The 72,089-nt window shown below is 42.9% G+C and overlaps 1 protein-coding gene across 1 annotated transcript; it reads left to right on the plus strand.

The window, feature by feature from the left end:
* The first annotated feature begins 10,316 nt into the window (after positions 1 to 10,316).
* On the plus strand, positions 10,317 to 33,902 carry LOC148142363 (uncharacterized). The gene is made up of 2 exons (XM_087976572.1): positions 10,317 to 11,277; positions 33,799 to 33,902. The coding sequence occupies exons 1-2, from the start codon at positions 10,317 to 10,319 to the stop codon at positions 33,900 to 33,902; spliced, it is 1,065 nt and encodes a 354-aa protein (XP_087832698.1).
* The last annotated feature ends 38,187 nt before the right edge of the window (positions 33,903 to 72,089 follow it).

The following is a 72,089-nucleotide window of genomic DNA, read 5'->3' on the forward strand; positions in this document are numbered from 1 at the left end:
ATTCATTCGGCCTGCTGAGACCACAGCGAGACCACACTAGGTAGGAGCTGTTTACCTCTGGTCATCCCCCTGCTCCGTGTGGGGTAGAGTTCACACATCTCTGCAGGACTCTGATTCTGCAGTTACTGTTCATCAGAGTCAGGACTGGACCTTGTACATGATGACACTGTTGGAGTATTGATGTTGTGGTTGTTAATCACATTAACTGGGCTGGAGTTGACTGAATTTATATTGCCACTTTCTGAACCATGGGATGTCTCTCTGGGCATAAGTCTCCACAAACAGCATGTGACAATGAGCAGGTATCATCTGTTTTGATTTAAATTGTGACTGTAGCACTGCTGCTTCACAGCATCAGGTACAAGGTTGGAGTCCAGCCTTGGTCAACGGCCTGTATGGAGTGCCCATATTCTCCCCAGGATAGTGTGGGTCCCCTCCAGGTGCTCTGGTTTCCTCCCACAGTCCAAAGATGTGAAGTTCAGGTGGATCGGTTGTGCTAAATTGTCCACAGGCTCCAGGAATGTGCAGACTCGGTGGATCAGCCATGGGAAATGCAGTGATACAGGGACGGAGTGCTCTGGGTGGGATGTTCATTGGATTGTCGGTGGGATTTGATGAGCCACTACTCTCCTTCCACACTGTCGCGATTCTATTCTATGATTGAGGATAAATGCTACACAGCAGGGTGTCCTTGGAGAAGGAGCATGTGGTGTGTATCAATGCTCTCGATACCTTTAGTTAGCGGTGGGCACCGCAGGGGATACAGTGCTTTATCTCCACTGCTGCTCCCTCACCCCTAACTCTCCTTTGATTTGGTCCCTTCGCACTCTGCCACTTGTAATGGTTTGCTTGGCCCGTAATGGGCTTTGTTTGGAAATATTCAATTGGTTTGCAAATGGTTTACTGCTGCTGATTATATATTAACAAAAACCAAAACGGTTTAATGATGATGTTGATGGTGGGAAGGTTGCTCCGCCGTATGTGAGAACACTTCTGTGTCGGAGAAAAAAGAACGCTTCACAGCATAGAGAGCGCGAACTGAAAAGCGGTTAAAGCAAAACAAAGGTTCAGAAAGGGAGGGAATGTTTCCCTGGAGTGTGAGTAACTGGGTAGTGATGGTGTACGGGAGTAGACAGGATTTTGTCCTAAAGGGCATTTGAAATTTTAAAACTTTTATATTCTGATATTCCGTGTCATTTCTTTTAGATGTATTTATTGTGGAATAAACGTTTACATTTAACACAAAACAAAGTCACAAACGTTGTGTTAAAGACAAATGTTAAATAAAATCCATCAAACTATCCCTCACTGAAAATCGATGTGGAAGTGCAATCGCCTGGATAATCCCTGCCCTGCCTCCGTCTTCCTACCCGGGTTTCATGGTTATATACATACCTGGGAGAGAGCAGCAGGTGAAGGCCTTTCGATCCTGCTCCACCATTCAATGGGAAACAGCTGACCATCCAGCTCAGTCTCCTGTTCCTACTGTGTTCCAATCTCCTTTGATGGTTTTATCTCGAAGTATATCTAAGTCCTCCTTTGGCTTCACTGCCTTTTGTTCAAGTGACGTGGCGGTGTTACTGTGTAGGTGTAGGCAGGGGTAATGTGATGGCACTCTTCCTGGAGGATGCACTCAGCATCCCTCATCATCCTGCAGTAACATCAACCAGGTTTCAGCAACTAGAGATAAAATCTATTTGCAGGGTATGGGCATCACTGGCTCAGCCAGCATTTATTCCCCATCTCTAGTTACCCTTGAGAAGATGATAGTGAGCTGCAGTCTTGAACCATTCACAGTTCATTTGGTGCAGATAGACTGAGAATGCTGGGAGGGAGAGTGTTTCAGGATTTTGGCCAAATGATTCTCTATCTTTGGTTCTTCAAATGCTGGTTAACTTAATCACAATCTGCAAATGATGTTGAGATTTCTTTCTGCAAATCTTCACCATCTAGCACCTTGTATAAAGGATTATGTACAGATTACAAATTCAGAACAGACAGTTCTCGTTTCTCTGGAATATTTTTTCCCCTTTGTTCCCCCGAAGCTGTAACCCTCCAGCCCACTTACTGTCTCCCACCATTCAGACTCTGCTGCCCCTAATCTACACCCTCCCCATTCTCATGGAGTTACTGATAAACAGATCCATGCCACCACTTCCGCTCCCTGATTAGACTCTGCACCCTTTCTGGGTTCAAGTCCTTTCCCTTCAGTTGCTTCAAGTCAATAATGTAACAGCAGACTGAAACAAAAGGAAACAGAAAGGGAGGTGGCAGATCCTGGACAGAAGAGGAACCTTCAGGCTGGGAGAATGGTTCAAATCCTTCTGTTTCCTATTGGTCGATTCCAAGCGTTATGAAGAATTGGGAATGAAACTTGGTCCCACGTGGATGTGGTGACACTTTGACCCTCCAACAGATCAATACTATAAGCAGATACGTTCCTCCTCCAACCAATCACAGCGTGAAATGCTTTCCGCTAGTTACCCAAAACACATGCTCCAAAACCCGCCCACATTCCGTACATGTACAGTGCCGGGTGTCCCCACACACGTGTGGTCACTGCCAAAGGGATTGTGGGAGTTGTAGTCCCCATGAAGCCACTGTAGACCTGTCTCTGGAAAGTGAATGAGAAATGTTGGCTGGAGGGTGTTGTGTATCGGATCCCCATTCAGGCACACATGATGTATGGGCTGTCACTGGGTTTTACTGAGACATCCGCTGAGACAACCCGATTTCTGACGTAAGGAATATACATTCAGCCAATGCGGTGCAGGGAGCTTAATAAGGGGCTGCAGATTTTAAGCAGAGGTGGCTCAGTGGCTAGCACTGCTGCCTCACAGCGTCAGGGACCAGAGTTTGATTCCAACCTTAGGCGACTGTGTGGAGTTTACACATTCTCCCCATGTCTGCATGGTTTTCTTCGGTGCTCCAGTTTCCTCCCACAGTCCAAAGATATGCAGATTAGTGGATTGGTCATGCCAATTTACCCACAGGGTCCATGCATGTGCCAAATAGACAATTAACAACAGGAAAGGCAGGGTTCCAGGGAATGGATGGATCTGAATGGGGTTGGTGTGGACTCAATGGAGGAATACCCTGTTTCTGCACAATAGGGACTCTATTGTATTCACATGAAGAAGAATGTGCCTATCTCACTGCGATGTGTATCTGTGGAATTCCCTATTCAAAATGCGGTGGATGCCAGGACAATGAGCAAATTTAATGAAGAGATACCGATTTTTAATTTGCAATGAGTTGAAGGGTGAGAGAGAGCAGGCGGGAAAATCCAGCTGAGAGCAAGGTGAGCTCAATCATCATCGTATTAAATGGTGGAGCTGGTTCGAAGGGCTGCATTGCCTCTCCTGGGCCCAGTGCATATCTTCTTACGGTAATAACTGGAAAGCCGAATCCAAAACTCACCACCTTCACCAAAAGAGATTTTCGGAAAAAGCAGGATAGTCAGGTGGATTAGCGTTCCAAACTTAGATAGTGAGGAAGCATGTGGAAGATAATGATTTTGCAATTTTAAACTGAGGGGAGACAGTGATTTATACTCTTAGACCATGTCGTACATTCACAGCGTACAGAATAATCTCCAGTATCTATCCTATGCTTTATTACAAAGCCAAGTTCTTTGATAATGAAAACCAAAACACCCAGGAAACATCGCCTCACCTCGTAATCTGACAAAAGACTTGTGATAAGTATGGTTGAATTTAAAATACAGATGGAAAGCGGGAAGATTAAATCCATTCCCAAGACCCTGTGCTTAAACAAAGGAGACTACAATAGGATGATGGAGGAGTTGGCTAATGTAGACTGGAAGCAAAGACTTTACGGTGGGACAGTTGACGGACAGTGGGGGAATATCAAAGCAATTTTTCAAAGTGTTCAGAAAAAGTATGTATCAGTGAAAAAGAAGAAATGTAGGAAAAGGAGTAATTTGCCATTTGTGTCTAAGGAAATAAGGGAGTCTAACAAATTGAAAGAAAAGACATACAAATTAGCAAATACAAGCGAGACACTAGGTGATTGGAAAAATGTAAAAAGATCAATAGAAAGCTGGATGGGATTTGGGGTTAAAAAAAAAGTGATTCGTAGCTATCCCCAGGGCCGGAATAGCAGTTTACACTTCTAGCGGGGAAACTATTGTATGGGGAACATATGGCCTCTAATTATTGAAGCACTTTACTGTTACAGTAGAGATAATCCTAATAAAGCTAAAAATCACAGCACTCTCCAAAAGTTTGTACTTCCAAATAAACCTGTTGGATTACAACCTGGTGTTGTATGATTTTTAACTTTGTCCACCCCACTCCAACCCCGGCTCCTCCACATCAGAATCCTGATAGGCAACCCCACTGAAACTGAAGCGTCTTTCAGGTACTTGAGTGAGCTACGTGGTGGTGAGGTAGCGGTGTGTGGTTTAACCATAAAGTGCTGAACTGAACTCCACTTTTTAACTGCTGTTGCCATGGACGTAATCCTGATAGTCAGCCTCCATTGGAAACCACAAATCACAAAGGTATAAGAATGGGATCCATACATCAGACAGGCAGACAGTTACATGATACTGCCTGGAGGTGTTCTGCATGTACACTATCCAGGTAACTGCCATGTCTCGCCAATAAAAGACTCCAAGAAGACCTATCAGAGTTCTGTGCCCAGTTATTCCTATCCAGCAGGGTTTAGGAATATGAGTACACAGCAGTCAGTCTTCACAGTGGAGGATACGAAGAATACGAAGTAATTGATAAGGAGACTGAGGAAGGTGAGGACCAAGAAACAAACCATTATCACGAGAAAATTGGAGCTGGGCAAGCTAATCGAGCTAAAGGTAAACAAGTCACCTTGCCCAGATGGAATACGTGCCTGGTACTATCAGAGATAGCGGGAGAAATAATGAATGCACTTAGAGTCAGAGCATCCTACAGCAGAGACAAGCCATTTGGCCCAAACTGACCCATGCTGACCAAAATGTCCATCCACGCTAACGCTATTTCCCTTGGCCCATATGTTTCTGTCTCTTTGCTATCTGTGCCTTTTTCATGTTGTGAACGAACTTGCCTCAGCCACTTGCAATGACAGCTCATTCCATACATGTATCACCCTCAGCATCCCTTTTATTCCTTCTCCTCTAACCTTAAAATTATGCCCTCCAGTCCTCGATTCCCTGGGGAAAAAATGCATTCACCTAACCCATGCCTCTCATGATCTTATACACTTCTATAAAACCCCTCTCGGTTTCCTTTGCTTTAAATAAAAAAAGTCCTCGATTGTCCAACTTCTTCTTATAACACCAACTCTGTAGCCCTGGGAACATCCTTGTAAATTTCTTCTGAACTTTGTACAGTTTGATAACCAAAAACTACACTGCATTCATCACATTTCCAGGGTTTCCCCACGGCGCTGGAACCGATGTGACAAAGCCAATGGATAATGAACAAGACTTAATCGATAATTAACTCCTTTACAACAATCCAATTTACATCTTTTGTTTTCCATTATCCAGGAATTATTTTGTCTTTCTGGTTGCATGATGAATTAAAGACTCGTCCGCACACAAAACAAAGCTGAGGCTTAATTGTTCCTGAGAAATGTGCCATGTTTTTCTAGACTTTTAAAAACAAATGAAATCTCTCTCCACAGTCACCACACTAGCATGGGCTTGGATTTGTCTCAGTACTTTTTCCAGTCACACTGATATTTGAAATATTCGCTCACGGACAGAATGCACACCTTTCCGTCCACATGAAAAGGTCAATGATATTTACTGGATCCATGCCGACGTGAAACTGAAGTTCAATTGCTCAAACGCAAATCCACCTTTTCATTACCCTACAACAGAGAAAACAATTAACCATTGTTAATACAAGATTAGTAAAACAATTATAGGATTAAGTTGTAGTTTCCTTGTTCTGGCAAAGCTTTAAATCTCAGTCTCACAACTTCTTTCTTCCATTAACTGAAATCCAAACCAATCTCCTCACTTCTTTCCTCCACACGCAAATCTCACACTCTCTCTCCTCTCTTTGAATTCAGTTTTCCAGCTACTGTCTACAGACTTCGAGGCAAATCAATGAGTCTGCTTCGGCGCCTACCGCCGAATATCAATAAACACATCGACCTGGACCCAGTATACTGACCGCTGCAGTGGACAGCTGGAACTGGCAACCGGAAGCGGCAGTAACAAACCACTACAAATGCTGGAGGAAAGATCACAGAAGCGCTTCACAAGAGGCTCCCAATCACTGAGGATGTCACCGAGACAGGGGATGAAATGTCAGCAACCATAAATTCTCAGCTGGGCGAACAGAACCACAACAACGAGCACCCGAGCTACAAAGCTTCTCACAAACTTTGTCCGTGAAAAACATTACTTCAGAGTACAAGAGGATCTGGATCAGATGGGTGAATGGGCTGAGGAGTTCAGTTCAGAAAAAATGTGAGTTGCTGCATTTTGGAAAAGCAAACCTTAGCAGAACTTATACAGTTAATAGTATGTTCCTGGGGACCTTGGAGTGCAGGTTCACAGTTCCTCGAAAGTAGAGTTGAACATAGATAAGATAGTGAAGAAGGCAGTTGGTTTGCTTTCCTTTATTGGTCAGGGCATTGAGTATTGTGGTTGGAGGTCATATTGTGACTGCACAGGACATTGATTAGGCAACTTCTGGAATTTTCCATGCAATTCTGGTCTACTACCTATCGGAAGGATGTTCTCAAACTTGAAAGTGGTCAGAGAAGTATTACAATTATATTGCCAGTGTTGGTTTGGTTGTTTTCCCTGAAGCATCGGAGGATGAGGGGAAACCTTCTGGAGATTTATAAAATCAGGCCGGGCATGGGTAGGGTAAATCGGCAAGGTTTTTCCCCTCGTTCTGTATATCAGGGGACAGGGAGAGGTGGTGGGTAGAGAGTGGGGGAAACAGAGAGGGTGGGGGGATAGAGAGGGGTGGCACAGAGACGGGTGGGAGACAAGAGAAGGAGGAGTGAGAGGAGGGGAAGAGAAGGGGAAACAGAGGGGGTGATAGACAGACAGGGGTGGGCAGACAGGGACGGGGAGGCAGGGATGGGGCAGGAGGCATGGACAGTGGAGGAGGCAGGGACGGGGGAGGAGGCAGGGACAAAGGGAGGCAGGGACCGGGGGGAGACAGGAACCAGGGTGGGAGGTTCGAGAAAGGGACGAGGGAAGAGACAGGGACGGGCGGGAGAGACAGGGACGTGGGGGAGGGGGGGGGCAGGGACATGGGGGGAGACACAGGGACGGGGGGAGAGACAGGGACGGGGGAGAGACAGGAACGGGGATACAGGGACAGGGGAAGAGACAGGGACGGGGGAGAGACAGGGACGGGCGGTGAGAGATAGGGACAGGGGAGAGACATGGATGGGGAGAGAAAGGGAAGGAGAGACAGGGATGGGGGAGACAGGGACGGGGAGAGACAGGGACGGGGAAAGGCAGGGACGGGGAGAGACAGGGATGGGGTGTAAGGGATCGGGGAGAGACAGGGACGGGGAGAGACAGGGACAGGCGGGGAGAGACGGTGAAGAAGGTGAGAGGCAGGGACGGTGGGGAGAGACAGGTATGTGAGGGGTGGGAGAGACCGGGACAGTGGGGAGAGAGACAGGGACGGAGAGAGAGACAGGGACGGGAAGAGAGACAGGGACGGGGGTAGAGACAGGGACGGGGAGAGAGATAGGGATGGGGAGAGATAGGGATGGGGAGAGATAGGGACGGGGAGACAGGGACGGGGAGACAGAGGGGAGAGACACACAGATTTTTATATATCTAAAGCACAACCCTCTTTCTGTTTTCTCCCCATCCCTTCAATCCCTCTGAAGGGCTCAGAACAAGTGCATAGTTCCTGCAAAGTAGAGTTTCAGGGAGATCAGTTATTGAATGTGGCATTTGGGACGCTGCCCTTCTTTGTTCCGTGCACTGATCAATAAGTGGACCGGGTTCGATTCCACTCTCTTGCACATTCTCTCTGTGTGCATCTGCAAGGGCTTCCACTGGGTGCTCTGGTTTCCTCCCACAACCCAAAGATATGGAGGTTAGGTGGATTAGCTGTGGGAAATGCTCAGTTATGTGGTTAGGGTAGCATGCTGTTCCGATGGTTGGTTTGGTTTCATGGGATTAATGGTCTGCTTCCACACTGTAGGGATTCTGTCACTGAGTATAGGAGTTAGGAGATCACGTTATGGCTGTATAGGGCATTGGTAAGGCCAGTTTTAGAATACTGCAATCAATTCTATTCTCTATGATTTTGGAAACATGTTACCAGAATAGGACTCAGCCTCATAATGATAAGTTCCTGGCAACTGTTGATGAACAAAGAGACCGTGCAGTGTGGGTTGATAGTTCATTGAAAGTGGGGTTGAAGGTAGACAGGTCAGGGAAGGTGGTGTTTGGTATGCTAGCTGTTATTGGGCAGTGCATTGAATATAGGAGTTGGGATATCATGTTTTGGTTGTACAGTTTATTGGCTCGGCCAATTTTGGAATGCCCAGACTGCTTTCAATTCTGGTCTCCCTGCTACAGAAAAAATGTTGGAAAACCGAAATGTTTAGGAAACAGAGGGGCTGAGGATATTTTCCCTGAAGCAGTGGACGCTGTGGGATGGCATGATACAACTTTAAAAAGCTGTGAGGAGCAACGACAGGGTGACTAGTCACAGTTTCTTTTATCCCAGGATAGGGGAGGCCAAAAGTCGAGGGCATTGGTTGAACGTGAGAGGGGCAAGACATCAAGGGGACCGTAGGCACATCTTGCTTCACACAGACAGAGGGAGGTGTATGTGGAGAAAGAAGTGGTTGGCATGGACGAGTAGGACTGAAGGGTCTGTTTCCATTCTATACATCTCTATGACTCTGTTCTGCTAAACTTGAGATACGTTTCAGAAAATATCTACAAGGTTATTGTTAGGACTGTGGAGTTAAAGGGAGAGGCTGAATAGGCTGGAGTTTTTTCTCTGGAGCGTCAGAGACTGAGGGGCTATCTTCTAGAGGTGCACAGACAGGGTGAATAGCCAAGGTCTTTGCTTCCAGTCAGTGTTGATCAGTTCAAAATTAGAGGAGATTGCGTTTAAGGTGAGAGGGGAAAGATTGAAAAGGGACCTGAGGGGCAAACCTTTCACTCAGAGATTAGTCTGCGTATGGAATGAGCTGCCATAGGAGTGATGGACGAAGGTAGAATTACAACATTTAAAAGGCATCTGGAGGAATACATGAATAGAAAGTGTACAGAGTGATATAGACCAACTCTCCTAAATGGAACTGGATAAGTTTAGGATAGCTGGTCGATATGGACGAGTTAGACTATTCATGCTGTATAACTCTCTGACTGTAAGTGCTTCAGCAAAATGGTGGAAATGTGTAATAAAAACAAAAATGCCAGAGATCCTCAGCAGGTCTGACAGCATCTGAAATGTTGACAGGTGCAGGAAACATTGCAGCCTTGAAGAAGTGTTTCGATGATCAACTCGCACATTTGCACCATTTGAAAGCATCTCGATGGGTATATGAAAAGGAACGGTTAGAGGGATATGGGCCAAGTGCTGGCAAATAGGGCTACTAGGTTAGGATATCTGGTCAGCATGGATGAGTTTGACCGAAGGGTCTGTTTCTGTGCTGTACATTTCTATGTCTCAAGGTGCCAGCTATGATCCCAACAGTCATCACAGGGATCTGTAGAGGAGCGATCAAAGAAGGTGTCAACTTGGACCCGACCGGAGGGCCGCTGCCCTTGGCTTGACATGTATGCTCAAACTGTCGGGAAATATATAAATGCCAGATTCATCAGCCGTACTCACAAGATAGAGCAAAACATCAGCCATTCGCAGCGCAATGCCATCCAGGCTCTCAAAACCAATGACAACATTGTCATCAAACCAGCAGATAAAGGAGGAACCATTGTCATTAGGAATAGAACAGACTACTGCAAGGAAGTGTACCGACAACTGAACAACCAGGAACACTACACGCAACTACCAGCTGATCCGACCAAAGAACACACCCGAGAATTAAACACACACATCAGAACTTTGGATCCAGTCCTTCAGAGTTCCCTACGCGCCCTCATTCTACGTACTTCTCCTGTAGGCGACTTCTACTGCCTTCCAAAGATACACAAAGCCAACATACCGGGACGTCCCATTGTGTCGGGCATTGGGACATTATGTGAGAATCTCTCCGGCTATGTGGAAGGCATCTTGAAACCTATTGTACAGGTGATCTCAAGCTTCTGTCACGACACTATGGATTTTTTACAGAAACTCAGCACCCACGGACCAGTCGAACCGGGAACATTCCTCGTCACAATGGACCTGTCCACACTTTACACCAGCATCCCCCACAATGATGGAATCCCGGCAACAGCCTCAGTTCTCAGTAGCAACAACTGCCAGTCTCCAAATATCATCCTACAACTCATCCGCTTTATCCTCGATCACAACGTCTTCACCTTTGACAACCAATTTTTCATCCAGACAAACGGGACAGCCATGGGGAACAAATTTGCACCTCAATATGCCAACATTTTTATGCACAGGTTCGAACAAGACTTCTTCTCTATGCAGGATCTCCAACCAACATTGTACACCAGTTACATTGACGATATTTTCTTCCTCTGGACCCATGGCGAGGAGTCACTGATAAAACTACTCAGTGACATCAACAAGTTTGATCCCACCATCAAACTCACCATGGACTACTCTCGACTATCTGTCTCATTCTTGGACACATGCGTCCCCATCAAGGATGGACACCTCAGCACCACACTACACCGCAAACCCACATACAAACTCACAATGCTACACTTCTCCAGCTTCCAGCCAAAACATATTAAAACAGCCATTCCCTATGGACAAGCCCCACGCATACACCGGATCTTTTCAGATGAGGAGGAACATGACGGACACCTGGAAGTACTCAAGGATGCCCTCACAAGAACGGGGTACGATGCTCAACTCATCGACCGCCAGTTCCGACGTGCCACAGCAAGGAACCGTAATAACCTCCTCAGGAGACAGACACGTGTTGCAAATGACAGAGTACCCTTCGTTGTTCGGTACTTTCCAGGGGCTGAAAAATTGCACCATGTTCTTCGTGACCTGCAACACATTATCAATGAGGATGAGCACCTCATCAAGCCCGTCTCCACACCTCTACTACTTGCCTTTAAACAACCGCCCGAACTCATAGAGACTATTGTTCGGAGCAAACTGCCCGGCTCTCAGGACAACTCCATACAACCCTCTCACGGTGGAAGCTGCAAGACGTGTCAGATTGTGGACATAGATACCACTATTTCGCGTGGGAACACCTCCCACCTTGTACATGGCAGGTACTCATGATACTCAGCCAACGTTATCTAACTTATACGTTGCAGGCAAAGATGTCCGGAGGCATGGTACATTGGGGAAACCGAGCAAAGGCCACGACAACGGATGAATGGGCACTGCAAAACAATCAACAGACAGGATGGTTCCCTCCCAGTTGGTGAACACTTCAGTAGTCCAGGACATTCAGCCTCGGACCTTCGGGTGACCATCCTCCAAGGTGGACTTCGGGACAGACAACAGAGAAAAGTGGCCGAGCAGAGGCTGATAGCGAAGTTCGGTAACCATAGGGAGGGACTTAACCAGGAGCTTGGGTTCATGTCACATTACTGGTTATCACCATTGCACTATACACACACACACACACACAGATATTCCTACACACACACACTCTCACATACACAGATACACAACGCCAGGACACAGATACACACAGACGTGCACAGAGACACCCACACACACCCTTATAGACATACACACACTCCCACACTCACGCATGCACCCCTCTCAGACTTAAGACACTCTGCAATCCCTACACACAAGCACACACGCACTTTCTCACACTCACAACACCCACCCCAGACACACACACACACACACAGACAGACAAAGACCCACAGGCACACATATATTTTGTGGGGTGAATTTGCACTTGCAGAGTTACATTGTACTTTGCTCAAAAACTGCATGCATTCATGTAGACCTCTGAGCTCAAAAACTGCCTGAATTTATGCAAAACTCTGTTATCTCACTTTTTAGATTAGAATCAATCTAAACATCGGGTCATAGACAGAGAATACAGGGGGCTTACACCTTCAACATATTGTCTAGCTCTCACCATTGTTAACAACTCACCCGGGAATGCAACTTAAAAAAAGGTTTTGTGATTTAAACATGAAAGAAGTGAAACTATCACTGTATTCTAACAAATGAAAGGCTTAACAGACAGTCAATTTTTCAATGTATAATTTCAGTTACATCACACTGTAAATTTTTGCAATAAATTCTGTGTTACGATCGAGCCCTCCACTATCACCTGATGAAGGAGCGTCGCTCCGAAAGCTAGTGTGCTTCCAATTAAATCTGTTGGACTATAACCTGGCGTAGTGTGATTTTTAACTTGGTACACCCCAGGTCAACGCCAGCATCTCCAAATCATGAAGATACTGCTCGAATGGTCAGATGGATGGATCAATGGCAGATGGAATGTAATCCTGATAAATATGAGGTGATGCACTTTGGAAGAAGGAACCAGACAGTGGAGTACTCAATGAATTGCAGAACACCAAAAAGCTGAGATGGAACTTCTCCACACATACCTGAATCTGACTGGCCAGGGTAAACTGGAGTTGAGAAGTTATTGGGAATAACAACTAGCCTTTACTCATTGGGATATAGATTATAAGAGCTATAGATGACTTTAGTCATAGAGTTGTGGAAGCATAGAGATGTACAGCATGGAAACAGATCCTTCGGTCCACTGAGCAGATATCCCAACCCAAGCTAGTAACACCTACCAGTCCCTGGCCCATATCCCTACAAACCCTTCCCATTCATATACCGATCGAAATGCCTCTTAAATGATGCAATTATACCAGCCTCCATCACATGATCTGGCAGCCCATTCCATACACGTAACACCCTCTGTGTGAAAAGTTTGCCCCTTAGGGCTCTTTTATACCTTTTCGCTCTCACCCTAAACCTATGCCCTAGAGTTCTGGACTTCCGACCCCTGGGAGAAAACTTTGTCTATTTCTCCTATCCGTGCCCCTCATACTTTGCATGGCTCTATAAGGTCACCCCTCAGCCTGCGATGCTCCATGGAAAACAGCCCTAGCCTATTCAGACTCTCCCTTTAGCTCAAATCGTCCAACACTGTCAACATCCTTGTAAATCTTTTCTCAACCTTTTCAAGTTTCACAACATTGCTCCGATAGAAAGGAGGCCAGAATTGTATGCAATATTCCACCAGTGGCCTAACCAATGTCCTGTACAGCCGCAACATCACCTCCCAACTCCTGTACGCAGTAATCTGACCAATAAAGGAAAGCATACCAAACGCCTTCTTCACTATAATATCTACCGGCGACTCCACTTTCAAGGAGCTCTGAATCTGCACTCCAAGGTCTCTTTGTTCAGCAACACTCCCAACCTTCCCATTAAGTGTATAAGTTCAGCTAAGAGATAGCTTCCCAAAATGCAGCATGTCACATTCAACTGAAGTAAACTCCATCTGCCACTTCTCAGCCCATTAGCCCATCTGGTCAAGATCCTGTTGTAATCTGAGGTAACCTCTTCGCAGTCCACTACACCTCCAACTTTGGCATCATCTGCAAACTTGCTAACTGTTCCTCTTATGCTCACATCCAAATCATTTATGTAAATGACAAAAAGTAGAGGGCCCAGCCCCGATACTTGTGGCACTCCACTGGTCCCAGGCCTCCAGTCTGAAAATCAACCCTCCACCATCACCCACTGTCTTCCACCTTTGAGCCAGCTTTGTACCCAAATGGCTCGTTCTCCCTGTGTTCCGTGAGATATAAACTTGCTAACCAATCTCCCATGAGGAACCTTGACGAACGACTTACTGAAATCCATATAGATCTCATCTGCCACTCTGCCCTCATCAATCCTCTTTGTTACTTCTTCAAAAAACTCAATCAAGTTTGTGAGACATTATTTCCCACAAACAAAGCCATGTTGACTATCCCTGATGAAAGACGATCTCTTTCCAAAGACATGTAGATCAAGATCCTCAGGATTCTCTCCAGCATCTTGCCCACCACCGACGTCAGGCTCACTTGCTATAGTTCCCTGGCTTATCCTTGCCACCCTTAAACAGTGGCACCACGTTAGCCAACCTCCAGTCTTCTGGCAACTCACCTATGACTATCGATGATACAAGTATCTCAGCAGGAGGCCCGGGAATCACTTCTCTAGCTTCCCACAGAGTTCTGGGGTACACCTGATCAGCTTCTGGGGATTTATCTAACTTTTTGTATTTCATGACATCCATCACTTCCTCCTCTTTAAAATGGACAGTTTGCAATGTGTTACCATCTATTCCCTTGCATTCTATAGGTCTCATATCCTTTTCCACTGAAAACACTGATGCAAAATACTCATTTAGTATCTCACCCATTTTCTGTGGCTCCACACAAAAGCTGCCTTGTTGATCTTTGAGGGGCCCTATTCTCTGAGGAGAAAGGCAGGACTGCAGATGCTGGAGATCAGAGCTGAAAATGTGTTGCTGGAAAAGCGCAGCAGGTCAGGCAGCATCCAAGGAACAGGAGCATCGACGTTTCGGGCATAAGCCATTCCTGAAGAAGGGCTTATGCCCGAAACGTCGATTCTCCAGTTCCTTGGATGCAGCCTGACCTGCTGCGCTTTTCCAGCAACACATTTTCAGCTCGCGGCCTATTCTCTTCCTAGTTACCCTTTTTGTTCTTAATGTATTTGTTAAAACAAAACTTTGGATTCCGGGTAATCCAAGATGGAGGACGAGAAGAATTTCTTGCTGTAACATCTTCACGTTTATTGAGGTATTTTAGGTGCTGCAGGCGATTTCCTCGAATTCCAGGAAAGCAATTACTGTTTTATATGCTCTCAAAACAACAGCATTTTAAAAGGGATAAGAATGGTGATGTCGAAGAGAGAGAGAGAGAGAGAGAGAGAGAGAGAGAGAGAGAGAGAGAGAGAGAGAGAGAGAGAGAGAGAGAGAGAGAAACTGACACCACAGTGAACCTGCACAGTTCCTGCCTTTGTTGTTTTAATTCAAGGCCTTCAACTCTATAAAAGGTAAAGTGTCCTTTACACGTTCGCAACAGCTTCCTTCTCAAATAACAAGAATCATAGTAATGAAAACATGGTCACATTTGTTTTTTCTGTTTTTTAAATACTTTACCATTACGTATAGATAACTTAAATCTACGTTCACAATTACTTCTTCCCTGTATATAACATTGGATAAAAACAAATCTCACCTAATTTTTATCAGTTAAATCAATGAAAACACAACTGCAATTGCATTAATTCGACACGCTACATGTACGATTTTAAATTAAAAGTATGTAACATAAGACTCAAATGAAATAATCTTTAAAGCGTTTGAAGAATATAAGCAGATTGTGATCAATGTGCACAACCATTATTCTCCAACACATTATTCCTGACATACACATTAAAATGTCATAAGGCTAGTAGCAAACACAACACGTCTTTTTCAATCATGGAGAATTTCCTCTGGTGGATGTTGAGTTTACTTGGAAAGTACAATCCCATCCTCATCGTCCTGTAGTAGCATCACTCCAACTCCTATGTCACTAGCATCGTTGTCAACTTTGAAACTGGTTTGGTGGTTAAAATTGATTTCAAATGGTTGACTCCCTCCTGGCATTGCTCTGTCCACCAAAACTTGGTGTTCTTCTTCAGCAAATCGCCTGTACACTGCTGAAGTTTGGAACAAACTTCCGATCGAATCCACTGAGTCGTAAGAAGCGAAGCACCTCTTTCTTCGAGGTTGGTCATGGAAATTTCTCACTAACTTTTGTCTTTGCGTTCCGTGGAGTCAACATTCCATGACAGATGTTTTATCCAAAGAACATCACGTCTGTTTCGCAGAGTGAGTTTTGTTTAAGTTTATTACTAGTTCTGCTTCTCGTATTCGTTTGAAGAGCTCTGCCAACTGTACCAAATGATCTTTCCTTGACTTACTAAAGACCACTACATTTTTCAAATGGACTACACAGTTTGTTAACTCAGCCACAACTCTGTTCTTGCATTATTGGAATGTGGTGTGTGCGTTCTTCATTCCAAAGGGCATCACTTTGAATTGATACAGTGCATTTGGCATTACAATTCAGATTTCATTTCACCGTTTCTGATATAGGTACTGCCAGGAAACACGCAAAAACATCCACGTTGGTGGTGTAACAGAATTGTCCAACTTTCTCGATACAGTCCTCCAATGCCAGTATTAGATATGAGTCTGATTTTGTACCAGTGCTGACCTTCTGATAATCCAAGCAAAATCATTCAGTCCCGTCCGGTTTGGGAACTAAGATGATTGTCGAACTCCACTCGCTCTAGCTTGGTTCGTTGATGTCCACATTGAGCATGGCATCTACCTCCTTCTGGATCTGTCTGGCCTTGAGAGGATTAAGCTGACATGGGTGTTGTTTTATCGGAACAGAATTCCATACGTCTACTTCATATACAATAGCATGAGTCCTCCCATATGAATCTTACATATCTCCTCCTGTTGCAATAATAAACCTTTCAACTGTGTTCTATGCTCCTGAGATAGATAGGTTACGAACCGATCCAACTGCTCAAGGACTTACTCATTTTTAACATGTTTTGAGGCACAACAAAATCCACAACATTTGGATTGGATTCCTCACTCTGCTAGGCAGCAACTAACACCTCTTTCTCCATTTCTTTGTCTCCTCTACTTTTCAGGATGGAACCTAAACACTCATTTATAACCCACATGTAGTATCTCCGAATGCGGGAATTGGCAACAGAGGTACTAGTTTCATTCCTGCCTATGACCTACCTACCATTTGACAATTATAATACGTATGCCAAAAGTTAACCATATCTTTGTGCATTCCAGGTCAATAAAAATGTTTTGTCACTTAGCCTGAGTCTTTCACACCCCTAGCTGACTTTCTGCAGGTAGTTCATGTTCTACCCGAAGCAACCCCTGTCAGTATGCGACCAGCAACACAATCTGGTGCACTTCGGCCCATTTCTCATCTGCACTAATCTGCCGTAGTCTCCATTTCCATCTTAGGACTCTAACTCTCAGATAATGACCCACAGAATTATCCTCTGCTTCCTTTTCGGAGTGTGCATCAATATATTTTTTATTGTCTTGTCTGTCTGTTGCAAGTCCCTATGTCTTTCAGAATTTACCACCTCTGTTGACCCTCTGCCTGTTCAGGTTTCTCTACACCATTACATCAAAAAGGGTGTCCGCTAACTGAACTTCAACTCCTTCACCTTTCCCTTTAGTTTGTGCTTCGTGCTGTGACTCATGGTTGTGGGATCTGGTTACTGGACAGTCTAGGAAAATGTCAGGATTTTAACTCTTCAGTTTCGTGGACTTCCTTGGGCTTCTCCACAACAAGGGGTGTCGATCCCAACGTGGACCCTGCTAAATCATTTCTAAGAACAAATTGAATTCCTGGAACTGATTCTCTAGCAATTACTCCTACTGTTACCTCCACAGTTATGAGTAGGCACTCCAATCTGATCTTACATAGGGAAATGCTAAATTTATGTCCAACTATCCCACAAATTACGACACTCCAGTGTAACAGATCATAAGACTGCAAATCTGCTCATCTCTTACTATTAGAGACTGATTAGATCCTGTGTCACTCAAAATTATAATTTCTTCTCCTTCTCCCCTTGTTATTTCTGAGTAACCTTTACTCACGGAGGCGAATTCATTACAGAGATCAAGTACAGACACCATACCTAGCCCCTGCCTCGGCTGTGCACCATCCTGCAGCTCCTTAGTTCTTGTTGGGGTTTCCTTTAATACTTTCACTACCGCCACTGGTTTAGCTTTTTCTTACCACATCTTTTCCCACAGTGCATTTCTTAAACACCAGCACTGTGACCTTACGTATCTCACCTGATGGCAATGAAAATACATTTTCTGAACGCCCTTCTGAAACCACTGGCACTGTAATTTTCTGTGCCCCACTCTATTACAGTGAAAACAACTGGGGCCTTTCACCTCCATTCCACGCTCTTGCACATCTTTTTTAACCTGTGGTAAACTCTTATTCTCTACTGTTACTTTTATAGTGTAGCGTCTCCCCTTCTCTCAAATTCGATCCTTCACAGGAAGAAATTATGGCTGGAAGCTTGTCTTATGCAGCAACATGTATTCATCTGCTAATTCCCCTGCCCTTCTCAATTCCTGAACTTTCTGATTCTCCACGTTAATTCTTATTATCTCTGGAAGTGAGTTTTTCAACTCCTCCAGCAGAATAATCTCCATTAAAGCCCATAGGTCATATCTACCTTTAAAGCAAGCATCTATCTATCAAAATGCCTATGCAAGTTCTTTTGAACTCACCATAAGTCTGACCTGGTTTAAAGTTTGTGAAAAGATTTGTAGCTCGGTGCTGGTTGTTGTGGTTCTGTTCGCCGAGCTGGGAATTTGCGTTGACTCGACCTGGACCCAGTATACTGGCCACTGCAGCGGACAGCTGGAACTGACAACTGGAAGGAGCAGATACAAATCACTATAAATGCCGGAGGAAACATCACAGAAGCGCTTCACAGGAGGCTCCCAAGCACAGAGGATGTCACCTAGACAGGTGAAGAAACGTCTGCAACACAAATCTGACCTGGTTACTTCTTCTTGTTTCTGAACTGCTGTCAATATGCCTGCAGTAACAATACATAAGCACTTAAAATAACGTTTTTGACGTCTTCAGAATCTCTTGATCCTTCGTCTGACAGCGGAGCAAATACCTCACTCGCCCTGCCTACCAGCTTAGTCCGAACTAGCATTACCCATAAATCCTTGGAACATTCTATTTGTCGAGCCAATGTTCCAAATGAAATAAAGAAGGCTTCAACATCTTTCTAATCAAAATGTGCCAGAGTTTTGCCATAGTTGTATATATCACCGCCTTCCCCTTTAATCTCCATTCTGTTAACTTGACTTTGCTGACTAAATAGCAACTTCTCAAGTTCAAATTCTCTCTCTTTTTGGTCAGTTAAGAACCTTCTCTCTCTTTTTCTTTCCCTTTCTTCTTTCTCTCATTGTTCAGTTAGAACCTTCTCCTTCCCCTTTCTCTCTCCTCTCTTGCTTATTGTTCCTTTTCTCTCTTTTTCTCCCTTTGTTTATCTTTAAACTCCATTTTCCGCAATTGTAATTTACGTTTTTCTCACTCTACTGCCATTGTCTGTTTCTCTGACGTACCTTTATGTTTGAGTAATTCCCTGACAATTTCAGATTTACTTTTGTCCTTCGTTAAACCCAAATCTATCTCCTTTGCTAATTCTAACAGTTTGGCCTTTATCTTTCTTTCTTAACGTTCTTGACAAATTTCAGAATCATCTTTCAATCACCTCTTAACATTTCTCTCACTTTTAATTCAACCAAACACAATTCATCGAAATTAAACAAGTTGTCTCTCTGACGTTTTACTTAAAGATCTCGGACACTAACGTGCAAATGTTTAAATATACTGTGCTTTTTTCATAACTCAAATATATTCAAATCTGCCCAACTCGCAGATTGGATCTGTCTAAACCTGTTCAAATCGCGGACGAAAGTCCCCCAAGCTGTTAGAACACAGGGTAGTCCCTCTCCTAATTTAAACCAGCCACACAGAAAAAGTTCACCTCATGCTGTAATCTGTTAAATTTCGAGAGGCAAAGATCCATTTACAGAGGGCACAATTTAAAGTAAAATTAACAATTTTGTTTTTAAAGTCTAACAGAGTATAATAAAATGAACAAATATTTAAAACTGCCTTCGGTTAAACGTATCTTTTACCTCACACTCTGCAATACTGGTCCAATAAATAAAAAAAAAAATAAGATTTACAAAAAATATAATCACGTTTCAAGACCAGTCAGCTTTGTCGATTCTCTTTTGTAGACGTTCCCCTGTAGATGTTTCTCTCGGTCGGCTTCGATGTTCTGCTGTGCAAATGTTTCATAGACAGGTACCTTTATGAAAGCTCTTCAGCTACCAGTGGATTTCATTGGCAATTCTCCCCCTAAATGTTCAAAATTTCTCGTTTCATGCCTCAAAACATCGGATCATTTCATTGATTTTGATGTCATCAAATACATTATATTTCAAACTCAATTTCATTTCAGTATGTTGGGGCATAATTTAAACTGATTGGCCAAATGTGAATTTATTTTTGTTCCAAGGTAACTCAGTCTCACTGTTGGTTTCACAGTCAAAGGTTACATTTTAGCTTGTTTCAGAACACTTTGTGCCAGCTTCCAGTCTCTCTTAAATGTAACGTATATGTCTATACCTTCATAACAAAATGTTTTACCTAGCCTGCATAGCTTTCCATAAATTTGATCAACTTTGCAAGTTCACATAATAGTCTTTTCTGTTCCAAAAAAAACGCATTTTCTCTCATCCATCCTTTACCCAAATCCTTCTTTTCATTAATTATTCCACTTAGTTACAATGTTACTGGTATTCTTCGACAAAGTAATACATTGTGTATATATGTGTGTGTTGTGAATAATCCTCTATAATTGGACTGATCTGAAAGAATAAGATGTAATCACATTCCCATATGAAGGAGTATATTTTCAAGATTTCCAAGATTTCTGATATAAAAAAATGTAAAAATCTCCTTTATTCATGGATTGAGAAAGTGCGCAAACGACTTTCATGTACCGAACAGCAGTAATTTAATGACCCTTCACTGGGATCATTGAACGACCAAATGTATCGATTTCTCTTGAGGGTTGACATTCAGCTTTTTTTTTCAATTCTGTGTTCCATACGTTTTTTATCAATGTGCAAGCATCATTGATGACAAAACCGGAGGTTGCTGGAAATGGTCAGTAGTTCTGGCAGTATCTGTAATGAGAAAGTAGATTCAACGTAGGGTAGTGGAATGGATCTTGGTTGTTTACTTTTTGCCAATAGTGTTCAGCGATGTGCCAGTTAGGTGCATTAGTCAGGGAGAATAGAGTCGGTAAATGGGTCAGGGTGGGTTACTCTTTGGAAGGTCAGAGTGGACATACTGTGTGAAAATGACATGTTTCCCACCATAGGGATTCTATGATTCTATGATTCTATGATTTCTTCATACAAAGGGCATTCGGTGCCAGGATCATGATGTCTCTGAGCATGTTCAGGGCATACTGAAGTTGGAGGGTAAAAACAGCCAGCGGTCGTGGTTGACATTGGTACCAATGACATAGGTAAGAAGACTGAAATGTCGAAAGGTCCTGCAAAGAAATTTAGGGAGTTAGCAGTGAGTTAAAAAGCAGGATCTCCAGGGTTATAATCTTGGGATTTTTCGTGTGCCACCTGAAATTGAGACAAAAAGAGGAAAATCATACAGTTGAATATGTGACAAAGAGCTGTTTTCGGATGATTGTTTCTGATTTTTGAATGATTCAAATTGCTTCCAGCGCATGTGGGAACTGCACAAAAAGGAAAGTGTGCACTTTAATTGCAGGGGCCCAAAAATCCTGGAAGGGAGGTGTGATATTGCAGATTTAAGCTAATGATACAGGAGTTTGGGAACCAAAGCTGAGCAGAAAATAAATGTTAGTCAAATAAACAGACAGAGCCAGTTTAATGACCATGCTGAGGGAAGGAATCATAACAATTTAAAAAATCTGCAAGTGGTGTGATAATTAATCTGTAAACTGTAGATAAACATAAATATTTCTAAATATATTTGGTTTTAAAATGCTTCAAGATTTATATTCCATCCCGAAAAATGTGATGTTGATGCAGAGGTAGTTTTGTGATTCAGGTTCCCCATTCCTCGTGCTTCAGTTGTGCAATCTGTTCATTGAAATAATACATGTTTTTTTCTATTCAACTCGCCAACGTGCTCAAACGCAGATACATTTTTCCAACTATGATCCAAAGGCCAATATTTAGAAAGAACAAAGAAGATTTGCAGCTCAAGGCCCTTCGGCCCTTCAAGCCTGAGCAAATACAAATCTACTGTCTAAACCTGTCGCCCAATTCCTAAGCATCTGTATCCCTCTGCTCCCCACCTACTCCTGCACCTGTCCAGGCGCATCTTAAAAGAATCTACCGTGCCTACCTCTATCACTTGTGCTGACAACGCGTTCCAGACACCCACCACCCTCTGCGTGAAGTACTTGCCGCGTGTTACCCCCCTTTAACTTTTCACATCTCACCTTGAAAGCGTGACCTCTCACTATTGAATCCTTCACCCTGGAAAAAAAGCTTACCTCTATCCACCCTGTCTATACCATTCATGATTTTGTTACCCTCAATCGGGTCACCCATCAATCTCCTTTCTCTACTGAAAACAAACCTAACCGACTCAACCTTTATTCATAGTTAGCACCTTTGATACCAGACAACATCCTTGTCAACCTTCTCTGCATCCTCTCCGGTGTCTATTCCTCTACCAAAATGATTTTCAGTTTTTTGAACTGCTGAAGGCGATTGTCTCTTTAAGGAAAATGGAAGAGCAATCAATTTTTGGACACTTGGAATGATTCTTATGTTCGACAATGTTTGAAAAGATTTAGTAGAATTACTGCTACAGTGGAGTCCTGTGTCAGAGCCATAAACAGGAGATTCTGTGGCAGTGAGCGTAAACTTAGGATGGTTTGTTGCTTTCCCTGTTCTGGGATTAAGAACGTCTCAAAACATTTCAAGCACATTGTTAAAGGTGAGATTGAGGAGCCAAAATTCATTGTACATATTAGTAGGAATGATAATTCTAGGAAAAGAGTAAAGCAGTACAGAATGAATTTAAGAGGTGAGTTCAAAGATTAAAAAAAACCTTAAACGTAGTAATTTCTGGTTTACTCCCAATGTCAAACTGAACCTGGAGGGAACAAAAGGGTAAAGGAGAAAAGTCAATGGCTGAAAAGCTACTGTATTGTTGAGGAATTTAGAGTTTTTGGGAGATTGGAATCGATTTTATAATAGAAAAGACCTGTTGAGAAAGCATTGGTCCAGTCTAAACTGGAAAGCAACCAACCAATATCTTAGCATTGAGATTTGCTCAGTCTGTGTCGGGAGACTTTATATTGATAGAGTCAGCAAGGGGGATATTCCAAGTAGCAGTTCAAATGGTAAGGTGGATGGAGAAGCTTATGAATGTGAGGACAGCATGTCAATTTGAAAAGAAAGACAAGAGAGTCAAAAGTAAATAGTAATTTAAGAACATGAGACTGGGACATCATATTTATTAAGAAAGTTGGTTGAGAGACGTTCAAGTCGAGAGTTTTGTACTGGGAAAGCACAGCAGGACTGGCAGCATGTGAGGAGCAGGAAAATCGACGTTTTGGGCAAAAGCGCCTCATCAGGAATGAGCTGATGAAGGACTTTTACCTGGATTGTCGATTTTCCTGCTCCTCCGATGCTGCCTGTCCTGCTGTGGTTTTGCAGCACCACACTTTTGACTTTCATCTCCAGCATTTGCAGTCTTCATTTTCGCCTAAGAGATGTTCAAGATTGGCAACTCGATGTTCCAGTTGTTAAGCGTCATAGAAAGGATGGAAAAAATACATGCGGAGGTTAGGGAGGGGGTGGTCTGCCATTTTGATTAAGTAATAAATTATTGCTGCAAATGGGAAAGATATTTCTGAAAAAAATTTCCAATTAAAATATGCAGGTAGTATTAAAAAATAAGAAAATAAAGTTACACTTTGAACAGATTGTACTACATGGTCAGTTGTGACAAATCGTTCAGTGAAAATATATTTGTCGAAATTTAAAAAATAAGAAAGGAAAGATCATGTTGATTGCATTGTATTTTATGCTCTCCAATAGCAAAAAAGAAATTGAGAAACAAACATGTAGGGAACTCTCAGATATATGTAAGCTTAATAACGTTGTAATAATGGGGGATTTTAATTTTCTAAACATTGATTGGGACTACGACAGTGTTAACGGGTTGGATGGTGAAGAATTTGTCAAATGTGTTCACGAAAATTTTCTTCATCAATATGCGGATGATTCTAACAGAGAAGGAGAAAAACTAAGCTTTTTTGTGCAATAGGCAGAGCAAATGACTGAAGTAAGCGTGAAGGAATATTTTGGACATTGCAATCATAACTCTATTTGTTTCATAATGGTTATGGAAAAGAATAAGCCTTTCATTTTTTTTAAGTTGGAGTACCATAAATTTTAATGGCATGGGACAAGGACGTACCAAGTTTGATTGGAGTAGACTGTTATCAGGTAAAACGATGTCTGACAAGTGAGAGGCATTCAGCAGTGTGATGACGGGAGTGGGAGGCAGTACATTCCTGTTGGAGTGAAATGTAATGCTGGTAAGATAAAGGAACAATGGAAAACTACAGTAACTGAGCTTATAGTCAAGAATGAAAGAAAACCTTACTTTTGGCAAATTTATTCAATTTAATCTCTTAGTCAATATTAAGCGTATGGGGCATTATTTCGAGAGAAATCAGGAAAGCAAGAAGGAGATATGAGATAACATGGGGCGATACATTTAAGGATAATCCAAAGATATTGTGCAACCACATTAACAGCAGGACGGTAACCATAGACAGGGTAAGGTTTCTCAAAGATCATGAATAATATCGATGTTTTGAACCCAGGAGATGGGGAATAAAATCATCTCATTCCTGGTTCACTCGACAGCAACAAACACACATAATAGCCTGCACCTCACATTCATCAAGCTTCAACTCTATCTGTTATTTGTCAATCTATTGACCCATTTCATCAGGATCCTTTTGTATTCTGAGAAAACCATATTCACTGGCCAATGTGCCACCAGTTGTGGTGTAATCTGCAAACTTATGAACCATGCCTTCCATATTCTCACGCAAATCATTTACATAAATGACAAACAATGAAAACCCAGAACCAACCTCTGTGGAACATTGCTGGGCACAAGCCTTCATGCCGAAAAGCAAATGTCCACCATTACTCTCTGTCTCCTGTCATTGTACCAATCGAAAGTGCTGGAGAGAAATCCCTCAGTTCAGGCAATATCGGAACAGAGAAAAATGGAATTAACTCTTTTTGATTCCAACATAACTTGTTCAGAACAGGTTCATATAAGACTCGGTATGTTAACTCTGTTTCTCTGCCCAGATCCTGCGTCATCTGTTGCATTTCTCCATCATTTTGCTTTGTATTACAGACTTCCACTATCTCTAATATTTTGCTTTTTCATGATTGGTCTGGATGTTGAACCCGGTTATATTTGGACAATATGCTACATTCCTGAACCCATCGCTTGTGCCAGTGACAAATGTATTATACTGGAGTGTGTTTCTTCTTTATGTTCCGAAGGTAAATGTGTGGATGTCATCAAAGTGATTTTGATTTAAAAGACCTTTTAGAGACAGCTACACATGATGCAAAAATAGGATTTTAAAAAAAATTATGACATTGTCTGTACATTTTATGTCCAAACTTGTCTCCTCAGTCTCTGAACATTTTCAATACGTTTCTCTGAATCATTTTAGCAAAGGTGGTTGCCATGCAGCCCATCATCTCTGAGCCCCATATGAGCTGTATCCTGACTCTGACTCTTCTGTAACTCACTGTAACCCCACACATTTTGTAATCTGTGTCTTTTTTTATTTCTGAATATACCGTCGAGACATAAACAATCCTAACAACCTGTATAACCTGTGATTAAACAGTCTGCAAATAAGATATAATTCTGTAAATCACATTTAAAATTGTCCTATTCTATTCACATTGTCGTTCCTCATTCCATGTACCAAAAGTCATCTGTTATGTTGTTATGCATTGCATTTCATTACATTTGTCAGAAACAGTGATGGCTGAATACTCGTCACTGGGAGATACTGCTGCTCCCCCCCTCAGGTCTCCTCAGCCATTGGCCGCAGCCCTTTCTGTCTCATAGCCATTATCATATTCATTCCACCCCATACTCATTAATTCACGACTTTTAATAAACAAGGTTATTGTACATTGCTATGGACCAGGCCTGACCCCTCAAAACAGTCCGTAACGATGTCATTTGTTGAAGGTATGTGTATAGTGGTATTCCTTTTGTGAAATACTTAGTCTGACTGCCGACTTTTAAACAAACAGAGATTATTTGTAAAAAATAAGGAATGAAACACAACAAACCGAAAATATCGTACCTGAATAATTCATCCTATCTAAATCTGACCTCGAATTAATGATGCTGATCCAAATTACTTGCCACAATCCCAAAAAAAAAAACCCTGAGTACAAAGAGTAAAAATTGAACAAAAAACGTACGGGTTACGAAGTCAGAGGACTGAAGGAGGGGGAGAGTGTCAAGTTTCAACAGTAAACCTGACTCAACTAACCTTCGAACTGAACTTACCTATGCAGCTGGAGAGCTGGCCACCTCTCCTTGATTACACAAGTTTTTTTTAAAGGCTTGAAAACCTTCTTCCCGAGGCCTTTTCTGTTAGTTTAAAAACAAAGGACCTCAGTGCAGCATTCAAAATTGAATGGGATGTTTAGAACCTATCTGAAAACAATTCAAGGTCAACATAACCTTGTAAAGACACCACCTGTGCGCAAACTCTCCCAATATAAAACTGAATCTTCAACATCCAAACATGGCTTCAGTTTTGAAAACTCCCAAAAATAGTGGTTCTTACTCTAAAATGCGCATGTATATTCGTTTACTATAAACATGCAAATATGCACAACTATATCCAGATTCAGTGTGTGGTACTTACATCATTGAGTGCCTCTATTTGTCACTCAAGTCTCAACAATGCATTGGCAATCATGTTTTCAAGACATACTCCGTGCCCAATTTTCAAATTGAATGGCTGTAACAACAGGCTCCAGCTAAACAGTCTCGCAGTTTTGTCCTTAAATATCTCCAAAAATACTTCATTGTGTTATGATCAGTGTAAGTGGTTGTCTCCGATCCGTTGCTGGTAATATAAACAACATTATGTTGTCATGCCACTGCAAAGCTCCCAGTCTCTTTCTCAACTGTTGAATATTTCTACTAAAGAACATCCGACTTCTTGGAGAAATACTCAACAGGTCTTTCTGTCTCCTCGTCAACTTCCTGCAAGAGCCCTGAACCGATACCCACATCATTCGCATTTAATTCCACATTGAATGGTTTTGCATAATCAGGTGTGTCTGATCGTGGGCCAGTGGTTAACATATATATCATGCCGTCAAATGCCTTCTGACAGTCCACTGCCCACTGAATCTTCTTGCCTTTCTTTAACAAGTCAGTGAGTGGAGCAGTCATACTGCGAAAATGAGGCACAAAACTTCGATAAAAATCACTCAGTCCCATGAACTGCTCCTTTTGTCAACGGTATGGGAAATTCCCCAATTACCATCACTTTTACATCTCATGGCACCGTTTATCTATGTCTAATAGTGTGGCCAAGGAAGGTGACTTATTCTTTGGCAAATTCACTTTTCGCTTGGTTTACCACCAAGCCTGCCTTCTGAAGTCGATCAAACAAGTCCGATAGATGCTGTAAGTGCTTCATGAGGCACTAAAAATCACCAGGTCATCAATGTAAACCACAGGTTGGATAATCCGGCAATTTATTGGTTAGTCCCTGAAATGTGACCGGCTCATTTTCATACCAAATGTAAGTTGCTTGTCCCACAATTTCAACACAGCCTTCCAAGCGCGGAACCGAATATACATCAATCTTTTTAACTGCATTGACTTTACGATAGTCCACACATAACCATTGGTACCATTTGGCTTTAGTGTCATAACTATGGGTGAGTTCCACTCACTGTTACGCATGTTGATTATGTCATCTTGGAGCGTGCATTCAATCTCCTTCTGAACCTGTGCCAACTTTAGAGGATTATGCCTGTAAGGATGTTGCTTAATCGTAACAGCATTTCCGATAGCTACATTATACACAATTAGGTGAGTACTTCCAAGTTAATATTTGCATATCTCCCGATATGATACTAATACTTTTTCTCGATTTTCCACAGAAAGGTAAATCAATAAATTATCCTAATTTTGGACAACTACCTAATTGTCCACTTTAATTTGAGGACTGCCGGATTCAGAATGCTCTGAACTTGGCTCTTCCTTCTGTGCCAAAAACATGAACACCTTTTCCTCTCCCTTCTGTTACCTGTCAAAGTACCTTTTGAGCATATTCACATGACATACGCTGTGAGATTTCATTCTGTCTGCAGTCCCTATCAAGTAGTTACCCTCACTCAGTATCTGTTGTATTTGGTAAGGTCCACTAACCCTTGCTTTTCAAGGTTCACCTATAACTGGAAGTAAAAGTCGTACCTTATCCCCGAATGCGAAATTGCAATTTTTCTGATTTCCTGTTTTATTGCATGCTTCAATACTTTTAAATTCTTTCTAGCCAACTGCCCAGCGCTATTAATCGTACCTTAAATTTTGAGACCTAGTCCAAATGTGTGGCCTTTGAACTCTGATTAAGTATTTTCTCCTTAATCAATATTAATTTTCCTCTCACTTAATGCCCCAAAAATAATTCCAATGGAATGGATTTGCTCTTGTTAATTTGGTGCATCCCTGATCACAAAACGGGCAACTGGAATCCCTTGACCCTAATCATCTGGATAGTCCTGATCATAAGCTATCAACATGGTCTTAAATGTTTAATGTCACCTTTCTAGCGCTCCCTGCAATTTTGGACGGTCTGCAGTCGATTTAAATTGCTTTATTCCTAAGTCATCATAGTGAATACATTAGATGTGAAGTTTGAACCTTTATCTCCCTGTACCTCTATTGGTAGTCCGTATCTATTTTTTAAAACCAGTAATTCCTTTGCAATTCTTTTAGCTGTGATACTGCACCTTGGGATGGCCTCTGGAAATCTAGTCGATGCATCCATTATTGTGAACAAATACTGGTGTCCACTTGTTTGTTTGTGGTCGGGACCTAGCCAATCAATTAAAACTCCTGTGAAAGGTTCCTCAAATGCCGGAATAGTTGAGAAAAGTGCAGGTTTCTTTTACCGCTTGTGTTTTTCCAATTACCTGACAGGTATCACGCATCTGGCAAAATTCAACGACATCCTGTTGCAGTCCAGCCAGAAAAATGTCTCTGTATTCAGTCCGTTTTTTCCTCACTCCTAAATGATTTCTAGATGGTAACTCATGCACTATTCACATCACTTCCTTTCTGTACCCCATTGGTAATATGATTTGATGGATCACTTCCCATTTTCATCTCCTTGAATATATATTAGTCTCCATTTCCTGATCTGGACATCATTTTTAACATAATAACACACAGGGATACATTCAAATTTCCGGACATATATGTTGTTTGATACAAATGCTTTAATTTTCTATCTTTCTGCTGTGACTCAATTAGTTTAGCTGAGGCAAAAAAAATAGCTGCGTGGTTACTGGGCGAAACGGTGGTACAATGGTTAGCATTGCTGCCTCACAGTGCAAGAGACCAGCGTTTAATTCCCGCCTCAGGCGACTGACTGTGTGGAGTTTGCATATCCTCCCCTTGTCTGTGTGGGTTTCCTCCAGGTGCTCTAGTTTCCTTCCACAGTCCAAATATGTGCAGGTCAGGTGAATTAGCCATGCTAAAGTGCCCATAGTGTTAGTGTTGGGATATGGGTGGGTTACGCTTTGGCGGGTTAGTGTTGACTTGTTGGACTGAATGGCCTGTTTCCACACGGTAAAGTAGTCTTTAAAACAACCTATTTGCTCCTTTTTTGTCTCAACTTTCTAATGGAACAAAGTATCTGTTCCTGCCACTTAAGCTTCCTTATTTTTACATTTTTGGTATTTTCTGTTTCAACTGGTGAGTTTGGGACTTTGTTACTCACAATCAGTAAAATTTCAAGGATAAGACGCCTACATTGATTCAGTTGGCTGCGTCTCCACTGGCGCAGAGTAGCAGTAATCCTACCACTGAATCAGCTATATTTTCCGCAAGGACAAATTGTATTCCTGGAGCTGATAGTTTGTCCAATACCCCTACCACAATTTCGCCACACTTTTCTGGACTCGCTATGCTCACTTTACATGATTTTGCATCTTTTGTGTCATGGTGAATTCCCTTTCGCAGTACCTTTTCTGGAAATACTCTTCAGGAGTACCTTTCTCCTTATCTATTTACAGAGGTCCTGTGTCTCATAATATTGCATCCTCTTTACCTGCCCTATGTGAATAAAATTTCCCTTTGCAGGTATATTTTCTAAGCAGATCAGGCACTTCTTTCGTAACAAACCTCCAATCAGCTCGTACACTCTGATGCAGCTTTCTAGCTTCCACTGTGCATTCTGTTACCGCTCCAACAAAACTCCCAGATTTATTCCTTTTTCCTGCGTCTGTGCTTTTTTTTTTCTGAACACACCAAAGCAGTGATTTCATGTGTCCTAATTTGTTGCAATGAAAACACCAGAGCCTTTTATAGAACATAGAACATAGAACATAGAAGAATACAGCGCAGTACAGGCCCTTTGGCCCTCGATGTTGCGCCGATCCAAGCCCACCTGACCTGTACTAACCCACTATCCTCCATATACCTATCCAATGCCCGCTTAAATGCCCATAAAGAGGGAGAGTCCACCACTGCTACTGGCAGGGCATTCCATGAACTTACGACTCGCTGAGTGAAGAACCTACCCCTAACTTCAGTCCTATATCTACCCCCCCCCTTAATTTAAAGCTATGCCCCCTTGTAATACCCGACTCCATACGCGGGAAAAGGTTCACACTGTCAACCCTATCTAACCCCCTAATCATCTTGTACACCTCAATCAAGTCACCCCTAAACCTTTTTTTCTCTAATGAAAACAGCCCCAAGTGTCTCAGTCTTTCCTCATACGATCTTCCTTCCATACTAGGCAACATCCTGGTAAACCTCCTCTGCACCCGTTCCAGTGCCTCCACATCCTTCCTATAGTATGGCGACCAAAACTGCACACAATATTCCAGATGCGGCCGCACCAGAGTCTTATACAACTGCATCATGACCTCAGGACTCCGGAACTCAATTCCTCTACCAATAAAAGCCAGTACGCCATATGCCTTCCTCACCGCACTATTTACCTGGGTGGCAACTTTCAGAGATCTGTGTACATGGACACCAAGATCCCTCTGCTCATCCACACTGCCAAGTATCCGACCATTAGCCCAGTACCCCATCTTTTTGTTATTCTTCCCAAAGTGAATCACCTCACACTTAGCTACATTGAATTCCATTTGCCACCTTTCTGCCCAGCTCTGCAGCTTCTCTATATCCTGCTGTAACCTGCCACATCCTTCCTCACTGTCAACAACTCCTCCGACTTTCGTATCATCCGCAAACTTGCTCACCCAACCTTCTAACCCCTCTTCCAGGTCATTTATAAAAATGACAAACAGCAATGGTCCCAAAACAGATCCTTGCGGAACACCGCTAGTGATGGCACTCCATGAAGAAACTTTGCCATCAACTACTACCCTCTGTCTTCTTCCATCCAGCCAATTCCTAATCCAAACCTCCAACTCACCCTCAATGCCATATCTCCGTATTTTCTGCAGTAGCCTACCATGGGGCACCTTATCAAACGCCTTACTAAAATCCATATATACCACATCTACTGCTTTCCCCTCATCAACCTCCTTCGTCACCTTTTCAAAGAATTCAATAAGGTTTGTGAGGCACGACCTGCCCTTCACAAAACCATGCTGACTATCCTTGATCACATTATTCCTATCCAGATGTGCATAAATCCTATCCCTTACAATTCTCTCTAAGACTTTGCCCACAACAGAAGTGAGACTCACCGGCCTATAGTTACTAGGGTTATCCCTACTCCCCTTTTTGAACAAGGGAACCACATTTGCTATCCTCCAGTCTTCTGGCACTACTCCTGTAGACAAAGAGGACATAAAAATCAAGGCCAATGGCTCTGCAATCTCCTCCCTTGCTTCCCAGAGAATCCTAGGATAAATGCCATCAGGCCCAGGGGACTTATCTATTTTCACCTTTTCCAGGATTTCCAACACCTCTTCTCTGCATACCTCAAAGCCATCCATTCTACTTATTTGTGACTCAGTATTCACATCTACGACAATGCCCTGTTCCTGAGTAAATACTGAAGAAAAGTATTCATTCAGTGTCTCCCCAATCTCGTCCGCCTCCACACGCAACTTCCCACTACTATCCTTGACTGGACCTATTCCTACCCTAGTCATTCTTTTATTCCTAACATACCTATAGAAAGCCTTAGGGTTTTCCCTAATCCTACCGACTAAGGACCTTTCATGTCCCCTCCTTGCTGCTCTTAGCTCTCCCTTCAGGTCCTTCCTGGCTACCCTATAACTCTCAATCGTCCCAATTGAACCTTCACGTCTCATCTTGAGATAGGCCGCCCTCTTCCATTTAACAAGGGATTCCAATTCCTTATTAAACCACGGCTCCCTCGCACGACCCTTTCCTCCCTGCCTGACAGGTACATAATTATCAAGGACACTCAATAGTTGCTCCTTGAACAAGCTCCACATATCATTTACACTCTTGCCTTGGAGTCTACTTTTCCAAGCCACACATCCTAAGTCATGCCTCACCGCATCATAATTTCCCTGACCCCAGCTATAACTCTTGCCCTGTAGTACACACTTATCCCTCTCCATCACGAGAGTAAAAATCACCGAATTATGGTCACTATCCCCAAAGTGCTCACCTACCTCTAATTCTAACACCTGGCCTGGTTCGTTACCCAGAACCAAATCCAGTATGGCCTCACCTCTTGTTGGCCTGTCTACATATTGTGTCAGGAAACTCTCCTGCACACATTGAACAAACACTGACCCATCTAACGAACTTGAGCTATAGCTTTCCCAATCAATATCAGGAAAGTTAAAGTCCCCCATAATAACCACCCTATTACTGTCACTCATCTCCTGAATCACCTTCCCTATCCTTTCTTCAATGATTCTAGGACTATTATCTTCTTTGCCTCCTTCAAGTATTACCTTTTTTACCCTGTGGTAAGTTATCATGATCTTCACCAAGATCTACGTCTCCCTTTCTACGTGGAGATTTCTCTTTGCCCCAATTTCTGTCCATCATGGACCAAAATTGATTCTGGAAGCCAAAACAAGCTTTATAAACATAATCACTAGTCATGATCATCAGCCACTTTAGCTGCCAGTCTTGCCTTTATAACTCTACGATCTTCCAAATGAGTTTGCACTATGTGAATGCTTAAACTCCTTCAAAGTTATTGTCTCTCTCAGAGCAATGTAGGTTTGCTCTCTTTTTAAAGCTCTTTTACATCTATCAAAATTGCTTCGTTTGATCCTTTCAAACCCAATATGGGTTCGACCAGGATCCTTCCTTAAATTCCTGAAACGTCGTCTGTCAGCTTTGGCACATGCTCATATGTATATTTTCCTTTCCTCATACACCCCAGATCTCTCCTCTGATAGTGTTGCGCATACCTCACTAGCTCTACCTACAAGTTTTGTCTGGGCCAACGAAACCTACATGGCCTCTGGCCACTGACATTCTTTAGCCACTTTCCTACTCATCAATTTTAGGCAAGCTGTGAATATACTGACATACCTTTCTCACCAGACTTTGGACTATCATGGGTTTACCCATCTTCAGTCTGTTTCTCACTAAGCTTACCTTCAGCCTTCAATCTCATCGTTTTAAGCTGACTTTCCATTCTAAGTGTCCATCTCTGAAGCTCAAATGCTCCCTCTTTTTTCTTTCTCTCCTGCTGAAGCTATTTTTTTTTCTCTTTCCTCTGCTGAACCTATTCGTTATCTTTCTTCCTCTTCTGATTTTAGTCGTAGCTCAAACTGCTTCATCTCTGCTTCTAACTCAAGCTGCTTCTTTTGCAATTGACGCTTACTCATCTCCACAGATCCTGATGGAGTTTCCAGCAAATTGAAATGTTGAGCTACTGCTGCAATCATCTCATCTTTCCTCACATTAGACGGGAGCTTCAACTCCCTTTGTCTACTAATTCCCGCGGCTTCGACTTATGTGCATTTTGTAAAACCCCCAAGGTCATTTCCTCCCCCTCCAAAACAAGCTTGGTTCCTATAAGAACCATTGCTATCTGAAGCTCTACTCACCAAATCAACACACGAAAAAAGAGACACTAACACCTGCCACTCGCTGGCTAAATTCCGCAAGCGCCTCCTAATCTGTTATGGACCAGACCCGACCTCCAAAACATTTTAAGCAGATAACCGGACGGTAAATTTGCTATTTTTTGAAGGCGATATTCCCAGAGTGAATTAGCTGGTCAGTCTGCCAAGTTTTAAACAAATGGCATTTATTTGCAAAATTACCAAATGAAACATAAGGAACCGAAAATAGAATACCTGAATAACGTATCGTATCAGAACCAGTCAGGCTATCCCGATTTAAGGATGCTGTTCCAATATACTTGCAACAATCCCAATAAACAAAACACCTTAGCACCAAGGGTAAAACTGACACAATTGCTTACAAGTTATAAGGTCAGAAGGGCAGAAGGAGGCAGAGAGCGTCCAGTGACCCTGACTCAACAAACCCCTGAACTGATCCAACCTGTCCAGCTAGGGAGCTAGACCGGTCCTCTTGATTATCCAGGTTACTTTTCAAGTCTTGAAAGGCTTCTGTATGAGGCATTATCTGTTAGGTATAAACAAAAGGACCCCAACGATCCTTTCAAAATTCTGACATATTGGAATCTTGGGTTTTTTAGACACTCTTTAAAAAATCAAGGAAAACATAACCCTGTAAAAGGACTGGCTTTGTGAGAACATGCCACATTTGGCTTTGGACTGAATTCCAAAAATGTAAGTCTTACCGCTTTGAAGCCAATATAATGTATGAAGTTGTTTGTTAGTTTACATAAAACAGTGCACAATTATATTGTGTTGAAGATTCAGCATTGTCACGAGTGGAATGTCCAGACAGACCCACACTTCCTGTGTATGGTCAGGGCAAATATATCCGCTGAGAATCTGTTGCTTGGTGCCTGTTCTAGTCAAGGAGAGACCAGCATGGAAACTACATCTAGATTCTGATTTCATTTTTGTGGATGGTCATGGTGGAGCGTTCAGGTGGTTACTGTATTGCAAATGAACAACACAGCAGAATCATCTAACCTGCGATAAGAAAACGTCCATAATTCTCCCTCACAACTAACTTCACGAGAGCAATTGGTGATGCGAGGTGTAACCATTAGCCAGCGATGTCAACATTCAATTTAATCCAGTTGTTATTTTGAACTGAATGCCGCATTCTGAGAGGAGTTATCTGGGTCTGCTTGTTCAGTGACTGTGATTGATATCAGTCTCCATGGATCCTAATTATGTCACTGGATAGTTTTCCTCTTCTATTTGTACGGGGCTTCTTCCAATGCATTATCCCATTATTGCTGCATATGCAGCACGTGCAACACTGACAATGATTAGCAGTTGCAGAGACAGGGAGAGGAGAGATCAGAATCTGAGAACCATAGACAGGAATGTTCCAACAATGGACCCGAATCTGAGAACAGTAGTCTGGAATGTTTCAACAATGGATCAGAATCTGATAGCATTAGACTGGAATATGCCAACAAGTGATCAGAATATGAGAACAGTAGACTGGAATGTCGCACCAATAGTTCAGAATCTAAGAAAAATCGACTGGAATGCTGCAACAATGGACAGGGGTTTATCTTCGGGTCTTATCTATTTTTCCTGGTATTGGCACAGATTACAATATCGGATATTAGGTGTACTGCTGATTATTCAGGCTGGTTATTATCCCATGCTCGCTATTGTTGGTGTTCCTGGTAAGTCTCCCCGTCTCTGTCGATTTATTAATCTCCTAAGCCATGGTGAACTTCAGTGCTATTTCTGTTATCGAGAGTTAGTAAATACTGAAACTATTGTCTTCCATTTCAAATAAAAATCCATTCATTCTCCACAAATTTCAGAATTGCCCACATCCCCGCCCTCACAAACAACTGAGAACAAGACTATTCACAATCCCGAAGTACCTATTTGCCTCGAATTGATTTATGTCTTGGTATGCTCTCCATCACCAAAGCTACCCACTATCAGCTCCATGATATCCCCAGACCCCGCCTTGACGTCAGTATGGGTGCTAAATAAACCATTATTTATAATTTGGTAAAAACCAGACTTTATGGTTCCTGTTCTCTTCAAATCACTCTTTCCATTACAAATGTTTCCATCAAAATCTTGTTCTTATCTGTAAAGTAAATTCATGACAGGGACACTGTGTCATAGTAGTAAAGTCGCTGGCCACGTAATTCAGTGGCCCAGGTGCCTACACTATGGACACTGTTTCACATACTGTCTCAGATGATGATAGAACTTTAATTCAAATTGCAGGAACTGGAAATAAAACGAATTTTACTAATATAATCCCACCGGCTCTTTGTCAATAAGTTTATCTATTTCACTGTTGTACTTTGGTGAAGACATCTCGCATTATTGCCTGATCTGCATTAAGACTAACGTCAGACCTGAAAGAAGGGCCTGTGCCCGAAACGTCGAATCTCCTGTTCCCTGGATGCTGCCTGACCTGCTGTGCTGTTCCAGCAATAAAGTTTCAAACCTGAAAGAATAACCTCACAGTAAAAGGCAATTAGTGAGGTCCACGAATGTTGCTCTGCCAGTGATGCAGACATCCCATGCAATAACAACATGTAAGGTAGAGGGAAAACAAATAAAAAGAATGCTGCTAGAGTTCAGAAACAAAAGGAACGAGTAAGTGCCAAAGAAACTGAACAGATTTGTCAGCCTCAGGTAGAGAGAAAAAATAGAAGTGACATTTCGCGTCCAATCACCATACATCAGAACTGAATGCAGCTGGGAAATAGTGTGTTTGATGTTGATGACAGGGATGGCTGTTGTGAAAGGGAGAAGGAGTGGGTTGCATAGATAGAGAAAGAGAGAAGTAGAGAGAAAGAAACAAACAGAGAGATTGTTGATGATCAGTTGGAATGGAAATAAAAATCCAGACTAATCATATTTGTTTTTCTCCTGTTCTCATATTACTGAAATTCATGTAAGGTATACATCAAAGTCCCGGTTTGAAGCGAGTTATGTCAATTTGTCTCTCTTCCTTGAGTATGATCATCTTCATTTATTCAGTAATGGGATGCTGGGCCAGTATTTAATTCCCTTTCCTCATCGTCCTTGAGAAGGTGTTGGTGAGCCGCCTTCCGTGACCCACTGCAGTCTGTGGGCTGTAAGTAGTCAGTGCTGAGGTCCGCCCGGCTTCATTTATTTGAGAATTTGTAGTGAATGATATAAGTGAACGGCTGGCTTGGCCATTTTAAACTATAACTGTGTGCTAACCACAGTGCTGTCGGTCTGGAGTCACATGTACGTCCGACCGGGTGAAGATAGTAGATTTCCTTCCCTGAAGTGCACTAGTGTGCCAGGTAGGACAAACACAATGGTTTCATTGTTTCATTTGATTTTCAATTCCTGATATTTTATTGAATACAAATTCCAACATTTGCCGTGGTGGGATTCGAATCCATGGTCTGGGTCATCACCTGGGTCCCTGGACTAATAATCCAGGGATAATGCATCATCTCCTCAGCATCTCCAACTATCTACAATGGCAATAGTCGTGTTGCTGTTGGCGTGACTGTGCTTAAATCATAGCGTTTTGCAAGGCAACAAAACGATTTGGCCAAACATACCATCCTTCTCATTTTGTATTTATGAGAAGGCGAGATGATGGGAAGTGCTCTTGGTGAAAAGGAGGTAGATATCCTTGGTCATGAGCTACTGACAGAATTCATACGGAACAGTAAGTGATCAGCACAGTAAATGTATGGTGTCCTTCATTGCAAAATGATGGAAGTATAAGTGTGAAGACAACTTACTGAAGTTGTAGTGTGATATTGAGACAGTACTTGGGGAGCTGTGAACGGATTTTCTCTCCTTCATGAGGAATGATCTCCTTGCCAAAATGAGAAACAATAAAGGTGTTCCACCAGACTAATCCTGCAGTGAAGGTACCATGAGGAGAGTGTGAAGGAAATGTGTGTTTAATCTGTAATGCGACAAGAGAATAAAAAGTGATCGTAATAAAACTTGAACATTATGGATCAACATTCATTATTTTCACAACTAAGCATTGATATCGTGAAATATTACGTGTTTCCCGTAAGAAATGTTTTCACATTTGGACAAATATATGATAGGGAAGGTTAAGAAGGATATGGGCCAAGTGCAGGAAAATGGAGTTAGCATGGATGGACATTTTAGTCGGAATGGTCCAGTTTCGGCTCAAGGGCCTGTTGAACTCTGTGACTCTGTGATAGTTTACATGTCTCTGTGGAGCCCCCATGTTGGTTGAGAGACAGCTCCAGGCTCTGAACAAACTCTCATCGTCTCAATGCAGAGTTGGAGTGAGACCCTGCACGAAGCATCGTGTCCTTCACAAACTTGTCAGCAGCCACATTCTGACAGGGTTGGTTATTCTCAAAAGCTTCTGACCTCCATGCAGAAGACTAGCCTGTCTTCTCGGACATGGAAGATGCCTCCTTGAGACGTGTCACAAACCATCCGCTGTGCCTTTTTACCATCAGCAAACCATGTTAATGTAACACGCGTGAAACATTACCAATGGAGCCAGGAGGCCAACCTGGAGCAGTCTGTCTGTGCAGTCTCTGCTTCACAAGTTTGTAGTATTGCACCATCAATGACATCCTCCTATTAAAGTGTAACAGTTTGGAGGGGCTGAATGGCCTCTTCTGTTCGTGTGTCAATGTCTCGGGTGGCTGAATGTCCTCTTCCTCATCCCAGGGAAGAGGTTCATTATTGGATGACCCATGGTAGCTGCTTACCTAGTGTTGTGCTGACTAGATTCCTTATCGTCCTGTGTAATAATAGACAAACAGGAGGCTGGAAAAAACAGCAAGTCAGGCAGCATCAGGAGGTGGAGAAGTAAACGTTTCAAGTATACCCGTTCTTCAGGACTGCGAGTGGAGGTAGGGGAAACTGCAGATAAAGAGAGAAGGGAGAGGTTGGGCTGGGGAGAACAGCAGGATGGTGAGGTAGGAGATAGGTGGACACAAGTGGTGGGTGCAACCTGGTTGGTCGATGGGAGGGATGAATTCTGTTGGGAGCTAGGAGGCACGGTCATTTTGTGGAATGGAAGGAAGGAGGCGGGGCAGGAAAGGGAGTAGGGCCATGGGTGGGAAGGTTATTTTAAATTGGAGAACTCAATGTTGAGTCCTACAGGTTGTAGGCTAACCAGGCAGAAGGTAAGATGTTGTTCGTCCAATTTGCGGTCTGATTCACTGTGGCAACAGAGGAGGCCAAGGATGGTCATGTTACAAAGGAATTGGGAAGGGAAATTGAAATGGGTGGTGACTGGGAGTTCAGATCGGCCGCTGTGGGCCCGGCTGTGATGCTCGGAGAAATGAGCCCTTAGTTTATTTTACTCTCCCTGATGTAGAGAAGACCACATCAGGTGCACATGATGCAGTAAATGAGGTTTTAGGAGAAGCAGGTGACCTCTGTTTCACGTGGAAGGACTCTTTGGGGCCTTGGAATAGATGAGGGGGGTGGTGTGCCAGCAGGTGATGTATGTTTTTCACCTGCAGGGTCATTTGCCAGTGGGGATTGGCGGATTTGGTGGGGAGTGTGGCAGAAACAAAAATTAGCTAAGGGATTGGTCCTTGTGGAAGATGTGCCAGGTGATGGGATCCAACCTAGTTTACTGTATCTGGTACCTGTGATGTGGTCTTCTCTATATCAGGGAGACCAAATGTAAACTAAGAGGAATGCTTTGGTGATCATCTCAGCTGGACCTGTAACGGCTGAACTAACCTCCCAATCACCTCATATTTCAATTCCCCCTCGCACTCACATCCCGACATGGCCATCCTTGACCTCCTCCATTGCCACAACGAACGAAAGCACAAATTGGAGGAACAACACTTCATATTCTACCGGTGTCGCCTACAGCTCAACACTGAGTTCTCCAATTTCTAGTAACCTCCCTTCCAATCCCCCGATCTCCTTCCCAGCCCCTCACCCTTCCATTCTTCGGATCAACCCATATTCCAACTGTCAAGTAGATTCATTCCTTCCATTGACCAACCCGGTGGTACCCTCTACCTGTGCTCCCCACCTCACCACGCCGCCTCCTACTTCCACACCTCGCCTCTTTATCTGTACACACCCTTACCCCCACCCCCAGTCATGAGGAAAGCTTATACCCAAGGAGTGAACTTCTTCTCCTGATGCTGCCTGGATTGTTGTGTTCTTCCAGCCTCCTGCATTCCAACATTTGTAGATTTTTTAAAAAACCTCTTCTTGTGTAATAGATAAGAGATAGTGAATGGTCTGTGCCTCTTCTAATCCAATAGCTTCAATGGGCTAAATGGCGTTCTCACATTTCTCTGAAACGAGCTTGAGATTCTGAATGAGCTCCTCTTTTTTAGTCCTGTGGAAATGTTCAGGGTCCAGGAGTACTGTTACATGAATGTTACCTAGACGTTAACAGTATGAGCTTGAATGTTGTCCAGGTTTTGATGCTTTATGCGATATTTTCTGAGCATCCTCACTTCTGATCTAATGACGGAGGGTAAGACGTTGATGAACCAGCTGAAGATGTTTGTGCCGAGGAAGCTACACTGAGGATCGCCCACAGAGATATCCAGGGACTGAGAGGATTGATCTCTACCAGCCACGTGGTGTTCTGAATGGCCCAACCACTTGGGAGTTTACAACTAATTCCCATTATGTTCAATATTAGTCTCCTTGACACCTTGCTCAGTCACGCCCTGCAGTGATGTCAGGGTCAGACACTCTGATGCTGTGTTCATATCTTTTATTTATGTCAAAGGCCAAGATAACTGTGTGGGGACTGTTTCCTTCTCTCAGAGGGTAGTGACTGTTGGGGCATCTCTATCCCAGACAGCTAAATCTCTGAAATGTTTGGGGGAGCTGGTTGGTGTTAATGAATTTTGACACATCAGGGAGTTGAGGGCTATAAAGAATTGGCCATAAAAGAGAAATTGCGGCCAAGAGAGATCAGCCCTGACCTTTCTGAAGGGAAGGACAGACTTGACGGGCTATATAGCCTGGTATTATTGCAATAAACCCCATTGTCCAGTCACATTGTTGCCTCATCTATTTCCTGAGGTACTGGCTTCAAGTAGCTGAATAGGCTGGTGCTGTTGTTGCATGATCTAAACTGGGTCTAGTTCTCGACTGGAGTGGCTAATTGGTCTACTCCTGTAAACGTATATGATGGTCCAGGGGCTTAAAAGCCTCATCCTGTTCTGGTGTAACTGAATTCCATATAGACCAAATCGACCACCCTTGGAGAAAGTGAGCACTGCAGATGCTGGTGATCAGAATTGAAAAGTGTAGCACTGGAAAAGCCCAGCTGGTCAGCCAGCATCCGAGAAGCAGGAGTATCTATGTCTTGAACATTCCTGATGATAGGCTTGTGCCCAAAACGTCGATTCTCCTGCCCCTCGAATGCTACCTGACCTGCTGTGCTTTTCCAGCACCACACCTTTGGATGTTTACCGGCCCGCCCTATTCAACCTTCCTGGTCATGTCATCAAAGAACTTTAACAAATTCGTCAGGTTTGAACTTCCACTCACAAAGCCATTCGTTTTATTACTAATCAAACCGTGTTTTCCCAATGCATGTACATCTTATCCCTCAGAATCTTCTCAAGTAATTTACCTTCCACAGATATTAAGCTTACTGGTGTGTCTTTCCGAGACTTTATTTTTCAGTACTTCTTGAATAAGGGCACAACATCTGCTGTCCTCCAGTCTTCTGGGATCTCACCTGTGGTAACTGATGATCATAATTATCAGCCAGAGACCCCGTAAATTCTTCTGTAGCCCCTTGCACTGTTTTTGGATAGATCTGGAAAGGACCGCGAGATTTATCCAACTTCAAATATTCTAGTACATCCAATACCTCCTCTCCTGAGATATGGCTGTCCCTAAATTATCACCAATAATGTCCCCAATTTCTCAAGTACTCATGTCTTTCTCCACGGTAAACATAGAGGAGAACTATCTGTTGAGGACATCGCCCATCTCTTATGGTTCCACACAAACATATCTACTTTGGTCTTTGAGGGGTCCTATTCTCTCTCTAGTTTATGTTTTTCCTTCAATATACTTAAAGCACCTCTTTGGATTCACCCTGATCTTCTCAGGCAATGTTATCTCATATCACCTTTTCGCCCTCCTTCTTTTCTTCTTCTGTAAACTCCTTTATCCTGCTTGATCCCAGCTGCCTCTACCTCTGTCACGCCTCCACATTTTTCTTGGTCAAAGCGTAAACATCTCTTGTCATCTAGGGTACTTCATTCCTGTCAACCTCCCTTTTATCCTCACAGGAACATATAAATCTTAAACTCCCACGTGCTGGAGGTCCCTTTGCTTGAAAAAAGACCACTCAAACCAACCCCTGCAAACTCCTGTCTAAGTCCATCAAAACTAACCTTGCCCCAATTTAGAACTTGAATCTGTGGAACAAATTTTTCCCTCTCCATAACCACTTAAAAATTAATAGATCTATGGTCACAAAGTGCACATCTACTGTCACCTCACTCACCTGTTCTAACATATTTCTTAAGAGTAGGTCAAATTTTGCCCCTTCTCGATTAGGACCCTCTACATTCTGCTTGAGGAAACTTTTCTGACGCACTTAATTGATTCCATTCCATCAAATCCCTTAATGATCTGGCAGTTCCAGTCTGTGTTCTAAAAATAAATTAAAGTCCCTATTATGACAACTGACAACCGGAAGCGGCAGGGACAGGCCACCATAAATGCCGGAGGAAACACCACAGAAGCGCTTCACAGGAGGCTCCCAAGCACTGAGGATGTAACCGAGACAGGGGACGAAACGTTTCCAACAAAGACTTCCAGCTCGGCGAACAGAACCACAGCAACGAGCACCCGAGCTACAAATCTTCTCACAAACTTTGAATGACAACTCAAATGTTCCTGAAAGTCTCTCTACATATTTTTGTTCGTGCAATTTCTGTTGACTATTTGGGGACCTATAGTACAAATCCAATAATGTCACCATCCACTTCTTATTTCTTAGTTCCACCCACAAAGCCTCATTGGATGATCCATCAGTTATTTTATCTCTGATCACTGCTATGATGCACCCTTTATTCAGAAATCCAATTCCCCTCCACACGTTCCACAATCTCTGCCCCTCCTAATGCATTTAACCCCGATACATTAAGCTGTCAGTCCTATTCATCCCTCAGCCATGTTTCTGTAATAGCTGGACTATCGATCGCCGATAAACTATCCTCATCCTGAATTCATCGGCCTTACCTGTCAGCCCTTTTGCACTGAAATAAACGCAATTTAATCCACAGGCATTTCTTGCTCCCTATCGTGTTCCAGCCTGTTATGTCTCCTCAACGTACTATTTTTTAATTACGGTATCTCCTTCCAGCCTCTCACTTGCCTCCCTGCTCTGAGAATCCCACTTCCTGCCAATCTCGTTTAAACACTCCCCTGTTGCACTAGCAAAACTCGCTGCGAAGATATTGGTCCCCCCTCCAGTGCATGTGTCACCAGTCCCTCTTGAACAGGTCAGCTCTGTCACAGAAAAGCTCCCAATGGTCTAAAAGTATGAATCCCTCCCACTGCACCAATTCTTAAGTCATATATTTATCTGCCATATCCTCATATTCGTACCTTCACTAGCTCATGACACTGGAAGTAATCTGGAGATTATCACTGTCGAGTTCCTGGTTTTTATCTGTTCTCCGAGCTCTCAGTTAATCATTCTATAGAAACACATTCTTATATCTAACCGTGTCATTTGTACCATCGTTCACAATGACTTCTGGCTGCTCACACGCCCCCTTGAGAACTTTCAGCAGCCACTCCGAAACATCCTGGACCCTGACACCTGAGAGGCCACACACCATCCTGGTTTCCCGTTTGTGGCCAGAGAATCTCCGATCTGTCCCCCTAACAATCAAATCTCCTATCGCTAAGACCCTGTTTACCTTTATCCTTTCTTGCTGCTCCCCAGATCCAGTGCAACCATCTTGGCTACCGTTGCTTTCCCCTGAACAGTCATTCCCTGACACCTATCACCTATCTCCCAACATACACAAAATCAGTATCCAGAATGGTATACTTGGTTTCGACAGGAATGGCCACAGGGGATTCCTGCGCTTTCTGCCTACTCCCTTCGCCATTCCTGGTGGTCGCCCAGCTACTCTCTGCTTGGAACACGACAGGAAGCAATGAACGCCTGTTGGATTAAATTGCTTTTAATTAAATGCAACAGGGCTGACAGGTAAGGCAGATGAACTCAGACGTGGATCTTTACATGAGACAGAGATATTATAGACTTTACAGAAACATAGCTAAGGGAGGGACTTGGGTGTGATCACCTCACTAAAGCTTTTATCTATGAAGTGCTCCGTATCTCGGATGATCCTTGTGCAGCCAGATCCAGCTCCTGAACACGGTCTCCCAGGAGCAGCAGCAGGGTGCACTGCCCACACGTATAGTCATCAGGGACAGTGGGAATCTCCCTGAGCTCCCACAAACCGCCGGAAGAACATACAACTGCCCAAACTGCCATCTCCATTGCTGTCAGACTAGCGTTAAGAAGAGTTTACCTGAGCTGTCCTTTACCTTTTGCTGAACTGCTGCTCACCGATGTCTCTGGAACCAAAGCATTACTGCCGACTCTGCCACTAACAGTACGTCAATAGAACATTCCACATTTAGTTTTGGTTAGGGCGGGAGGGAGACACTACAGTGATGTGTTGTTTGGGCCTTAAGCACTCCGAAGCACCAGGCCCATGCTTGGACTTTGGGGGTGTCTTGCTGAGGTCTTCCTCCTAGTAGTGGTGACTACGCTGATGCAAACCTTCACCCTGACAGCTCATCCGCGTTGTCGCAGTCCTCTGGTCTTTTCTGTCTACTAGCACTGCATTTATGAATTCCTTGTATCTGTTGATTGTATTCGAAACTGTGTCTCACTCCGAAGGGAGAAATGTTGATGTTCCAGTGAATACAGGCTATTAGAAAAGGTTTACCATTAGACATACGAGTGACAGTATGCCCATTCGCTCGCTGACTCTGCTTTTACTTTCAACTATTCTGATAACATTCCATTCCATTTTCCTGCGTTTTCCCTGTAACCTTCTGTTTAAAAATCTGTTTAAAAATCTGTCCATCTCAGCCTTGAAGATATTTGGTGATCATTCCTCAACAGCCTTCACAATTTTCTACAATTGTTTTCCTCCCACTGAGGAGAAAGTGAGGTCTGCAGATGCTGGAGATCAGAGCTGAAAATGTGTTGCTGGAAAAGCGCAGCAGGTCAGGCAGCATCCAGGGAACAGGAGAATCGACGTTTCGGGCATAAGCCCTTCTTCAGCCCTTCCTGAAGAAGGGCTTATGCCCGAAACGTCGATTCTCCTGTTCCCTGGATGCTGCCTGACCTGCTGCGCTTTTCTAGCAACACATCTCCCTCCCACTGATGTGAGACTTGGAAGTCTTTAATCCCATGGCTTTTTTTCTAGCACTCTGTGTGGAAGTTGAACCTACATTAGATGTTGTCCTGTTCGATCCCACCACTCTGTGGCCAGAGGCAAAACAAAATACTACACAAAATTTAAGAGCCTGGAATCTCCTCTCTCATCTTCCACATCAGTCTAAAATGCAGTTCATCCAGATCTCGAGATTTGCCCACCTTTTATCCTGCATCAACTTCCAATTCTTCCTCAGCTTCTGTCCAGAAACTGCTTTTCCAAAGTGAAGACCAATATGTACTACGTGTTTGACATATTCTCAGGCTAGATGCACAGGTTGCCTCCTCGGTCCCAAATACTCCCTATTCTTTCTCTTGTTATCCTCTTACCCTTAATTAACCGATAAAATGTCTTTGAACTCTTCAAAATATTGACCACTAATATTTTTATCACCCCACGTTTTGCTCTAGGACTTACTTTCTTGAGTTTAGACCTTCACATTCTCTTCTCTTCTGGGACCTCCATTGACCTGCTCACTTTATGCCTGCTTTAAGCTTCTCTTTCATTTTTAATTCTGTTTGGAATATTTGTAGACATCCCAGGCTCTCTGGGCTTGTTTTCCTAAGTTTCATCTTTGTTGTAACATGTTGTGGTGACACTCTCAGCAATTCCATTTTGAGCATGTGATCCCCACCACCCCCACGCTGTTCTGCTCCAGTTTCACCCAGAAGTAACTGTACTGTGGCCAGATCCTGTCTTTCTCTTGGTAAGATCTGCCTCCATTATCCAAATTATTTTTATTTTTCAAACCTTTTTTCTTTTGGTCTTTTCCTTAATATGCTAAAAATGCTTGAGTCACAGTCTCTGGTCCTTCAATGATCTCCCAATCCCGCCTGCAACACCTGACTGGCTTCATTCCCCATAGTAAGGCTCGGCACAGCCCCGCCTATTGTTGTATCTGCTGCATGTTGATATAAGAAGCTCTCTGGAATAAATGTCAAGGCATCTTTGCCCTCCTAAAAATAATTATCGCTGCCCTAATCAATGTCTGTAATTGAAGTGCCTGAGTGTAATGATCCTATTATTGTATTTACACATCTCGGTGAATTGGTTATATACCTGCTCCTGTATTTCCTTTTATCTGGAGGTCTATAATATATCCCCAGTAGTGTGTCTGTCATTGTTTTGATCCTAACCTCAACCCACAAACCGACATTTGAATGACTTTCCAAGATATCATCCGTCCTTACTGCAGTCTTTGATTCCATAATTAATAAGGCAACACCACCTTCTCTTTTAACCCTCTCCTCTGCTGCCCATAGTTCTTGTATCACAGAATATTGAGTTGTCAGCCCTGACCTCCCTCAAACACACCTACGTGATGGCAAAAATGTCCACTCCCCCATGTCAACTCGTTCCTTGATCACATCTGTCAGTCCGATAATATTCCCAGTATTATGGTAAAGGACATCTAGCCTGGAAAATAGCATCTGGAATACTCTGTCCCTCGGAGTTGTTCAGTCATTTACTGTTTGTTATCAAGCTGCCTTTCCATGAAATAAAACTCTAACTCTGGCACTGAATCAATAATCGTTGAGTTGTAATTTCTTTTTTAATTACGATGTTAATCAAATGCAACGTTCCAGAACTGAACAGTCAGCTTCAAATACAATGAATTCATGCTGATTAATTTTCTGCTCACTGTGCAGCAGGATCAGCCTTCAGTAATAGACAAAGTGAGGACTGCAGATGCTTCAGATCAGAGTCGCAAAGTGTGGTGCTGGTAATGCACAGCGAGTCAAGAAGCATCCGAGGAGCAGGAGAGTGAAAGCTTTGGCCATAAGCCCTTCATCAGGAAGGCATTGGTGTTTTACATTTTTTTTCCATTCCATGATTCATGGAATATTTGGAATTGTACTTGCTCAGGAGGGCAGCACTCTATATAGCCATGAAATGGAAAGCAGTCAATCAGTTGGTTGAACTGGGAGTAGATAAAGTGAGATGAAGTACAGACTAATTGAAGTACAAACATAAGGATAGATAAGTCCCCTGGACCAGACAGGAAGCACCTGAGGTTATCGGAGGAATTGAGGGAATACATTGCTGCACGTTTGGCGATGATCTGTGTGTCCCCACTGTCCACTGAAGTACTGCATGATGGTCAGATGGTGGCAAAAGTTATTCCCTTGTTCAGGAAAGGCAATAGGGATAATTCCTGCAAAATACAGGCCAGTCAGTCTTACTTCTGTCTTGGACAACGTATTGGAAAGGTTTCTGAGACACAGAACTTATGATAACTTAGAAAATCATAGTTTGATTAGAGATAGTCAGCATGGCTTTTTGAGGGGCAGGTCATGCCTCACAAAGCTTATTGAATTCTTTCAGGATGGGATCAAACACATTGATGAAGGTAGAGCAGTGGATGTGATTTATATGGATTTTAGCAAGGTTACCATAAAATCGGCTCATTCAGAAAGTAAGGAGGCATGGGATAGAGGGAAATATGGAAATCTGTCTGTGTGGATACAAAACTGTCTCGCCTGTAGAAGACAGGTGGTGGTAGAACTTGGAAAGTATTCAGCCTGGAGCTTGGTGACCAGTGGCGTTCTTCAGGAATCGGTTCTGGGACTGCTGTTCTTTGTGATTTTTGCAAATGACTTGGATGATAAAGTGAAAGGGTGCTTTAGTAAGTTTTACGATGTAACAAAGATGTTGGAGTTATGGATAGTGTGGAGGGCTGTTGTAGGTTGTAATTGGGCATTGACAGGATGCAGAACTGGGCTGGTAAATGACAGATGGAGTTCAACCTGGATTAGTGTGAAGTGATTAATTTTGGTAGGTTGAATTTGAATGCAGAATACAGGGTTAAAGGCAGGGTTATTGGCAATGTGGAGAACCATAGGGATGGTGTGTGTCATATCATAGGACGCTCAAAGTTGTCACCCAAGCTGATAAGGTTATTAAGATGTATGGTGTTTTCACGAGCCAGGGATTGAGTTTAAGAGCCGCAAGTTTTTGCTGCAACGCCAAAAAGCTCTGGCGAGACTACACTTAGAATATTGTGTTCAGTTCTCGTTTCCTCATTACTGGAAAGACATTGAGGCTTCGGAGGGTGCCGGGGAGACTTACCAGGATGCTGCCTGGACTGGAGGGCATGTCTTACAAACAAAAGTTGAGGGAGCTAGGGATTTCCTCTTGGAGCAATGAAGAATGGGAGGTGACATGATAGAGGTGTTTAAGATGATGAGAAGCAAGGGGTAGAATGGGTAGCCAGTGTCTTTCTCGCAGGGTGTCAATGGCTATCTCGAGCGGGAATAATTTTAAGGTTATTGGAAGAAGGTTTGAGGAGATGTCAGAGGTAGGTTCTTTACACAGAGAGTTGTGTGTGCTTGGAATGCACTGCCAGCGGTAGTAGAGTCAGCTGCATTAGGGATATTTAAGTGACTATTGGATAGGCACATGAAGGGTATGTCAGTTAGTCTGATCTTCGAGTAGGATAAAAGTTCAGCAGGACGTCAAAGGTCGAAGGGTCTCTACTGTCCTGTACTGTTCTGTATTTTATGTTTCACCCAGCCTGTGGATTCTTATCAATTGTTGAATGTGTGAGGGAGTGATGTGTGTGACATTAGGAAGCTGGAGAGGGGCGTTAGCCCAAAACTTCTAGTTATGTTGTTCATTGTTACATTCACCAGAATGCCAGTGCAATATGTGACGTGTCCTACACCACGCAGGCTCCACCAAGTTCAGTTATTAACATGATTCTTGACTTGTCATTTGCTGCTGTTTTCTTCAGATACAATCTGTTGGGTGACCCATGTATTAATCAGATGTTTGCTATGTTTCGTGAATTGCGCAAAACTAAGATGTCAACTATGATTATTCGACTGAATTATAATACATGAAAAGAATTAGGTTGATTCTATATTTATGGAACAAAAATATAAACTCCTGTCAAGATTTTCTAACACAGAAATAAAGAAAGTACATTTTATTTTGTATCGAACAAACAACATGGATGTAACTCTTTTGGCGATCAGAATCACACACACAATGTCAGAATTCAAAACAATGCATTGTCACTCCGACATTTTGAAAATAGTTGGCTTCTGAATGACTACATGTTCAGGGTGAGCAAACAATTGAACAATCAAATTGAATTAGCGTTCTTATACATGTATATATAATCAATCAGTTTAATTTCTCACTGAAATGTACAAGCTTCAGCTATTTGCCAGCGAATTAGAAATGGCTATAGTTCAATATGCTCTGTGAATATTAAACTAAATAAATGATTTGTGCTATCAAATTTTAGTGAACAATAATTTGAAAACGTTTAACTTTTAGAAAGAATGTTATTTAATTTGAAATGCAGACAGTGAACAAAAACGATGAACATATTATCGTGTGAGTGAAAAGTCAAACCTTTTCAAAGAGATTTGTGCCAAAGCAATGACAGATTTGTTTGAATAATTGGAATAAAACATTTAAAATATTCATATTCTGAGCAATAATTAGACTATATAGTGAAGCTGGCCTTGCAATAGTTACATTTTAAATGCTTATGCTGCACTAAACAATCAGAAATTCTTGAACATTTAGAATGGGAAATAATCGGATCCTGACTTTTATTCGCATCAGACACATGATAGAGTGCAAAACCTTAAAGTACAGGAGGAGGCTATTGGCCACTGTGTGTGCATCAGCTCCAGGAATGTCTCCCAAGTCCCTCCCATTTGCCAGCCCTATCTCTGCAGCCTGTTAAATTCATATTTCCAAATACATATCCAGTTCTTTTTTAATGTTCATCCATAACTCTCCCAGGCAGTTCCATTCCAAATCCTAACAACTCTCTCAATAATGAAGTTTTTCCTTATCTCATTCCTTGCTCTTTTGCTGACAAGGTTGAAATTAGAATTGCATGATGATGTAATGCCAACTAACGGAAACAGAGTATTCCTGTTTTACTCTCCAACTTTTTTTTTCATACGTTTGAGCACCACAATTAGTTCACAGATTTGTCTGTTCTGCTCAAGGAAGAATAAGCCTTGCAAGAACTGTTACAAGCACTACATCGGAAAAACAGTCAGAAAACTAGCCACCTGGATACATGAACAACAACTGGCCAGAAAAAAAAGACATGACCCACTATCACTAATATCCTTACATACAAATGAGGAAGTACATGAATTAGACTGGGTCTGCATATCCATCTAGGACAAGCCAAACAGAGACACGCACGAGAATTCCTTGAAAAATAGCATTCCAACCTGAACTCTATCTTAAACAAACATATCGATTTTGATTCCATCGAACACTCTCTGACAAAAAGAACCGGACATAAAATCACCAATACTGAAATTACATCACTGACTCAAAGAAACCTAAACACGTAAATAGCAAGTGGAACATAACACCAGCACTTCACCAGAGGCTCACTGACAATGTTCCCTAGTACAGTGATGAACCATCTGAAACTGAACTTTCCAACTCAGCGAGCAAACTGACTTCCAGAAGAAGCACAATTTCTCTCATCCTCCCTTTAACTAAATACTTCAGTCCACTTGTCATTCCGATTATTTTAAGGTCATTTGTATTCTTCTGCAAAGTAATATAGTGTCTTTCTGTGTGTGTTTGAATGTGTGTGTGTTAATGTGTGAGAGAGAGAGAGCGAGCGAGAGAGAGAAAGAATAATCCTCTGTAATCTCTGGATTACTCCCCGTGCCATGAGGAAAAGAGGGAAGGATGAGGAAGACAGTAGAGCTTAACATGTTGTTAAAAATCTAGTTCAGGGGTGAGAGTTCCAGATTGTTGTATTATTGGGATCTCTTCCAGGACAGGTGGGGACCTGTACAAAAAAGACAGGTTGTATCCTAACTGTACAAGCACCAGCATCCTTGTGGGGAGGTTTTCTAGCGCAAGTCGGATGGATTTAAATAAACCAGGAGAGTGAGAACCAAAGCAGAAGATCAGGAACTGAGCAGAAGGTAAAGGTGAAGAGGACGTCAGGCACACGGCCAGTCTAATGACCATACCGAGAGAAGGAATCAAAACAGTGAGTTGGGAGTTGGGATAAATTATAGAGATGTGACGCAGGTTTTTCAGAGATTAACAAGTAAGGATGGAGAGTGTGAGGGATGTGAGGGAGTGAGGTGTGAGATCAGGGAGACAGTGCACAAGAAAATGTTGAAGGGGAAAGAAATTGGGCTGGGAAATTGTGTGATAAACAACTGGCAGCAAAACACGGGAAAACTTGCTGCTTGGCAAAGTGAATACCTGGGAAAGAATTGTTTATGCTTCGGATAAATGACACCCTTATTGCTAGAGTTCTGTGTTATAATTGAGGAAAAGCTGTGTTCATATTATGGCTGTAGCTTTAATAATGGTGGCAAACAGCTAGAATAGTGTCAGTGCTGTTGTTGGGTAATGCTTGCACTGAGCATATTAATTACAGTCGATGTTCACAGAGATATTTAGGCTGCCTTTGGTTGAGTGAGTGCTGAGGTTGCATGAGATGATGCTAGTTTGTAATATAGCCACTTACTGAGTACAGTCAAAGGAACAAAGCAGCAACTGCCATTGTGTATTGTTACAGAATATACCAGAGTGTTCATGGCTGCCACTGCAAAGAATCATGAAATGAAAAACAGGCCTATCACGTCTGTGCCAGCAAGTGCATATCCAAAGACATTTAAACGTTTGTGAGGTTACCTGCCTCAACCACCCATCTAGACAACGCATTCCAGATTCATACCATCCTCTCAGTACTAGACACATTCCACAAATCCTCTCTCAATCCCCTGACGTTCACTTTAAAAGTGTGTCCCTTTGTTTTTGATCCTTTGACTAAGGAAAACAGCCGCTGTCTGTTCATCCTCTCCATACCCCATTTTGTTCTTGTACACCTGTACCATATTCCCTCCTCAACCTTACCTGCTGCAAAGAAAAAACGAGCAAATTTAGCCCTCCTCTTTCATACTCACTTTTGAGTACACACTTGTCTTGTTACTTCTGACTTGCATCTTCCCAAATTATCGGTGTTAAATTTCGTCAGACCATTGATCTGGCTATCTGAATAATCTGTTTCTATCCTCCTATAGCCTAACACTTTCCTCCTGACTGTGATCCACCCAGCTCATCTTTGTGTCATACATAACATTGGTAATCATTAATTTATGAGTGATGTAGTTAACACATTTTATGAGGGATCCACAAATAGCATTTTCGACACAGAGTTGAATTCACCTTTTACACTCTGCCCCTCTGCATGTTTTGTTTATAAACATTGTAAATAATTTAGGATAAACTACGGTTTGGCATATTGCGGTGGAACATTAGCATTTTGTGTGACACTGTTCTTTGTAACATTCCCTGAAATAACCAGGGCTGAAGAAATTTTTCCTCTGCAGGATGGACATGGACTCATTCATTGTTTGTTTAAATCAGCGAGTGTGATTAGGATAAATATTTAAATAAATTCTATGTAATGGGCAAACTGCAGAAGATCAAATCATATTCTCATACCCAACTTGAATTGGAAGCAAATATATACTGTAAAAAAAATCAAAAATATTGAAACACCACGTAGGGGAGAAAGAAACATGTCGTCTGCACTTGATGGAGATATAGAAATATATAATACATGTCCAACCTGAACAAGAATCAAGTGATAGAAGAGAAAGTACAAGAAATCCTTTCTTAATTTTGAATGGAATCCAGATCCCGATTTTCTTGTACAGTGATGTTTTCTCATCCAATCTCACTACCTCAAAAGCAAGCTTTTCCCTGTCACTAAAACTTCATCTGCCTTTCTTCCTCCTCCGTCCTACACTTTTCTTACACTCCTACTTCCCTTGCACTACCCCCATGCTGCTACATACTCTTCCACTGATGATCCCCCTTCACACTCTTCTTTTGCCACTCCCACTGTAAGTTACACCAATTCCCCATTTACTTCCACTTTCTCTGGCCAGTCCTTCCCCTTTTTGCTTTCCAACTGGGATGATGGGAGCCGCTGGCTCCTGTGCTGCAATTGGTCATCAGTGAATGATGAGATTGAGATGATCAATGTCCAATAGGAACAGACAATAGTGTGTTTCTGTCACTGTCTGATGCACCGTGAGCAGGCTGGTTTTGTTCCCCATGGTACAGAGTGGAGTGTCTTTCTGTCTCTCTGTCACAGCGCTTAACTAAAGAGCCTCAACACAAATAGGACAAACCTCTCCTCACAGTCAGAAATTCATGCATCAGTTTTACCTTAGACATTGTGAGCAGAGTGAGCACATTGTTCAAACAGGCTGTGTACTGGCCTTTTGTTCTTTATTCATTTAACTGATCTTCCAATGTAAGTTGAGGTGAGATCATAGTTACTTGTGTTGCATTAAAGTAGTATTTGACTCATGTGACATCAGAGATCCTGAGTAAACTGTGGTCACTGGGAATCACAGGATTTTCTGCGCTGGTAATTTCCTCACTGAACAATGACACTTTCCCCAGAGCTATTGGGAATGACAAATAAACTCTGCCCTTGCTCGTGCCTTCCAAAACCATAGATAAAGTTTTCTTGTTAAATTTATTTCAAGACATATTATGTTTTCACAGTTTGGTCTAAAGTCTCTGAAAAATAAAACTTGCTGCTTGAGTGTCACTCCAGTGAAATCAGGACGTTACAATAAGATTACCTTCCCAATTATTTTCAATCAGCAACTTTCTGAGGTCTGATCGTGCGATATCAGTACCACTGAGATCAACGTTTTCTCTGTCCAGCAGAATCGCATTATATTGTCTCAAGGCTGCATCACTCCACAATTCTAATTTATTCACCGGCTCATTCGTCGTGCTAAACAGATGCACTGGGCACACAATTTGCAACAAGGTAGAGATGCCCTTGACCCTCTGAAACCATCCTCCCCTCCCATACCTGCCCACTGACTCCAGGCCCTCCCCCAACGCCACCTCCTGTCGTTTATTCACCATCCCTCCTTAACTTCCACTCTCTGATGCTGAATGTTCTGTACTAATCAAATATCTGAACTTCACCTCTCTGTGCCCCCACTTTAATGAATTTTAGGCATGACATTTAGTTGAGCTCTTCCGCTGTCTTCGCCTCAGTGCCCATTTCGTTCGACAAGGTTCCTCTCCTTGTCCCGTATACCCCGTTACCCAGCTGCAACACTCTCCCTCCACCTGGACCCCTCCCTCTGGCCTTTACCTGAAATAAATCGGTTCATTGAGAAATCTCAACATGACATTGGTTGTCTTAATTTCTCTGCACTCCCCTCACCAAATCCATACTATCAATGTCTGAACAGCCTACACTCCATGTGCTTATGTCCAACCCTGACTGTGTTATTCAGCCTGTGCCGACAAGGTTGGTGCTGCTATAGTCTGGTAGACTGACCTCGACATTGCAAAGGTTGAACGCCCACTCTCAGGTAACTCCTCTAATCTCCCCCTGGACCATGACCCTACCATGGCACATCAGGCTATTGTATCAACTACGATAACTGACCACATTTCATCTGGAGATTTCTTCTCCACTCGCCCCACCCCCCCTAACTGCCCTCGAGCTGATGGTCCTCTGATAGCAGAGCTCGCTTCTATCTCCTCTCAAAAATTCACAAACAGAACTGCCCGAGCAGACCCATTGCTTCAGCCTGCTCCTGCCACACAGAGGAAGTGCATGGATACACATTTGGGCCCCAGTCATGCCTGTTTCTTCTTGGGGGACGTTCTCCATTCCCTGTTCCAGTTCTACTCCAGCACCCATCCACAACTCTTTGTCCGATACATAGATCATATCATCGCTGCTACATCTCTTTCTTGTCCGGAATTGGAAAAGTTCACCGATTTCGCTTGGAATTTGAAACTCTCCATCACTTTCACCTGGTCGATCTCTGGCTCCTTACTTCCTTTCCTCAACATTTCTGCTTCCATTTCTGGGGATAGAAAAGCCACTGATATCCAGTATTAACCCACCGACTCCCACAGCTTCGTGGAGTATACATCCTCACACCTGGTTTCCTGCATAGACTCAATTCCATTCCCCCAGTTCCTCCATCTCCATCCCATTGCTTCTGATGATACTAAATGCACCAAGGAAGCCTTTGAAACCTTGTTCCTCAATCAAGAGATTCCCCATCATTGTTGTCAATAGGGTCCTCAACCAAGTCTGACCTATCTCCTGCACTTCTCGACTACCCCTCCCCTTCCCTCCAGCAACAGAGTTTCCATTGTACTTGCCTACTATCCCAGCAGCATTCACATACAGAGGATCATCAGCCCACATTTCCCCCACCTCCAGCGAGATGTCCCCACCTGCACATATTCACCTCTTCTCCATTGTCCATCTTCTAGAGGGATCATTCCCTCCAGGACACAGTGGTCTACTCTTTATTTACTCCAACCACAGGTCCACTTCATTTTCCCCTGCCGGAGGTGTGACATATTACAGCAACTTCTGTTTTGTTTCAGCATTTTCATCGCAAGGTCTCACAATGCAATACGTCATCGATACTTAGAGCCCTGTCAAACAGAGGAACTTTGTAATTTCTCATTTAATGTCCATAACAAATTACTCGAGATTCATCTGAGATAACAGCTTTGCTGCTATCATTCAGATTAGACACTTTGTCACAGATCAGAAAGAAAAAAGAAATCAAAAGAGCTGGAGCGAAACTCAGTAGGTCTGGCAACATCTGAGCAGAGATCCAAAAAATTAACCTTTGATTAAGAGAACACCACACTTCCTGTCTATGTTCGTGGCAACTGCGCCCAGTGACAGTCTGTTCGCTTGCGTTTGTTCCCGTGGAGGAGAGATCCGCACAATAAAAACATCCAGATTGTGTTTCTTTTTTTGGAGCGGCTGGAGATTTGGGGAAAGATGGTTACAGCATTGCAAACGTACAACAGAGCAGAGTCATCTAGCCTGCCGTAAGAAAACATCAATAATTCGCCCTCACAACTGACTTCACTAGAGGAATTGGTGATGGGAGATGTGACCAACAGCCAGCGATGTCAGCATCCAGTCCAGACCAGTCCAGTTATATTGTGAACTGAATGTGCTGTATTGAAAGCTGGAACTGTTTGCTCAATGACTGTGATTGATGTCAGTCTCCATGCATTGTAACTGTGTCACTGGAGGGTTTCCCTCTCCTACTGGTGAGGGGCTTCACTCAGTACGCTATCCCAGTATAGGAGCAGATGCATAAGCTCCAACAGTAATAGAGATCAGCAGCTGTACAGAAGTGGAGAGGACAGATCTGAATCTGAGAATAATGGACTGGATAATTACACCAATGGAGAGGACGCTTTCCTTGGATCTTTTCAACATTTCCCTCTATTGGGAATTTCTACCATATCGGATATTAGCGGTACTGATTATTATTCTGGGCGGGGTTGAGGGTGTGTTACTAACCTATTCTCGCTATTGTCGGTGTTCTCTGCCTCTGTCCATTCATTAATCCCATAAACAATTTTGAACTTCATTGCAATTTCTGTGATCTATATTTGTCAAAGAAAGAAACTATTATCTTCAATTCAAATTGCAGTCTCCATTCATCTGAATTGCAGACCACTCCCTTACAGACATCTGAGAACAAAACTATGGACAACCTCGCGATCCATTTTTGCCCTGAACTGATTTATGTCTCGTCTTCTCTCTGTCACCAACCCTGTCCACTATCAGCTCATAATATCCCCAATCTCCATCTCTGCGTCAGTGCTGTAGCTGAACAAACCATTGTCTGCACGTTGGTAAAATACAGACTTTATGTTTCAAGCTCTCTTCTGGCCACTTTTCCAGTTACAAGTATTTCAATCTCAAAATTGTTCTTGTCTCGGACGTTACTTCATGATTAGAACAATGTATCAGAGTAGGAATGTCACTGGATGTAATTCAGGAGCAAAGCTTATTAAACGAAAGACATGGTTTCAAGCGATTTGTTTCAAGTCCTACCACAATTGATGGCAGAACTTAAATAAAAATGATAAGAATTGGAATAAAAGTGCATTTCACGAAAAACAACCATAAAACCCACATTTTGTCTGAAAATCTTGCTGTTTCACTGATGACCTTCAGAATGAAATCTAATGCTACTACCCGGTCTGGGTTAAGTGTGACTTCAGACCCATATCATTGTGCTTGACTTTATATTGGCTTGTGGAGTGGCTTCACAGTCAGGGCAATTAGTGACGATTACCAAATGCTGCCCTTGGAAGAGATGCTGACTTCCCATGGAATAACAAATTTGAAGGTTAAAAAAAATAAAGAAAGATGCTGGAGTTCTGAAATTGTATAAAAAATGCCAAGAAAATAACAAAAAGTGCTGGGAGCTTTTCTGAACTGAACGGAGCTGGAAAATAGTGTGAATAATGCTTTGAAGAGGAGGAGGAGTGAGTTGAATCGACTTAGATATAGATAGAAGAAAAAGAGCAAACAAAGGGAATGATGATCAGCTGGGATGGAAATAAAATGTGAGATTCACTTCATTTATTTTTAACTTGTCCCATCTTCCTGAATATCATGCCCATGTCGGTACATGTATCCCCTGCTTTTCAAAAATGCGTTTTTTGCCAATTCCCTTTCCGAAAAACCTCCATGAAGTCCTATTTTCGCTAAACAAAAAGAAATCCGAAGAGGATTTTCACTTTTACCAAGGAAGTGATTTTTTTCCCACCTAAATTAATGCTACTTTACTTTACACCATATCAGCTTACGAAAGGTTTTGTAGGAACACTCTACTTTCAGATACTGAGGGACACCTGTATGTATCTAAGATCATGTTTAAAGCGATTTGATCCCAACTGTCTTTCTTCCCTGAGTGTCGTCATCTTGTTTTATATATATATATATATATATATATATATCAATGGGATATAGGTATCACTGGCTAGGCAAGCATTAGATCACTTTTCTGATTGCCCTTGAGAAGACCTTGAGCCTCACAGGGCAGTTAGACAGAGTGAGGCATACAAGATGACAGTTGCACAGGAGCTGTGCAAAGCAAGATCGACGTTAGCAAGATTAATATTATTTGAAAAGTTAGAGATTTCAATTTGTCAGTCTAATTACGGTAGGGATGAAGGTGTTCCTGAGCATGCTGGTCCATATTTTCAAGCCTCTGTATCTCCTCCCTTTTGGAAGAGGTTGTAGGAGATTATCATCGGTTTTGGAGAGATATTTGATGTTGCCAGCTTTTCGCTGACATTGAGAATGGTGGGAAGGATGTCTTCCATGATAGTCTGGGCTGTGCACACAACCACCTGTAGTTTCTTATGGTAGTGGGAAGAGCTGTTACCGTCACACTATTATGCACGTGAATAGAATGCTTTCAGTTACCAGTATACAGAGCACTGGGAGAAGACAGTTCCAAAATATTTAGATGTAACAATTGGCTGTTAAATGGAAATCCAAATTCTGGTCTCTGTTTTGATAACAATTGAAATTTAACCAATAAATTTAAATTATGTCCAGAATACCAAAACACAATTGAGTTTATTGTACTGCCAACATCCAACCAAAGACCTATCATATCCTTCAAAAGAATAGAGAAGCCATCACCATCACAACAAGGGAGAAATAGACAGACACGAATAAGGAGAGAGAGAACACAGCGAGGGAAACAAAAGGACAGTCAGTAAATCAGAGAAAGGAAACAAAACAAGAAACAAACAATCACATAGACAGGGAGAAGGGAAGATAGTAAGTTCAGGGAAAGGAACAGAAGACAGAGAAAAGAAAAACACAGGGAAACAGGCAGTGTGAGAGAAGTAGTGAGATACAAAGCACACAGGGAGCTGGGGATGGGGTCACAGTGAGCCAGGGATGGGGAATGGGAGGAGCTCGGGGTGAGGACCGAGAGAGCTCAGAGTGAGCACTGGAGGGAGCTGGGAGGAGGGAGATCTGGATTTACTTTGACCTGTACCGAGATGTACAGGCAAATCATAGTCAGCAAGAATGTACAGAAAAATGGCTGTAAAACATGTCTGAGGGGCATGTAGGTTACGCTGCACAGGGCGTGCACGTTGCGAGATCAACATGAACAAGATAAGCATTATCTGAGATTAGAGATTCCATTCATCAGTCTAATAACAGTCAGGAACAGTCCTGAACCAGATGCTCTGTGTTTTCAAGCTTCCATATCTTATAGCCCGATGGAAGAGGTTGTGGGAGACCGTTACTGGGATGTGATGTGCCTTTGATAATGTTAGAACAAAGAACATTCTAGCACAGAAACAGGCCATTCCGTGGTCCAAGCCTGCGCCGATCCAAACCTTCTATCTAAACCTGTCGCCTATTTTCTAAGGGTCTGTACCCCTTTGCTCCCTGATCATTCATGTATATTTCCAGAAACATCTTAAATTGAACCACTGGTCACAGTTCCCCACTTTGATAAACTCCCTCCCCCTACTATTCTCTGTCTCCTGTTGCCCAGCCAGTTCTTTATCCACGTAGCTAGCGCACAATATGACTTCACTTTCTCCATAACCCGACCATGGGGAAACATACCAAACGCCTTCCTGAAGTCCATGTACATGAAATCTACAGTCTCTCCCTCATCAATCAACTTTGTCACTTCCACAAAGAATTCTATTGAGTTGGTAAGACATGACCTTCCCTGCTCAAAATCATGTTGCCTATCACTGATAAGACTACTTTCGTCCAAGTGAGAATAGCTCTGAACCCTCAGTATCTTCTCTAGCAGGTTCCCCAGCCCTGTCATCAGTCTCACCAGTCTATAATTGACTGGATTATCCCGCCTCGGAACCCTCCAACCACAAGGGATGAATGCAGATTTATCCAGCTTCCTCATTTCCCCTCCCCCCACCTTATCTCAGTCCCAACCCTCAGACTCATAATCGCCTTCTTGACCTGCAACCTTCTTCCCGACCTCTCCGCCCCCACCCCCTCTCCGCCCTATCACCCTCACCTTAACCTCCTTCCACCTATCGCACTCGCAACGCCCCTCCCCAAGTCCCTCCTCCCTTTCTTTTATCCTAGCCTGTTTGGCACACCTTCCTCATTCATGAAGAAGTGCTTATGCCCGAAACGTCGATCCTCCTGCTCCTTTGATGCTGCCTGCCCTGTTGTGCTTTTCGAGTAACACATTTTCCGGCTTAGGGCATAGCCGTGGGTGTGCATGGAGGACAGCCCGGGGCTGCGGAAAAAACCGTGGGTATACAGGGAGCACAGAGGTTGGCTGAGGGCACAGCCATGGGTGCATGGTGAGTACACCAAGGGGCTGAGGTCATAGCTTTGGGTGTACTGGGAGGACAGTGGGGGGCTGAGGACACAGCCATGAGTGTATCTTGAGTACAGTAAGGGGCTGAGGGCACAGCCGTCTGTGTACCTGGAGTACAGTACGGTGCTGAGAACACAGCTGTGGGTGTACAGTGAATACAGTAGGGGCCTGAGGGCATAGGCGTGGGTGTACAGGGAGTACAGTAAGGTGCTGAGGGAACAGCCATGGGCGTATAGGGAGGACAGCAAGGTGCTGCGGGTACAGCCGTGGGTGTACAGTGAGTATTGTCGGGTGTTGAGAACACATCCTTCAGCAGCTTTAGTGTTGAGTGTTATTATGGAGGACATGATTTTACCGATCTTCACGATTGCGGTCTGTGGGTCAGAAACCTGAGGATCCAGTTCCAGAGGGTCGAACCGAGACTAAGTTCGCGGAGTTTTGTGATTAATCTGTCAGAGATAATGATTATGAAGGTGGAGCTTTAGTCAACGACCAGGAGACTGGTGTAGGTGCCCTTGTTGCCCAGATGTTCCAGGGATGCGTGAAGGGCTCGGATATGGTATCCGTTGTGAACCTGTTGCATCAGTTGGCAAAATATAGGGCAGCAAGTCAGGCTGGGAGACTGGAGTTGGTGTGGGTCATAACCAGCCTCTCAAAGCACTTCGTGATTATTGAGTTCAGAGCCACTGGGTGGTAATCTATAAGGGCACGTTCCATGTGCTTTCTCACTTACGAGGATGATGATGGCCTACTTGAATAAGATTGGGACTTCGGCTTCAGGACGGAGAGGCTGAAGTTGTGTCTGAATACCTTTGCTAGTTGGTACAAATAGGATCTGAGTGCTCAGCCGGCAACACTCTCCAGGCCCATCACTTTCTTTGATCTGACTCACTGAAAAACTGACAATGTTTGCAGCGGTGACACCGGATACAGGTACATCTGGGGCTTTTGCGGCTGGTATCAGCCCTCAGAGACAGTCACACAATCATTAATGATTGACATCCCTTCCCCCCACCACCCTCTGTCGTCTTCAGCACACAATAACATTGGTTGGTCATCATTGAGACAGATTGCCATTAATAGAATGGGATCGTGCACCATCAAGATCTGTGTCACCATCATGGGGTAAATTAATAATAAAATGGTGTGCAGAGTGCCAGTGCCACTGGTGCAAGGAGTGAAGACTTTGCAGGTGTAATTCCAGTCAAGCCACTGCTTAAACCTGAATGGAATCAAGCATCTTGAGCGTTTGGTCTTTTCAATGGTGGACAGTCCTTCGGTAGTCAGAAAGTGCCATTTACATGAAACCATCTGACCTGACGGCAGTTTTACTAGGTTTGCAGATGATACAATTATGATTGGATGGGCAGGTGATATTGAGGAAGTGGGGAGGCTGCAGGAAAGCTTTGAAAGTTTAGGACACTGGGAAAACACATGGCTGATGGAGCACAATAGGGGAACGTGTGAGATTATGCACTTCAGTAGGCGGAATACAGGCAGACACGATGTTCTAAAAGGCTTCATGAAATCTGAAGTACAGAAGGAATTTAGAGTACTCGTCCTTTCTGACGGTTAATGTGCAGGTTCAGTTGGTAGTTAGGAAAGAAAATGCAATGTTAACATTCATTTCAAGAGAGTGAGAATGAAAGAGCGAAGACAGACTGCTGAGAATATAATGGGCTATGTGTAGGGATCTACAGGTGTTGGACATGATCTATCCTGGGAATGATGGCTTGTCATATGAGCGGCAGTTGAGGGTTCTCTGCCTGTACTGAATGGAATTTAGAAGAATGGGTGGGGGCGCATCTGATTGAAAGTGATGGATTACTGCAACGATTGGTACAGTTAGAGTATAGAAGATATTTCCACCCATCTTAAACACCATGACAAAATGGCACAGTTTCAGAGTGAAGAGATAGGCTGAATGGCCTAAATGTATCGTTATATCTCATGACCGTATTGTCATACAGTCTATTATTCAGTGCAGAATTGTAAATCTCAGACCTGCTCTTGTAACCGTTGTATCTGTACGTTGATTTGACTTCACCTTCTGGTCAATGGTAACCCCTGTAATACGGACGGTGGCAGGATTAACCAATAGCGCAGTAATATGTTGAATATAAGATGCTATCTGTGAGTCTCATCTGTCTCGATGATGATTGTCATTTTCAGTCTGGTATTTTTGAAGGATCTATCCAGTTACGCTAATATTGTTGAATTTAACAAATTAGGTGCAATTTCTCACAGCACTCGGCAACAATATGTCATGGAACACTGAACACCTTTCTAATAACATAAAGGTCTAAAAAGTTCATCATCAGAAACACTGCTTTCCTGTTCATGTTCAAATCAAAAAACTTGTCCCATCGAGTTGTTCAACTGGAACTTCTTAAACTTATTTTTTGATTATGGGAATCGCTGGATTGGCCCACGATTTCTTGCCTATCCCTCGCTGCCGCCTTGAGAAGGTGGTGCTGAGCTGCCTTCTTGTACTGCTGCAGTTCACCTGCTGTGCATTGACCCACAATGTTATGAGGGAGAGAATTACAGGGTTTTGACCCAGCAACAGTGAAGGAATTGTGATATATTTCCAACTCAGGATATTGACTGGTTTGGAGGGGAGTTTGAATGTGGTGGTGTTCGCAAAAGCCTGCTGTTCTTGTCATTCTAGGTGGAAGTGCTTGTAGGTTTGGAAAGTACTGTCTGAGGACCTTTGAAGATTTTCTGCAGTACATCTTGTAGACAGTACACACTGCTGCAACTAAGCGTTGGTCGTGAAGGGAATGAATGCTTATGGATGTGGTGCCAATTAAATGGGCTGCTTTGTCCTGGATGGTGTCAAGCTTCTTTCGTGTCGTTGTGGCTGCACTCATTCAGGCAAGTGGGGAGTATTCCATCTCACTCCTGACTTGTGCCTTGTAGATGGTGAACATGCTTTGGGAAGACAGGAGCTGGGTTACTCACGCAGTATTCCTAGCCTCTGATCGGCTCTTATATTTACGTGGGGAGTCCAGTTGAAGTTCTGGTCAACGGTAACCCCAAGTGTATTGATAGGGGGTGTGGAGTGGGGAGTGTAGTGACAAATATGTGCTGAATACCAAGTGTTTATATTGTTTCTTACTGGTGATGATCATTGTCTGACATTTGTGTGATGCGAATGATACTTGCCACTTGACAGCTCATGTCTGGAGATTGTCCAGATCTTGTTGCCTTTAGGCACGAACTGCTTCAGTACCTGAACATTTGCGAATGGTGTTGGACATTGTGCAGTCATCATCGAATATGCCCATTATGACCTTATGATGGAGAGAAGGCCATTGATGAAGCCTCTGAAGATGTTTGGACCTAGGTTTCATCCGGAGGGCCACTGAAGATGTTACGTAGTATGGTGATGAAACGTCTGTAAATGAACATTCCAGTTCATGGAGCAAACCTGTATCCACATTATCCTGAGGGACTACTGCAGAGATTTCCTGGAACTGAGATGACTGAGATGACTGACCTCCAACATCAATGACCGTTTTCCTATCTGTCAGTTATGACTCCAATAACAAGTGTTGGCCCGCGATACCCTTTTTGCTGGGGTTCCTTGATGCCACATTTGAAAGAATGCAGCCTTGATGTCAAGGGCTGGAATTCAGTTCCTTTTTCTATGTTTGAACCAAGGCTATGATTAGGTCAGGAGCTGAGTGTCTCTGGCAAAACCCAAAAGGGGCGTCACTAAGCAGGTTATTGCTGAGCAGGTGCTGCTTGATAACACGATTGACAATTCCACCATTTTACTGATGATGGAGAGTACATTGATGAGGCGGTATTTGGGCGGGTTGAATTTGTCCTGCGTGTTATGTACAGAACATATTTGAACAGTTTTTCTTCCCGTTGTCGGTTTGTAATTGTACTGGAACAGCTTGCCTAGGGAAGCGGGAAGTTCTGGAGTACAAGTCTTCAGGACTATTGCTGGCATGTTATCAGGGGTTATAGCCTTTGCAGTATCCAGTACCTTCAATCGTTTCTTGACATCAGTCAATCGAATTTGCTGAAGACTGCTATCTGTAATGATGGGGACCACGGGAAGATCCCGAAATGGACCATTCACTCGAAACTTCTGACTGAAGATTTCTGCGAAAGTTTCAGCTTTATCTTTTGCACTGATGGGTTGGGCTCTTCCATCATTGAGGATGGGAATACTGTGGAGATCCTACTCCAGTGAGTTGTTTAATCGTCCAACACGATCCACGATCGGATTAGGAGGACTGCAGAGCTTAAATCTGATGAATTCATTGTGGGATACCTCAGTTCTGTCTGTCCCTTGCTGTTTATGTTCTTTGGCACACAAGTATTTCTGTTTGGAAGCTTCAGCAGATTAACATTTTATCTTTGTATATTCCTGGTTCTGATCCTGGCATGCCCTCCTGCACTCTCCATTGAACAAGAGTTCATCCTCTGGCTTGATGATAATGGTTGAGTTGGGGATATTTTGGGCCGTGACTTTACAGTTAGTGCTTGAGTACAGTTTTGGTTCTACTGATGGTCCACTGTGTCTTATGGACGCTCAGTCTTGAGTTGCTACATCTCTTCGAAGTCTGTGCCATTTAGCATGGTGATAGTGCCAAACAACACAAAATAGTTTGTTTTGAATGTCACTGTGAGACTTTTACCAATACTGCCATGGACAGATATATCCGCTGTTGGTAGATTGGTGAGGATTAGGTCATATATGATTTTTTCCCTCTTGTTCTTTCCCTCACCACCTACTGCAGACCCAATCTAGTAGCTATATCCTTTTTGGACCCGACAAGCCTGATAAGTATTACTGATGCCGAACCATTCATGATGGTCGATTTTGAAATCTGCCAACCAGAATACATTTTGTGCTCTTGCCACAGTCAGTGCTTTCTCCAAGTGTTGTTTAACATAGAGGAGTACTGATTCATATGAGGAACGACGTTACGTGGTAATCAGTAAGAGACATCTTTGTCCATGTTTAATCAGAAGCCATGGGACTTCATTGTGTCTGGAGTCAATTTTGGGGACTCCCAGAGCAACTACCTACCGACTGCATCTCACTGAGCTGCCCCCTTTGCTGAATCGGTCCTGCCTTTGGGTCAGGACATATCTAGGGATGTTGATGCTGGTGTCTGGGTTATTTCTGTCAGGTATGATTCCGTGAGTATGACTATGTCAGGCTGTTGCTTGAATAATCTGTAAGGCAGTTGTCCCAATTTTGGCACTACACATTAGATGATAGTAAGGAAGACTTTGGAGGTTCTATAGTGATGTTTCTAATGTTGACTTTTCCGGTGCAAAGTTAAAAAATGACATAACACCAGGTTATAGTCCAACAGGTTTAATTGGAAGCACACTAGCTTTCGGAGCGACGCTCCTTCATCAGGTGATTGTGGAGGGCTGGATCGAAACACAGAATTTATAGCAAAAATTTGCAGTGTGATTTAACTGAAATTATACATGGAAAAATTGATTGTCTGTTAAGCCTTTCATCTGATAGAATACAGTGATAGTTTCACTTGTTTCATGTGTAAATCACAAAACCCTTTTTTTTTAAAAGTTGCATTCTCGGGTTAGCTGTTAACAATGGTGATAGCTAGACAATATGCTGAAGGTGTTAGCCCCCTGTGTTCTCTGTATATGACCTGATGTTTAGATTGATTCCAATCTAAAAAGTGAGATAACAGAGTTTTACATAAATTCATGCAGTTTCTGAGCTCAGAGTTCTACATGAATGGATGTAGTTTTTGAGCAAACTACATATAGTATATGTGTGCATGTGTGCCTTGTCTGTGTGTGTGTCTCTCTGGGGTGGGGGTTGTGAGTGTGAGAAAGTGTGTATGTGGTGTGTGTGTGTAGTGAGTGCAGAGTGTCTTAAGTCTGTGAGGGGGTGCATGTGTGGGAGTGTGTGTGTCTATAAGGGTGTGTGTGGGTGTCTGTGTGCGCGTCTGCGTGTACGTGTGTCCGTGTGCATGTGAGGGTGTGTGTATGTAGGAATATCTCTCTGTGTGTGTAGGAATACCTCTGTGTGTGTGTGTGTGTGTGAGTGTGTGTGTACAGTGCAATGGTGGTCACCTCTAATGTGACATGAACCCAAGGTCCCGGTTGAGGCCCTCCATATGGGTACCAAACTTAGCTATCAGCCTCTGCTCGGCCACTCACACACACACACACACATGCACACACACTTTCTCACAAACTACGTTCCAATACTGGTGAATGGAGAACATCATTGTCCCTCCACCCACTCTAAAAAACATTTCACCCAGTCCTCTCCATCTTCTGTCTTTCCCCAATGTCATAATCACAATGTAATTGAAGTCCATTAAATGACACTTCATCACAGTTCGTTAACATGGATACCATCAACAGCATGACCCACACCTGCCCTCTCTGATCCTGGAATAACAATCTGAATTGTGTTTGTCATTTACAATTCTCTGTTAACATATCCTTGCCATTTGTTTGTTATAACGTACGTTTACTTCGGCACATTTTGTCATCAGGTCATGAATGAAAGTTGTTCTCTCAATGTTTTACAGATATTGCAATGACTGATCTGTAGTTACAGGATTTATTTCTGTATTTATGAGCAGAGAAGCATGTTTATGTTCCGTTAAACACTATTTCTTACATTACTTCCATATCCAAGGCAGACTGAATGATTACACACAATCAATCTGCCATCTTCAACATTCCTTCCTTCACTCACACTCACATATCACATCCAGAATGTACAAATATTCAAAGTTATTTTGAACTTTAATAAAACAGTATTGAATTCAAATCGGTTCACTGGAGCAATTTGTTCAGCGATTGTGATTATGTCATTCTCCATGGATCCTAAGCGTCCCGAGAGAGTTTCTGTCTTCAATCAACAAGGGAATGCTTTCAGGGCTTTAATCCATAGTATGAGCGGGAGCATCACCCACACCAGTAACAGGGATCAACAGCTCCAAAGAGAGGTGCAGGAGAGATCAGTCTGTGAGAACATTAGACTGCAATGGTCCAATAATGGACAGGAGTTTATCTTGTGTTCTTTACTGGCTTTCCCAGCCTTGGATGTCATTAGCATGTCGGATTGAAGATGTATTGCTGGTTATTGAAGATGGTTACTATCCTATTCTTGCTATAATTGGTGTTTGTGGTAAGTCACTCTGTCTGTCGATTGAACTGCATTGATGCTGATGATATGTAAATTTTGGAAAGGTGCAAGTCAACTTTTTCAGTTCCAATCAAAGATTCCATTCTTTAGAAATAATAACTAACAAATTATTACTTACAAATAACTCCCCAATTTGCGAAGATAAAACACACTGTTCTCAACCATCTTGATTCATTTTCTCCTGCAAATTTTACATCTCCATATCCTCCCCACATGCCAATCCTGTCCAGAACAAACATTAAGACGTCCCAGTCTCCTCCTCTGCCTCAGTGCAACTCCTGAATAAACCATTATTAATTCTGAACACGTTTCAAGTCCCTTCTGACCACGTGTCCATTGCAAAACAATTGAACTTGAGATGTTTAACTTGTTCTCTGCACAGAATGTGAAAGATGGGAATATAGTGTATGGTGGTCACGTCATTGGCTCGTAATCTAGATGCACAGAATAATAATCTGTCGATATCGACTTGCCTGATGCCCAATAGAGAAGGCAGTGGATCATTCTTCCCTAGTCAGGTCTCTGTTTAACTGCAAATTTACAGCAGTTTGTTTTACTATTTACTGTCCTGAGGAACAGCTGAACCAACCTCTCAGTTCAAGGTCAGTATAACATGCTGGCCTAACCAGGGCTGCACACATCCCATGCGGAAAAAAACAAAAGTGAAGGCAGCTCCCTTCCTTTGCCTATTTCCCATAATCCAACAGCTGTTTTCCATTCAAGTAGGTGACCATTCACCGTTTTAGGTGCATTCTTTGTGATTGAGTCTCTCCCCGAGAGTCGTGTCCATCTCGATAGGCAGCTCTGGTGCTAGCTTTATTGATGTTGATCTACAGATGTAAGGATGTTTTACATTCCACGTCAGTGGCAATGGATTGTAAATGAATGGTTTCCTTTGTCACATGAATGAAATGGACACAGCTAAGTGAGGGAAAGGAATTATCGTGATCAAACCTGTGAGTGTTGTTGAGGCAGTATTTGGGGCATTGTGGACAGATTTTCTTTCCTTTATATGGAGTGATCTCCTTACCACAGAGAGTGTGAAGAGGAGTTCCACCAGATTAATCCATGGGTTGCTGGCATCATGAGGAGTGAGTGAAGGTTGATCTGTACTGCTTTCAGAGCATAAGAGGTGATTGCATTGAACACTGCGCAGGATGGGCAATCACTAAATATATTCTAAACTGATAATGAGAAGGCGATAAATTCCATGTCTGTTGTTTCACTCAGGATGCATGATTCTGGATAGTTTAAGTGCATCTGAGGACATAACGCCCACACACCCTGACCTCCACTTCCCACGGTGATTGAGACAGACAGAGAGATCCAGGTTTTGAATAAACTATCACCACATTAATATAGTGCAGTTGGTGTATGATCCTGCACTGAATGTTATAGTATCCACCACCCTGACAGCAGCCTTCATTCTAAAACAGTTAACTATTCTCAACAGCTTCTGTCATTCATGAAGAACATGAATCCATCTTCTCAGAGAAGTCTATAAGACAAAGGAGCAGAAATTAGTGCAGTTAATCTGTGGAGTCTGCCCATCATTCAATTATCGCTGATAGATTTCTCAAAACAATTCTCCGGCCTTCTCCTCGGAATTCTTCTTCCCCTGGATAATCAAGAACCTATCTAAAGCAGTCTCAAATATACTTAATGACCTGGCTCCCACTGCTTCTGTGGCAATAAATTTTAAAGATTCGACATTCTCTGGTAAAATACATTTCTCCTTATCACCCTAACATCTGCCCTCGAGCTCATGTCCAATGGAAACATCTTACCAACATCAACTCTGTCCAGGTAATTCAGTACTCTGTGCTTCCATTACATTCCGTCTCATCCTTCTAAACTTTACCGAGGATAGACCCAGAGCCCACAAACACTCATCATACAATAATCTTTTCATTCCTATGACCATTCTCGTGAAAATATTCTGCACAAGCTCCAGGGCCACTACATCCTTCCTGAGATATTGGGTTCAAAATTTAGCACAATACTCCAAATGTGGTCTGACCAGAGACTTCTACAACCTGTTTTATATTCAATTCCTCTCGTAACAAATGTCTTCAGTAATAACGGCAATTCCCTCCTGACTACTGCCTCAACCTGCAAGCTTACGTTGGGAGAACCCTGCACTAGAACACCCAAGTCCCTTTGCACTTCAGATTTCTGAATTTTCTCCTCATTTAAAAAATAGACCATGCCTCTATTCTTCATTCCAAAGTGCATGGCCACACACTTTCCAACGTTGGAATGCATCTGCCAATCTCCTTATTCAGCCTCTCCGCCTCCTCAATACGACCAGTCCATCTGCCGATTTAGTATCGTCTGCAAACTTAGCCAGGGTACACTCAGTTCCATCACCTAGATTGTTAACGTAACAAGTAAAAAGTTACGATTCCAACACTGAGCCTTGTAGAACAACACTTGTCACCGACTGCCATCCTGAGAATGACTATTTTATCCCCATTCTCTGCTTTCTGCCAGACAGACAAGCTTCCATTCATGCCACTGCCTTACCTCTAACACCACGGACCCTTATCATACTCATCCATCTCCTGTGTGACACCTTGTCAAAGGCCTTCTTGAAATCCAGGTGGATAACATCCATTGGCTCTGCTTGGTCAAGCCTGCTCATTTCCTCTTCAAATAATTCCAACAGATTTGTCAGGCATGACCTTCCCTTGATTAAGTGATTTTGTCCCATTTCACCAAACACTTCCAATTATTCAGAAATCTCATCCTTCACAATGGATTCCAGGATCATACCCACGACCGAAGTTAAACCATTAATTATGGATATTTTTTGTCTTTTTCCTCACTCCCTTGTTACAATGGGGTGTCACGTTAGGGGGTTTCCTGTGCTCTGGGATTGTTCCTTACTCTAATGATTCCTGAAAGATCACCACTATCCCCCCACATCTTCTTCAGCTATCTTCCTTATTTCTCTGGAATGTAGTGTATCCGGTCGAGGATAATTAACCACTTGCTGGTCATTCACTTTTTTCTAGCACGCTCTCCATGGTGGTGGCCAGCGTACTCAGCTCCGACCCATCACTATCTTGAATGTTAAGGTATTACTCATATATTCTTCCGTGACCAAATTTTTCAGTTCCTCAGCCTATTCTTGTTCACCACTACTACCTCTCCATTATCATTTTTCAGCAGTCCAATGTCTACTTTTGCCTTTCTTTTGTACTTTATATATTGAAAGAAGCTCTTACAGAATTCCTTTATATTAGTGGCTAGCTTACCCCCATATTTAATAATCTCCCTCCTTATTTTATTTTGTTTGCTCTCCGTTTTGTCTTTGTAAGCTTCCCAATCCTCTGGTTTCCCACAGCCACTCGCCACATTATATGTGTTCTCATTTGCTTCTATGCTGTCCCTGACTTCCCTCGTCAGCTATAGATGCCTCATCCTCTCTCTAACATGTCGCTTTTTCCTCAAGATAAATCTCTGGTGCATCCTGAATTATTCCAAAAATCTCCTGTCATTGCTGTTCCACGGTCCTTCCTTCTGGGCCTGTATCCCAGTTAATTCTACCCAGCTCCTCTCTCATGCCTCTGCAATTGCCTTTAGTCAGCTGTAATACCATTACCTCTGATTCTAACTTCTCCATCTGAAATTGCGGAGTAAATTCAATCATATTATGATCACTGCCTCCTATGATTTCCTTTTTCCAAAGCTCCCCTCATCTAGTCTTCCTGCACAAGTTGTTACAAAAAGTCATCTCATAGACATTCCACAAATTCCTTTTCCTGCAAACCACGATCAAACCGAATTCCCATTCCACCTGCATAATGAAATCTCACGTTATCACTGTAACGTTGCCTTTCCTACAGATCTTTCTATCTCCTGGTGTATCTTGCACCCCAGCTCCTGACTACAGTTTGGCGGCCTGTACACCACCCCAACTGCATATTTTCACCTTTTTGATTCCCCAATTCTACTGACACAGATTCTACACCACCTGATCTTAGTTCATTTCTTCTAATTTATTCAATTCCATTTCTTACTAATGAGACAAATCTGTCTCTCTGCCCACCTGCCTATCATTTCGACAGGATGAATACCCTTGAATATTCAGCTCCCAATCCTGATCCTCTTGCAATGGCGTCACTGTGATGCCCTCCACGTCATCCCTGCCAATTTGTATATGAGTCACAAGCTTATTTACATTAT

The sequence above is a fragment of the Chiloscyllium plagiosum genome, unplaced genomic scaffold (genome assembly GCF_037043375.1).
Source record: "Chiloscyllium plagiosum isolate Xiang-an unplaced genomic scaffold, Cpla_swu_hap1 HiC_scaffold_29, whole genome shotgun sequence".
Classification (NCBI taxonomy): Eukaryota; Metazoa; Chordata; class Chondrichthyes; order Orectolobiformes; family Hemiscylliidae; genus Chiloscyllium; species Chiloscyllium plagiosum.

Excerpts from the sequence above, each read along its gene's own strand:
- LOC148142363 (XM_087976572.1), top strand. The coding sequence starts at position 10,317 with ATGGACCTGTCCACACTTTACACCAGCATCCCCCACAATGATGGAATC. Across the intron at positions 11,278-33,798 it reads CGGTGGAAGCTGCAAGACGT|TCGTAGCTCAAACTGCTTCA; the intron begins GTCAGATTGTGG and ends TTCTGATTTTAG.